The sequence below is a fragment of the Oncorhynchus mykiss genome, chromosome 19 (assembly GCF_013265735.2).
Source record: "Oncorhynchus mykiss isolate Arlee chromosome 19, USDA_OmykA_1.1, whole genome shotgun sequence".
In the NCBI taxonomy this organism is placed as follows: domain Eukaryota; kingdom Metazoa; phylum Chordata; class Actinopteri; order Salmoniformes; family Salmonidae; genus Oncorhynchus; species Oncorhynchus mykiss.
The window spans coordinates 893,998-966,086 of record NC_048583.1 but is presented as its reverse complement, the minus strand read 5'-3'; the positions used below and the strand labels follow the sequence as shown (position 1 = coordinate 966,086).

Below are 72,089 nucleotides of genomic sequence, written 5' to 3'. Positions count from 1 at the left end.
CAAGAATACCTTTCAAGTTTTTTCATGGTTTAATTCCAAGGTCTAGTGGCTGGAATAATATGATTCATCCTGTTAATTTGCCACGGTAAATGTCCATGGTCAGTTTTAATGACACTTGCATTCTACAGTCTACAATATAGAAAACTTAAAATATATGTAGAAGTCAGTGGAGAGCGGCAGTCATAGTCAGCTGTTACAGACCATATAAAACATTAGTTGACTATCAGCTGTACGGTTCTGTCTCTCATTGTAAGTACAGTTGTTATTTAAGAGAGAGTTGGCTATTGCAGATATAAGCCTATGGACTGTTTAGAGAGAGTGACATCATCAGTGTGCATCCTGTGATTTTCTTCAATGTCATTGGAAACAATTTCTTCCTCTATTTGTACGACAAAACAGAACCATTTTCACATATGTTGATGTTGGGTTGGTGCTGGAAAGGAATATGACATTGAAAAATGTTGCAATTTCCCTTTGTCACAGTCATTTTTTTCTGTGGTAAAATAACAAAGACCTAAGACTCTATTTTACTTCTGTGACATGGTGAGCTTGGACCCAGGAGCAGAGAAGTGACCAAACGAGGAATCAGTGGTTAAGGATCAACATAATACTTTACTGAGAAACAGTAAACAAAGGATCACAGTAACACTGGGAAAAAAACTCTTCCAGCTTCTGCAAACACCAACAGAAAACACAGCTATCTTAACAGGGAAATCATAATGAGTAAATAGGACACACTAGAGTGTCGTTGTCACCAGGACGGTCTCTGCCGCCCTCTGGTGACAGGTGGAACCATGACAACATCATTACAATGCATTAAATGGATTATGAACTGCCTATACTATGCCAGTCCCTCAGTAATGGCACAGTCCACGAAATTGTTATTGTACACATAAGAACATTTACAGATGACTGAACCTTTCAAACAACATGCACCATGTAAAATCAGTCTTCAGAGGGAACGACCTTGTTAAATTTCTCAATGATTCTATTCTGCTTACTACTTGAACAACCTTGATAGTCATATCACAGTGGCTCTTACTACTACACCCACTATTGCTGGAAAAAAATCATGTTTTTTTTAAAGATGTTTGCATATTGCAAACGGCTGTCTTACAAAGCCTACAGAAAACAACTTGTTTGCTTAAATATTTATGTTGACTAAACTTTGATGAATAAACCATTGTAAATGTGTATAAATGTTGCTTTACTTCTTTCATATCAATTGTTTAAAATTGTAATGCTTATAAGCATGTAGCTATTCCCCAGGTTGTTGCTGTAAATGAGAATGTGTTCTCAGTTAAAAAAACTAACAATCAGTACCATGAAAGTACTTCATTTTGTATAGACTAGAATGTTTTTTTACAAGATGCCTTCCTGTTATTTTTTCATTGATTGTGAGTTAAATACTTGTCTTACTGTGTATTGGGTTTGCACAAAAAGGCATTTTGCACTGGAAATGATCAAAAGTATGGCGTAAAAAGTGTAAAAACTAAAATCAAGTGTAAAAAATGTGAATAAAAAAGACATTCATGTTTGATCAAAAAAAGTGGGAAAATGGAAAAGCAATGTTTTAAAGGCATCACGTAGCCAACATGTTATTCACCAGTGTCAGATTGTTCCAGAAAGGCAACAATGAAACCTTCAAACTATTAGTTATATGAAGACATACCAGGAGTGGTTAGCTACAGAGTACATTCATAATTCAGTCCTGTTTGGAGATGGAAGTTTGTTTTCAGTGTGTATGTGCTTTAGATGTACATTTTGAGTCGGAAGTTTACATACACTTAGGTTGGAGTCATTAAAACTTGTATTCCAGACGCACTGAGTTTGAAGGTAGGCCTTGAAATACATCCACAGGTACACCTCCAATTGACTCAAATTATGTGTATTAGCCTATCAGAAGCTTCTAAAGCCAATACATCATTTTCTGGAATTTTCCAAGCTGTTGTTTGGCACAGTCAACTTAGTGTATGTAAACTTCTGACCCACTGGAATTGTGATACAGTGAAATAATCTGTCTGTAAACAATTGTTGGAAAAATGACTAGTGTCATGCACACAGTAGATGTCCTTCTACTATCTTGCCAAAACTATAGTTTGTTAACAAGAAATTTGCGTAGTGGTTGAAAAACAAGTTTTAATGACTCCAACCTAAGTGTATGTAAACTTCCGACTTCAACTGTATGTGTTATTTCATTGTTTTAATGTCTTCACTATTATTCCACATTGTAGAAATAGTAGAAATAAAGAAGAACCCTTGAATGAGTAGGTGTGTGCAACCTTTTGACTGGTACTGTACATGAATGAGTATGATCCCTGAGATGACTAATAAAAAAAAGTATGGACACAATTCAGAATAACACAACGCAACAATACTTTGGAGTAGAAAAAGATATATGTTTATTTTGAATTGAATAAGAACATATGCCAACTTGCACAATACTCATAGTACATTGTATTCTGTTTAAATAATTTGGTAATTTCAACCCGCATTTGTTAGATCCTGTTATTAATCAGTAGCAACTAGTCAAGACAAAAGCAAGTTGACTAATAACCAATATAATTGGTATTGAAAACATGTTAGTATAACAATTATCTGAGCAATTTGTTCAGAGTTCCTTGGATTATTATACCCACAACCCGTAACTTGTTACGTATATCTCCCCACACAATGCAGTATATTCCAAAGTGTATATACTGTATGTGTACCTCCAAGTACTACACTTAACATTCAGTAATGTGAATAGGAGGACTCTAGTGACAGTGAGAAGAGACTAGGAAGACACTGACTGAACAACATATTTTTTAAGACATGTCAGAATGTTAATCAGTTAAAGTTTGAGTGACAGCTAACCCAACAATAGATACTTTTTTTTGTGACACACCATTACTGTATGTTGCACTCTTGGTTTTATAAAGGCTGATTGTTCCTGTTGAGGCTGACTGACTGGTTGTGTTTGAAATGACACTCTATTCCCTATATTTTGCACTACTTTTGAACAGAGCCAAATGGGAAGGTCCCTGCTGTTTGGAGACACAATGGGGGTACTGTGCTATTACTGGTATTTCCAGCAATATCCGCCAGGGTTGCTGCAGGTAATTGACACAACCTGTCTCCCATCAATCAATCAATGTCTGGTCATGTGTGTCAGGATCTTGTTGCCTGTTTACAGCAATCAGTGATTTTTGGTTGTTTGTTTGATTAAACAATTTTATCCAAAATGTGTGTGAACAGAAACAATTTATTCTGATAATATGACATACAGTTGAAGTCGGAAATTTACACACAGTTGAAGTCAGAAGTTTACATGCACTTTAGCCAAATATATTTAAACTCAATTTTTCACAATTCCTGTCATTTAATCCGAATACAAATTCCCTGTTTTAGGTCACTTAGGATCACCACTTTATTTTAAGAATGTGAAATGTCAGAATAATAGTATTCAGAATTATTTATTTCAGATGTTATTTCTTTCATCACATTCCCAGCGGGTCAGAAGTTTACATACACTCAATTAGTATTTGGTAGCATTGCCTTTAAATTGTTTAACTTGGGTCAAATGTTTTGGGTAGCCTTCCACAAGCTTCCCAGAATAAGTTTTGTGAATTTTGGCCCATTCCTCCTGCCAGAGCTGGTGTAACTGAGTCAGGTTTGTAGGCCTCCTTGCTCGCTCACGCTTTTCCAGTTCTGCCCACAACTTTTCTATAGGATTGAGGTCACGCCTTTGTGATGGCCAGTCCAATTCCTTGACTTTGTTGTCCTTGAAACTTCTTGTGGCTCAAATCCCGTTTAACGGGATAGATTTGACAACATCCTGTGAAAATGCAGAGAGCGAAATTCATAGAAAATTATTAGAAATATCTAACTTTCATACATTCACAAGTGCATTAAACCAAATTAAAGCTTAACTTCTTGTTAATCTAGCCACCGTGTCAGATTTCAAAAAGACTTTACTGCGAAAACACACCATGCTATTATCTGATGACATCGCCCAGCATACCAACACATGAAAATCAGATTTCATCCCACCATGCGCGACACAAAACTCAGAAATAACAATTGAATTCATGCCTTACCTTTGAAGATCTTCATCTGTTGGCACTCCAATATGTCCCAAAAATATCATAAATTGTCCTTTTGTTTGATAAATTACGTTGTTATATATCCAAAATGTCAATTTATTTGGCGCGTTTGACTCAAACAACTTTCCTAATACAACCTTCGGTATTTTTTTATGTAAATAATCGATAAAATGTAAGACGGGATAAACTGTGTTCAATACAGGACGAAAACAAAGTGGAGCGAGCTTTCAGGTCTTACGTCTCATCCACAACAGTACACTTCACTCAACCCTTGTTCTGAACTGCTTACTTCTTCATTACTCAAAAGAAAAACATCAACCAATTTCTAAAGACTGTTCACATCCAGAGGAAGCAATAGGAACGAGCAAGTGCCTTAGAAATCTAGATCCACACAGAAATCCATTGAAAAGAGTGACCTCAATTTTTTGGGATGGTTTGTCCTCAGGGTTTCGCCTGTCAAATAAGTTATTTTGTACTCACAGACGTAATTTTAACAGATGTAGAAACTTAAGAGTGTTTTCCATCCAAATCTACTAATTATATGCATATCCTAGCTTCTGGTCCTGTGTAGCAGGCCGTTTACTTTGAGAACACTTTTCATCCGGACGTGAAAATACTGCCCCCTAGCCCAATTAAGCCATTTTGCCACAACTTTGGAAGTATGCTTGGAGTCATTGTTCAATTGGAAGACCAATTTGCGACCAAGCTTTAAACTTCCTTACTGATGTCTTGGGATGTTGTTTCAATATATCCACATAATTTTCCATCCTCATGATGTCATCTATTTTGTAAAGTGCACCAGTCCCTCTTGCAGCAAAGCACCCCCACGACATGATGCTGCCATCCCCGTACTTCACGGTTAGGATGGTGTTCTTCAGCTTGCAAGCATCTCCCTTTTTCCTAACAGTTCTATTTTTGTTTCATCAGACCAAAGGACATTTCTCCAAAAAGTAAGATCTTTGCTCCCATGTGGAGTTGCAAACCGTAGTCTGGCTTTTTTTTTTATGGCGGTTTTGGAGCAGTGGCTTCTTCCTTGTTGAGCGGCCTTTCAGGTTATATCGATGTAGGACTCGTTTTACTGTGGATATAGATACTTGTACGTGTTTCCTCCAGCATCTTCACAAGATCCTTTGCTGTTTTTCTGGGATTGATTTGCACTTTTCGCACTGAAGTACGTTCATATCTAGGAGACAGAATGCATCTCTATCTTGAGCGGTACGGCGTCTGCGTGGTCCCATGGTGATTATACTTGCATACTATTGTTTGTACAGATGAATGTGGTACCTTCAGGCGTTTGGAAATTGCTCCCAAGGATGAACCAGACTTGTGGAGGTCTCACAATTTTTTTTCTGAGGTCTTGGCTGATTTCTTTTGACTTTCCCATGATGTCAAGCAAAGAGGCACTGAGTTCTAAGGTAGGCCTTGAAATTCATCCACAGATACACCTCCAATTGATTCAAATGATGTCAATTATCAGAAGCTTCTAAAGCCATGACATAATTTTCTGGAATTTTCGAAGCTGTTTAAAGGCACAGTCAACTTAGTGCATGTAAACTTCTGACCCACTGGAATTGCGCTACAGTGAATTATAAGGGAAATAATCTGTCTGTAAACAATTGTTGGAAAAATTTATTGTGCCATGCAAAACTATAGATTGTTAACAAGAAATTTGTGGAGTGTTTGAAAAACGAGTTAAGTGCAGCTTAAGTCATATGATTTTACATTTCAACTTCCTGCCTCTGTCACCAACACAATTGCTACTGTTAGGGGTGGTGAAAAAACTTATACTCAAAGCACAGAGATTTGAAGAAGACCAGTTATACACCACATCCCCACCTCTTCTGCAGAAATGTTACTTCCCCTTTAGGTCTATCCTTCTGTCAAGGCTCTCCACTGCTGGTGGAGAAGTCGGTGCAGGAGAGCAGGTAGTATTGAACAAGCACACACTTTATTATGGCAGTAGAGAAAATAACAGAAGAAAGCAGCTTCTTGAAAACCTCCAGCCCACAAGGCAAAAGTGTAAATGTGCGATAAATTTGCGATAAATGTTCAACACCAGACACTGTAATACAAAATAAACAAACGTGTGCAAACAAGGAGAGGAGCCGACTTCAGCGGAAGTCGTGACACCTTCCTGTTATGCTACCATCTCTTTGAGTGTGATTTGGCAGCCTAAGTGACATGATTTGATAGAAAATGAGACTTTGCATTTGAACTCCCTGCCCTCTAGACAGTGTTGTGTTGACTTCAAAGTGTCAGTAATGCATCAAGTTTCTAGGTTTATGCAACATGAGGGAATACATTGACTGTGGAGCATAGTAGATAAAAAGGCTTTCTTTCAATTATGAGAACCATAGTTCTGTGAGGTCATAAGAACAACACAATACAGAATTATCACATGGATGAAGTAATTAATTACATTATGTCCCTTAGGGAAATTTGCTTGACAAATGCTTGATGGCTGAAATGTGTCCATTTGAGTGTTAATAATACATCTAAGTAATACTTTATTAGTGAGTGTTAATAATACATCTAAGTAATACTGTATTAGTGAGTGTTAATAATACATCTAAGTAATACTTCATTAGAGAGTGTTAATAATACATCTAAGTAATACTTCATTAGAGAGTGTTAATAATACATCTAAGTAATACTTTATTAGTGAGTGTTAATAATACATCTAAGTAATACTGTATTAGTGAGTGTTAATAATACATCTAAGTAATACTTCATTAGAGAGTGTTAATAATACATCTAAGTAATACTTCATTAGTGAGTGTTAATAATACATCTAAGTAATACTGTATTAGTGAGTGTTAATAATACATCTAAGTAATACTGTATTAGTGAGTGTTAATAATACATCTAAGTAATACTTTATTAGTGAGTGTTAATAATACATCTAAGTAATACTTCATTAGTGAGTGTTAATAATACATCTAAGTAATACTTCATTAGAGTGTTAATAATACATCTAAGTAATACTTCATTAGAGTGTTAATAATACATCTAAGTAATACTTCATTAGTGAGTGTTAATAATACATCTAGGTAATACTTCATTAGTGAGTGTTAATAATACATCTAAGTAATACTTCATTAGTGAGTGTTAATAATACATATAAGTAATACTTCATTAGTGAGTGTTAACAATACATCTAAGTAATACTTTATTAGTGAGTGTTAATAATACATATAAGTAATACTTTATTAGTGAGTGCCTCCCATCTTTTGCAGGTGTCTGTTACTCCTAATAAAATCTACCTCAATACAACAACCTTTTCTTGTGATCAGTAAAACATTATAACAAAAACAGCTAAATATGTGTTCATCAACCCCCTGAGTATAATTTTTAATGTAGGCTACAATAACATATGTTGTGTTTGCTCTGTGTATATAGAGGAAGCTTTCAATATCAAGTAATGAAGTCAAACAACTTGTAGAAGGTACAGCACTGTTATCTACGGACTCTCATTGAGTACTGCATGCTCCAGCTCCCACTGCAGCTCCCACTGCAGCTCCCACTGCTGCACCAACTGACATACCAACTGGGCCTCCAAATGTTCCCAAAGCTGCTCCGATTGTAGCACCTGTTCCCATTTTGCTAAATTTCTCAGCATTCTTTCTAGCTTTTCTTTCCTGTTTTATCCCCAGCTTCTCTACTTCTTCTCTTAGACACACTCCTTCAAACTTTGCCTTCAGTTCTTCCCTCTCTTTGTGTATCTTCTCTTCATTCTCTCTCAAGATCCTGTTCTTCTCTTCTTCAATCACTCTCTCAGCCTCCTGGAACATCTCAGTGGTGTAGTGGCTTCCTCCATTCATCGTCACCATCTTGTTTATCTTCTCAAGGAGCTCAGGGACCTGGGAGAGATTCTGATCTTTGTTTTTGAAGACATGATATCCCCCATTACATTTGGTAATGAAACTTTCCAGTTTGGGATTTCCATGCAGGAAGTCTTCAATTGTTACATCATCAAGAAGGTCTCCATGTGTGAAGACAACCATGGTGTATTTCGATGCTTCATCACCAAATAATGTCTGGATCATCTTCACAATTTCCTGCTGCTCTTCAGTGAATCCTCCCAGCTTGAGAACAACCAGGAACACATGGGGACCAGGAGCGGAGAATAGCAGGCACTGTGAGATCTCTTTCAGTGCTTCCTCCTGTGTTAACTTAGTGTCAAACAAGCCTGGTGTGTCGATGACAGCTACATGTTGCCCTCCCACATTTCCTCTTTTCTTTTTACTTGAGGATGTCACAGAAATAGAGGACATTTTGGATTCAAACGCTTTTCTCCCCAGGATGGCGTTTCCTGTTGCGCTCTTCCCAGAACCAATCTTTCCAACCAGAACAATCCGGACCTCTTTATTTTGTTCTGTTGGATAAGAAAGACATGTTGTTACTGTAGAAAGAAGTCTGATGTTCTTTCTGTTTGGTCATCATACAGAATAGCTACTGATATGATCAGTCTCACATTACTTATTAAACATTGATGGTTTATAGAATATGAACTGTTAGCAAATTAACAAGGACATTATCTATAAATTAAGTTTCAAGCCTACATTCATTTTTAATCAAATGTATTAATAATGTAATAAAACATTATTTTGTGAAAACACATTAAACAAATAAACCGATTCTTGTAGACTAAGTACTCACCAGTCATGTTTGGGTTTTGGAGTGCTGCCAATCTTTTCCAAGGAACAGTCTTTCCAACCAGAGAAATCAGGGTCTCTGTTGGATGAAAAATGAAATGTTGTTTCTGTAGAGAGAAGTGTGAAGTCTCTCATAGCTTCTTAGACTAATATTTTTTTGTCTATAAAATACAAACTCTAAGCAAATAAACAATGATGTTATCTACAGGTAACTGCCAAAATCAAGGAAACACCATTGACGGAACTGTCATTGTCCGTTCCTTGCCTACATACATAGTTTCTACATTTGGCCGAATATGGCAGTAGTCTTTCTGCCTTGGGTTGAGCATCAGTTGAAAAACTGAAATAGCACCAATATTGTGTGGGACACATACAAATAAGATAGTCTAAAGACTCTCAAGTTGGGGAGACAACCAACTTCCATGGAAGTTTTCTGACTTTCTCAGAAACCCTAACAACAAACTGGAGCTTTTCAAAATGTCTGTGGTTTCAAATGGCTCTCTGACATCAATGCTGGAATGAGACCAGGAAGAGGCACACACAAGAGCGTGGTGTAAAGTACGTAAAAAATACTTTAAATTACTACTTAAGTAGTTTTTTGGGGTATCTGTACTTTACTATTTATATTTTTGATAACTTGTACTTTTAATTCACTACATTTCTAAAGAAAATAATTTACTTTTTACTCCATGCATTTTCCCTGACACCCAAAAGTACTCGTTACAATTTTAATGCTTAGCAGGACAGGAAAATGGTCTAATGCACACACTTATCAAGAGAACATCCCTGGTCATCACTACTGCCTCTGATCTGGAGGACTCACTAAATAGAGAACATCCCTGGTCATCCCTACTGCCTCTGATCTGGCGGACTCACTAAACACACATGCTTCGTTTGTAAATTATGTCTGAGTGTTGGAGATAGCCCCTGGCTAAAAAAACAAGAATATGGCGCCAACGGGTTTGCTTAACATAAGGAATCTCAAATTATTTGCAATTGTATTTTTACTTTTGATACTAAAGTATAATTAAAACCAAAAACTTTTAGACTTTTACTCAAGTAATATTTTACTGGGGGACTTTCACTTTTACTTGAGTCATTTTTTATTAAGGTGTCTTTACTTTTACTCAAGTATGACAATTGGATACATTTTCCACCACTGTTCATCTAAGACGCCTTTCAAAAGGGTGCACAGACCATTAGATTTTCAACAGTGGATACAGACATCAATGTCCTCCTTGCTGTTTGCCTGCACTTGCTTATACTTAGAGCTAACTGTTAATGATATAAGAACAAACATTGTGAATTTACTGAACATTTTCTGAATTTACTGGATGTTTTCTCAGGTGAGCCAGATTCAGCCGCTTGCCAATTGAAAAAGTTGGCAGTTTACAGTCCATTGTTCGGATGGAATCATTTTGGACGAACGTTTGAAGGAAACCTACTTTTTCAAGTGATTTGTTTGACGATCAGATGAAAACAACATCATGACTGGTTGTGTTCATGCCACAATACGATGAAAACAATTTTAAACACATAGGAGGTCCCGTGGGAAAAAAACGTGCCAACCTATGGAAATCAAATGCCTGTCCAACTGATTAGTTCTAATGCCGGCCCTGCACTGCATTATGACACGTTTGTATCTGATTTATAACAGGTGTGTTATTCCCCTAGGCCTCGGACACTGGCACGAGGCAGTTTATTTGCCCCCGCCCTATAAAAAAAAATCTAATCATGAAATTTAAAAAATAATAATTAATTTTAAACAGTAACATGCCAAACATAAACAGAACAGCCAGAGGGATTCCACGAAGAAATAAGATAAATATATATATAATTACAGATATTACAGATATATAATTACAAATACAAACATGTAGCAAATTTTTGGGGGGGACATTTTGTTTTGTATACATTTTATTGACTCTAAATAGTTATCCAAATAAGTTTTTTTTTAAATAAGAAGGCCTTTTTCTTCATAATTCTGTTTTGTGTTTGAAAAATTGTCCTAATAAAATAAAGAGATTTATGACATACTCACGTTCAATTGTGGAATCAGTGTAGTACAATAATATGTCTAACTTCAATGGTTGTATGCATTTTGTTGCCAAGAAATAGTTTTACATCAGTCCAGAACACTTCACTATATAAACAATGACAGAATAAGTGTTCAATCGATTCAGTTTCTAGTTCACAAAAATTGCATTCACTGGTAACATCAGGTATATATTTAGAAATCAAGCTATTACACGGATAGAATCTATGGATCATCTTAAAGGAGATCTCCTTTACTTTATTGGTCACCATAAATGTGTGTGCAGTGAGCCAAGCACGGCGCCAGTTTACATCAAATGATGAAGCCCAACAAAATATCGCAGAGGGAATAGACTTCCTGTAGAAAATATCCCTTAATAAACGATTGTTGAATTTCTTATCTAGTAAACCTATGCCATTCACCTTGATATCGCTTACAATATGAGATATTCCAAAATATGCATTATTCTGAAGTAAAGATTTTATCCCACTTTTATAAACGCGTCATATTCCTTGCTTGAAACCTTAAAGTTGTATCTTTCCATAAATGATCTTCGCGTAAATAGATTCCCACTAATACTAATTGGCTGACAAGGACAATGTTTTTCGACAACCAGTTACGGTAAAATAGCATCTTGTTTCTATGTAATATCGACCCATTATTACATATAAAACATTTATGAGGTGAAAAGTTGTGTTTATACAACAAATCCCAGCACATTAAAGCCTGCTGGTGAAAAGCCGCCAATTTCACAGGAAGTTTACCCACAATATATGGACATTGTAGTAAAATATGAAGCCTTCCTAGCTTCTGAAAAACAAAATGAGGTATAATATTCCAGAAACTTTGAGGATTTTTTATGTACCTTTTAAGCCAGTTGATTTTTGATATCGGATTGAAGAGAGTGGAGTCTAAGACATTTAGACCGCCATCACAAACCCTGTTGGTGATAACATCTCTTATTATCTGATGTGGCTTGTTTTTCAATATGAAGTTGTACAATAGCCTATCTAAGGTACAGCAAGTGGATTTGGGAATGTCAATAGATGAAAAAAGATAGGATGCACAAGATAGCCACTCGGCTTTGGATAAAGGCACTCTTCCTTGAAGACTCATGTGTATTTCACTGATCCTCCCTAAAGCCAAAACCTCATTTGGCCGCGTTTCCTTCCAGTTCTCTGCTGCCTGCGAGTGGAACGAATTGCAAAAATCTCTGAAGTTGGAGACTTTTATCTCCCTCACCAACTTTAAACATCTGCTATCTGAGCAGCTAACTGATCGCTGCAGCTGTACATAGTCCATCGGTATATAGCCCACCCAATTTACCTACCTCATCCCCATACTGTTTTTTATTTACTTTTCTGCTCTTTTGCACACCAGTATCTCTACCTGCACATGTTCATCTGATCATTTATCACTCCAGTGTTAATCTGCTACATTGTAATTATTCACCCTTATGGCCTATTTATTGCCTACCTCCTCATGCCTTTTGCACACAATGTATATACAGTAGATTCTTTTTTTTCTACTATGTTATTGACTTGTTTATTGTTTATTGTTTACTCCATGTGTAACTCTGTGTTGTCTGTTCACACTGCTATGCTTTATCTTGGCCAAGTCGCAGTTGCAAATGAGAAGTTGTTCTCAACTAGCCTACCTGGTTAAATAAAGGTGAAATAAAAAATAAATAAAATAAACTCAAATCCCTCCGTAACCATGAGGATATTTGTGTTGTTGACAGATTCAGTTACAGGGTTCAAATTAAGAACATTCACAGCCTTGAGGTTTTTGGTAATCTTTATACCGAGGTAGGTTACAGTATCTTTTTCAGAGATGATACAATCTGCTGGATTGACAGCTCCTTTCAGAACAAACACCTCACATTTGGAAAGATTTAATACCAAATCTGAAATTTTGGAGAACTGCTTCACAATATCCAAAGCTAATCTAAAATCCAGTAAACATAAATTAGATTCTTAATCCCATTTTTTAAATAATCATGCAATAACAATGAGTTATTTAATTTCCAATAACCACCAGAGTATTTCTTACCATCATGACTGCACATTCTAACAGTCAGCCATAAGACTTTATGATCCGTCAGGACTGCAGGCAGTATTTTGACCTCTACTGTGTTGGGCTCAAGACTAGAGGTTATCACCCACAAGTCAATTCTTCATTGTAGTGAACGATCTCTATTACTCCATGTGTACTGTTTCTCTCCAGGGTTATTAACTCTCCATTTGTCAATTAAGTCCAGGCTTTGGCAGAAATTCACCAACTTGTTCATACCAATGTTAGGCCTATGGGGCAATCTATCAATATCATCAGAATAAACCATATTAAAATCTCCACCAACTATAATCTGACTGGATGGATATTTTCTCAGAAGACTTTTCAGAATTTCCTCAATTTCCTCTAGAAGTAAGTTATTTGGAGGACTAGAACAGTATCCATATACATTACACAACACAAATAATCTGTCCATTACATGTCCATCCGTGTCCATTTGAGTAAACACACATTTCCCTTTGAAATTGTGTGCATAAATTGCAACCTCAGTTGAATGATTAGTCCCGTGGGCCAAAGAATGACACGGCCCCATTGATTTATCCAATAGTTATAGTCCTCTTTGCATGAATGTGTTTCTTGAACGAATACAAGATCTGCGTTGTAGTCCTTACAAAACAAAAAAATAACTTTTCTCTTCAACAGGTTTCGTATCCCCCTGGCATTGATTGACATAAACTTCAAGTCCATATAGAACAGAAGGAAAAATACTATGCAAACTCAACTATACCCTCTCTATAAAAAGTTGCTTCATGTATATGTATTAACAGAAGTCTTAACTTGTAAACCATAACACCACAATTCAAAACTAGAACGCTCAGTTTGCTGATTTGTTATGTGTTTTCGCGTATCATTTTCACCAGACCATCGTCTCTTTCGTTTATCTTTGCAGAGACAGCATCGATTATGTTGACCTGGAGTTCGCGCAAAGACAATTATTTCTGTGTCTTTTTGGGTGCGGGACTATTGACTGGATTTTCAGAATCAGCCGAGTGTCCAGATTCCTCCATGTCTTCTCCTGAGGAGTCAGGTGGCGGTTTTTCTCCGATGTTTGAGTGGTCAGCTAGCAACTGCCTTCTCCTCCCTTTGCTTTTTCGCAAATGTTTTCTTCAAAATGTCCAAGTTTCAGATCAAATTAGCGGTCAACTAAGCGTTGTTCTTTATTGTGTTTACTATAAGCCAATATTTGTTGCATTGAAGTAAATTTGAGAGGGATAAAAATGAAGGTTACTCAGAGCAAGTTTCTCGTCTGCACTCGCCGCTATCTTCCTGGATCTCGTAATTGAATTATCAGGCCAACCTCACATTCAATTCGCGCATAAATGTACAAAATGTATTTCAGAAGATTGCGTGCGTTTTTGTGCATTTTTGTGTGGTTCAAATCGTTCGAAAATACACGAATTTATGTTCTACTTAATTCGTGCGAAAAGACACGAATTTAACCAGTAGGCGACACCAGCCCAACCTCACCTTCCATGAATTATAGACTACTGACCACCGTCCATGGTTCTTACATTTCAACATGCCTATCAAATCGACGAAGGCTTTCGGTGGTGCCAGGTTTTAGCTTTGCTTTAGCTAATAGATTAATTTTTAGGCTTATTTGGTTGTCATTTTCTCATGTTAAGCCTAACATTTCACAAAGCTAAACACGGTATAACAATGCTGCCATTGTTAGACTGCTGACAATAATGTAATTACTTATTCAGTAATTAAAGTTGGGAATTCAAACATCGCAGATTATTAAATAAATGTTCAATGCAACAGCATACTAATCAGCTAATCTATTGTTTATTTTGTTGAGTATACAACTCTCTGCATAGGCCACCTGAACCTTCATGACATCACCCTCTCTTCCAGTTTGTATAGAAAGTTGTGAGTAAAACCAGTCTATTAGAGACAAAGAATACACCCTCAAAACACTAGCTTACTAGGAATTGTTTCATTATGCAGTGCAACATCTATAACTCTATTCCATATTTAGCTGCTATTTATAAACATTTTATAACAATGACACATCAAACAGCCTAACACTGAGGTATAAAGTAGTCGGCTTGAGGATAAATTCAGCCCCTATGTATTGTTGAACTCAGCAGGTTTTATATGGCTAACAGCCTACACAAACGGGCTGGAATATTCATGGTAATTTCAATCCAATTAAATTCTAATTTGAGAGACTCCCCTGCTGTCCTGAAGTCCTCGTTTGTTGTGTTTCCGTATTTTGGGTACAAATGTTTTGCCTGTAGGTCCAGGTTGCAGACCTGACTGCTTTCTATACTGAATATTGCCAACCCAGACAATATTTCCTGAGACATTGTGTGTCTTAGGTAGTTATTTTTTGAGATGTAGCTTAGAAAATGATCTCTCTGCAGAAGCAACACTTACGTGGATGTTAAATATAGCTATTGCATTTGCAACGTCAGGCAGGGAAACTGGGCAGAAGGGAGTTGTGCTTCAAATACAGCAGTTCTGTAACATATTTAATTGAGCCTCTCATTCTTCTTATTTGCAGGCCTCAACACCGTAGGGAAATAGATTAATTGTTTACGAAGCTCTGGGGACAAGTCGTCTGGATACAGACAATAAATGGGCAGATGGAAACGGATAATCATCTTTAGCTGACAACAGTTCTTGAGGGCTGGAACAAAAAAAAGCTGTTCGTGATTTCGTTCATACTGGTGAACCGGAAGCGCAATGGACATATAATCATTTTAGATTAGACTAAATCCAGAAATTGTACATCTAGGTTAAAAATAAATCAGAGGTGTTGCACCACTTAATTTTAAACATGGATGAGTTAATCTAAGGTTAAATAACTAAACTATGAAGTAGTAGCAGGAAGCCTAAATTTGGGGTGGCAGGTAGCCTAGTCGTTAGAGCGGTGGACTAGGAACTGAAAGGTTGAAAGATCGAATCCCCGAGCTGACAAGGTAAACATCTGTAGTTCTGCTCCTGAACAAGGTGTTCCTAGGCCGTCATTGAAAATAAGGATTTGTTCTTAACTGACTTGCCTAATTATATTAGCAATATGTTCAAATTATATTTCTATGGAAACAAACCAGCACCAAACCAGTGAGTTTTCAGATCAGGCTGATGAAATAAATTATTTTGTCAAATTAGTTAGCTGGCTAGTTGACAATACATGAGGCCACATGAGCAAAACACCTTGTTACACGAAAACCACAACACCGACCTTTGATTCACTTCAACCTCAAACAGTTTAGATTTAATCTAAACTACATTTAAATTTGATTTAAAAACAATGGAGTAACAAGATAAAATGTGATTTTAGTTTCAAGTAAAACTTAAACTTAGTTTAGAAGAACGATTACAATTAGGAGTAATTTAAAACTAGGTTTAAAGTTTGGTGCAACAAGATTAATATACAAAGCTTGATTTAACTCAGTTTAAGAGTTAATCCATGTTGGTGCAATCCACCATAAATCTCAGTCGATCCATATCTCAGTCTATGAATTTGAGAGTGTTTACATTTCTCCAGCTCCACCCCTTAGCGTTTTAGCATCAGGGGTGAGGAGGACGCTTTGTTATTGTTTCAATTAAAGAGTCTAGCTTTAAAAAAGGTAAGAGAGCTTTTATAGTGAAGGCAGCAAAATTATAGAATTCATTGTCAGAAATTAATTTAAGTGCAGTATGTGTAATAAGTCCATATTAGTCCCGTTTTAGGAATGTGCATAACGCCTACATCATAATGCCTACATCATAATACTGACATAATAATGCATTCATTTACAAATGACATGTATTCATTAGTTACTCTATTGTTACAATAAACCTATTAGAGGAGGATTTGTATCAAATGAATTGTTGTAAAATAAAACGTTTCACAGATAATAAACTTAGTCATTCTTCATTTTGTTAAAGTCCATTTGGCAAGAACACCCATTTGTTGCATCAAAACATGCAAAAATAATGTGGTTCAGGCTTATGCCTAGTATGAGTAACTTTATAGACGTCCTTACCTTTGCCTGCCTGTTGAGCTGGGTATCTAGAATCGTATGTCTACAATTGGAGATGCAGCCGAAGTTTTATAGCACTGTGGGGCGTAAGAACGTTGTTGCTTTCTAGTCAGGTGATTTCTTGTAAATCATGGTGCAGCCCAGGCAAAAAAAAATATCTCTAGCATAAGCAGACTGATTTTGATGGGGATTTTTAAATTATGTTAATTAGATTGTAGGCTGTCGCTTCAAACACACCGACTGTGTTATGGCGTTTTGGTACACCAGAAGTACACTCATTTCCAATTGAACGCTGCGTTTGCCTTGCAGCATTGCGTTGCAGAGGCAGTTGCAGTGCGTTCTGTGTGGTTGAATTTATCGAACGTGTGCGTCAAACTGTATGCGTAAACGGGTTGACAGAAATGATAGCAGAAGGTGAATGTAGAACTTTTGTTACACACATATCTTGATGATTCTGCGACCTATTTTGCGCAATGACCCAGTCGGTGTGTTCGAAGCATAGCATTACTCTAAATGTTCAGAGTCTATGGTTTGGACTTCACATTGCAGTAATGTGTATTTTAAAGCTGCCAATTACTATGGGTTTGGTTTGTACAGAAAGACACTGGACTGGAAATGATTAAAGTATAACAGTGCAAAAGTTGAATAAAGTGTTTAATAAATGTTTATATATACTGTATATTTTTTATGAAGAAAATACACGAATCAGAAAGCAAAATTTTTACAGCATCAATATAATATTTAGGAAATTTAGCAAACATTGTTTACTGTTCATTTTACAGTACCTGATGGATTCAACAATGTCAAGTGGTATTTTTAGTGTCATTTTAATTTACAGTGCCATGAAGTAACTATGAAATGAATATGAACTATTTATGCTTAGCCAGTCATCATTCATCCTGCTCCCGAGGAGCGAATGAGAGCTGTATTGGTAGTACTATGCCTACCGTAAAGGAGATGGACAGTCATGCTGTAGTTCATGTCTTATGTAGCCTGACCTTACTCATTCTGTGACTGAAAATGATTTAAATATCACATGTAATGTTACAAGGCATTTTATTTTGGTATGTAGTCCCTTACATACAATCATCATTTCACAAGTTTTGTCTGTGGTAAAAAATAAATATATATATATATATATATATATATATATTACATAACAAGCTAATTGAATGCATTAAATGAATTATGAACTGTCTATTCTTTGTGGCAGTTGTACTGACTTTATTTTTACAACTACTCAATAATGGTGCAGTACATGCAATTGTTTTGGGCATATTACAACATTTACAGTTGACGGAACCTTCAAACAAGAAGGATAAACATCAGTTCAACCAGTTAGCCATCCATTCAAACATGCACCATGTAAAATCAGTCTTCAGAGGGATCGACTTGTGATTTTTAAAAAAAAAATTGACATTTGTTAGTGTTTGATAAAAGAAAGGGGGGAAACGCCCCCCCCCCCCCCCCCCCAATATTTTAAAAGCATCAAATACCCTCAGTTTTATTTACCACTGTCAGATTGATCCACAAGGCAACACTGAAACGTTCAACCCATTGGTTACACGAAGACATACAGTATAAGGAACCAGGGGTGGTTAACTATAGTGTGCATTCTTAGTTTGGAGATAGAAGTGTGTTTCAGTTTGTATGTCCTTCAGATGTAGTGTATATCACAAACAATTAAACAATACTTTGAGTTCCTCTCTACCATCAGAACTCGTCAAACGGCCTACATTGATACTTGACTGACTGACCCTGGTATTGTTGTATCAGTCTTCTAACAGAGTGACAGTATAATCATCTATAACCAACTACATGCATATTACCTGTATAATCTCATATGCTGTATTTACAACAACAGTGCTGGTGAAAATCACACAACAGCCACCAACAATAATCACACTGCTTCTTTATCAGTTTTTGTAAGTTTATATTGATCTATGATTACTTTTATTTTTTGACAAATCCACCAGTACTGGATTTGTATTGCTTTTTAAATGTTACTGTGTGTCTTTCTGGTAAAACCCAACACCCATTCTCTAAAACAGGAGAGAATGCTCTTAATACTCTTCTTATTCAAAAAGAAAGTCAACCAGATGTGATTCATTTGATTTGACCCTCTCATATGAGGGACATGGTAGTATTTTCCAACCATCTATCTCCTCATTATTAGGTTAATGATTATGTACATTGTTCCTCCTGTTGCTGTTGTGAGAAGCAATGCCTTCCCAGCTATACTATCCTTCACCATTTCCCAAAGTGTCTCTCCTGTCTTACTGGCTAGCACTACTGCTTCCTCCAGAGGAGGACATGTTTTCATCTTGCATAAGACCACTACTGTCATCAGCACTGCTGCAAAGATGATAGCAGACCTGAGCCGACTCCCCCTGTTTACCGTAAGGAGCCAAGGAGAAAACCAGAGCCGGTCAGGGCGGTGTTGGAGGTGAGCGAAGCAGAGACAGTGAAGGAGTTAATGGGAAAATTGGAGGAGAGAGTTATGAGGGAGGTGCTGTGTTGGTGCATGAGGCACGACATCCGCCCGACGAAGCGTGTCGGGGATTTGATGTCACCTGGGTCAGCTCTCCGTACTCGTCCTGAGGTGCGTGCTAGTCGTCTGGTGAAGACTGTGCCAGCCTCATGCACCAGGCCTCCAGTGCACCTCCGTAGCCCTGCACGTCATGTGCCAGCTCAGCGCTACAGCGCTCCTAGCCGTGATAACCGTGGCGGGCGTTGTACTGGTCAGGCACCATGTTTTGCAGTGGAACGCACAATATCCCCAGTACGTGTGCTTAGCCCAGTGCGCTACATCCCAGCTCCCCACATCTGCCGGGCTAGGGTGAAGATCCAGCCAGGGCGGATGGTGCCAGCCCTGCTCTCAAGATCTCCAGTGCGCCTTCACGGACCGGTCTATCCAGTGCCACCTCCACGCACCAGCCCTCCGGTGGCAACCCCCGCACCAGGCTGTCTCTCCGGCTTTTGCCCACAGGTGCTGCTAGAGCCTTCCTCCTCTCCAGCGCCGCCAGAGTCTCCCGTCTCTCCAGTGCCGCCAGAGTCTCCCGTCTCTCCAGAGCTGCTAGATTCTCCCGTCTCTCCAGAGCCGCCAGAGTCTCCCGTCTGTCCTGAGCCGCCAGAGTCTCCCGTCTGTCCTGAGCCGCCAGAGTCTCCCATCTGTCTTGAGTCGCCAGAGTCTCCCGTCTGTCCTGAGCCACCAGAGCCGCCAGTCTGTCCTGAGCCACCAGAGCCGCCAGTCTGTCCTGAGCCGCCAGAGCTGCCATTCAGCCAGGAGCTGCCAGAGCCGTCAGCCAGCCAGGACCTGCAAGAGCCGTCCACCAGCCAGGAGCCGCCAGAGCCGTCAGCCAGCCAGGAGCCGCCAGAGCCGTCAACCAGCCAGGAGCTGCCAGAGCCGTCAGCCAGCCAGGAGCTGCAAGAGCCGTCCACCAGCCAGGAGCTGCCAGAGCCGTCAGCCAGCCAGGAGCTGCCAGAGCCGTCAGTTAGTCCAAAGCTGCCCTTCAGTCCGGAGCTGCCCCTCAGTTCTGAGCTGCCCCTCAGTCCTGAGCTGCCCCTCAGTCCAGAGCTACCCTTCAGTCCGGAGCTGCCCCTCAGTCCGGAGCTGCCCCTCAGTCCGGAGCTGCCCTTCAGTCCGGAGCTGCCCTTCAGTCCAGAGCTGCCCTTCAGTCTGGAGCTGCCCCTCAGTCCTGAGCTACCCCTCAGTCCGGAGCTGCCCCTCAGTCCGGAGCTGCCCTTCAGTCCGGAGCTGCCCCTCAGTCCTGAGCTACCCCTCTTCGGACGAAGAGGAGGAAATCTGCCGTGACAACTGTACTGTGGTAGAAAGTGTTGACAACAGAAAAATACTATAAATCAATAGCTCAAAAGAGGTAGCTTATCTTTGGCCTGCTGTTATATTCCAATAAATGAGTTGATGATTTTTTTAACGCTGGTTTTATCGAATAAAGTAGGTAAGGTTCAATTTAACTCATGACTGTGCATGCATCCATTGCTTGATCAATGTGATCAATGCAAAGGTGAAGTGCAAGCCATTGATCACAGGTCTATCACATGTGGATGCAGGAAGAAATATATTTTGATTTCTAACATCATATATGAATGAATAGGCAGGTCCATGTTCATTCTGGTATGAGGCAATAGGCTATCGGTTTCATAAAATGTATGAATCCTTTTCCTTGTCATTTATATGGCCTCTTCTATAGTACTATAGAAATATACTAATAACGTTTGATTTGAATATGCACTGTTGCCTGACAGGCTCTCTGAGCACCCTCACAATCGGATGCATCCTGTATTCATGGGAAAAGGAAGATAGCCTGTGATGCGACTTCCGCTTTTGGACGAGAGTCTCGCTGTTAACAAGGAGGGAGTGCTATTATACTGACCCGGGGGGTAAACCGGGCTTCACGTCACCGGGCAAAAGCGGTGAGGGCAGAGCGCCTAGCTCTAATAGAGCCATAATATCAACAGAACAGCATGATGAATCATTCAGGAACATAAAACATGTCTTTTTTAAATCCAATTTCAGTCGTTTTCCTCGGGAAGGGTGGTTAAGCAATATATGTTTCTTTATGAACTGGATGATTCGAGTCCTGAATGCTGATTGGCTAACAGCCTTGGTATATCAGACCATATACCATGGGTATATACCACATTTATTTATACTGCTCTAATTACATTGGTAACCAGTTTATAATAGCAATATACCTTGGCTAAGGGCTGTGTCCAGGCACTCTGTACTGTGTCGTGCTAAAAACAGCCCTTAGCCGTGGTATATTGGCCATATACCACACCCCCTCATGCCTTATTACTTAAATAAAACACTTAGGATTCAGTGTCATCACAACTTATTACTAAGCTTGCTTGACATTCGTCACTTTTGTTTTCAGCCGACTTCGCTGTCGGCTTTGACCGTGGCACCCAGCTCACCCTGGCAAGGCATCCCTGATTGTCCTAGCCCGGTTCACACATTAATCAAATCCCCTCATTGTGACACTCCATCTTAACTCCTCCTCTACATGTACTGGATTGGCTGAACAGTGCAGAATAGAACCCCGTCAGTTTTTTATTATTCTCCTCAAGACCAGGAGGTGGGGCATCCCGCTCAGGTGGTTCTTTTCACACCTGCTTACATTAGGCTATTCCCAGTGACAGAATGCCATTGTTTCAGAACGTTCAACGTCCAGAATGTTCAAAAATCCTTTGCAAACTGTTGGTTTTAAATTCTTATTGTGCATTTTGTTGTTGTTGATCAAGTCAAAAACAATACTATCTTGCCGGGTGAAGGGTTTCCTTCTCCATGACCTCTGTTTTCATATACAACCTTTAAATTGGAAATGTCATATTGCAAGTAGGTCTACATACACTGTGTAACACAAACATTAGGATCACCTGCTGGTCCATGTTGACTCCAATGCATCCCACAGCTGTGTCAAGTTGGCTGGATGTCCTTTGGGTGGTGAATCATTCTTGATTTACACGGGAAATTGTTGAGCGTGAAAAACCCAGCAGCGTTGCAGTTCTGGACACAAACCGGTGAGCCTGGCACCTACTACCATACCCCTTTCAAAGGCACTTTAATATTTTGTCTTGTCCATTCACCTCTGAATGGAACACATACACAATCAGGGTTGCCAGGTCAAGCCTACATTTCTAGCCCAATGACTTTTCAAAACCCGCCAACAAGGCCTGAAAACTAGCTCAAAGAGTAGTGTTCGCTGCTAGAGAGGAGTTGCCACATTTAGCCAATAAACCATTTTTCCATAACGTCATTGAGCGAATTAAGAAGAAATCTCGCCTTAACTTCTAACGACCGAAGAAACAAAATTGGGTTTTCCATCAATAATAATTATTGCGAGCAAATGTGACTAAGATTTATTTTTTTATATGTTGCAAGAGAAAAATGATTTGCCCTTATTAAACTTCCAAAAAACGAATGGCAATTGTGTCGTTATTATGTGCCTGTAACGGTTGTCGTAGGTGGAAGAAGGTGAAGAGGACCAAGGTGCAGCGTGGTACATGTTCATGGTAGATTTAATAAAGAAACTGAACACTAGAACAAAAAAAACAACAAAGTGGAACAAGCGAAACAGTTCTGTCTGGTGCAGACACACAAAGACAGAAAACAACTACCCACAAATCATAGTGGGAAAACAGGCTGCCTAAGTATGGTTCTCAATCAGAGACAACGATTGCCAGCTGCCTCTGATTGGGAACCATACCAGGCCAAACACCTAGAAATACAAAACCTAGACTACAAAACATAGAATGCCCACCCCAACTCACGCCTTGACCAAACTAAAACAGAGACATAAAAAAGGAACTAAGGTCAGGACGTGACAGTGTCAGATGTTAAGACTAGCCATTGGCTGGGTTTATGATTATAACTCAACTTTTCCATGGTTTGGTTAGCTAGATCCAGGTAGCCTATAACCCCTGATAGGCCCTCATCTAATTTCAGATAGCCTACAGTAGCCTAGGCAAGATGTAATACGAACGATTTAGCAGCTTGCTTAGTTAAAATTGACAGACTCATTTATTCAGCAAGACGAGGCGCTTTCTAGGTGCTTCCGTTGTCCGTTAGCGTGCTGGAATAGGCAACTAGGGTGGAGTCGAAATCACTAAAACAAATATGGAAAATACCTAATTAGGCCTATGCTTGTCAACAACAGCCATTGTATATTTGTTTTTCTGTGTAGCCTAATCTGACTGATCTACCTTCAATCTAATGCAATTGCGATAGAATTGTTACCATGATCACAGTTGATAACTTCCAATTTCATTAACTAAACATGGCCATCAATAATTGCATAATAACACAAGGCTACAACAACAACAATAAACTGAAGTTATTGGCTATTTATTAAATCCATTTGCCAGCTCTAGGTAGGCTACACAAGCGGCACAAATTGATTTGCAATGACTCCAGTGATATCATCATTTCCACATATTTATTGTATAAAATGGTAGGCTACATAGGAATAGCATTTAAAAGGCTAATTGATGACCAACAAATGCAAATGTATCATTCTCCACATTTAATGTCAGTTTAATTGAGGACGTTTCCCCATAACAGAAGCACACGAGGGAGTTCTGTAACTTTTTCAAAATGTCCAAAATGTCCAAAATGTCCATTTCAAAATGTCCACTCGTGCAGTGCTCGAGACCCAAGAACTGAGCATGCGTAAAACCCTTCGCTTGATATGCTTTTCTAAGTGCTGAGGATTGATGTGATGAGACTTGGGCACTGCGTCTTTGATTGACAGTGCATATATTTGTTTGTTTGTTAGTTAGATATACAAGCAAGTTACAACTGCACACCAATGCGAACAAGCCACCTCGACCAGTTTACAGCTAATTTACAGCTAATGCTAGTTAGCTAGCTAAATCAATGGAGAGAAACCTCTGCACGAGACCTCAGCCATCCACACCTTCCCATTTACACCAGAGATCTGTATATAATGACAAGATGCTCATGTCTCCACCCTAAAAATAGGAGTTGTTGTCTCAAAGGTGGGAAGGCAAACGACAAGGTCAAAAATAAATGCAAAGAAACGCATTGGGCTTATTTTGGACAGATTTTGGCGAGAGTGAAACCTCTCACTTCGCCTCTTTCTCCCAAGTCCCTCCACCTACCACTCACAACAACAAAGATGAGAGATCACTTCTTCCTCTCACAAACGGTTTCAACTCGCAATTTGAATTTGAGGTTTGGTCCAAAATAATCGGTCATATGGACACTTGAAACACATGGAGACATTATCGTACTGTAATAGAGGAAAAGTGAACCTTTCGAACCATGACCTGGGGCTCCAGAGTGGCGCAGCGGTGTAAGGCACTGTTAATGAATTATTATTAATGAATCTGCGTTATTCATGGTTCTGGTTAAATTTGTTACAAAAGGGGCTTTTTTTTATAGACAGACCTGAAAGCCAGATTGATGATTGATGCAGAAAAATGCAGGTACAACTATATAGATGAATTAATTAAATAATTAGTGGGTCTTATGGTTGTGGAAGGCCTATATTCAGCCTAGGTTTAATTTCCCAAACTCTGAATTAATTAGATTATTTTTGACTGTTTTTAATGCAGTGTATTTGACCTTTAATTTTGAGAAAACATTTTCAAAATCTAGAAATTAGTTTTAGGCCATATCCCCCTGCCCTACACTCACTGAGGAAACATATCCTCATGAAATCATGTGATTTTAAATGTCCCGTACCTGCCACCGCCCAAACTATCACCATTCCCATTTCTCCCATCACCCCTCCTGTCTCCCATCACCCCTCTTGTCTCTCCCATCACCCCTCCTGTCTCCCATCACCCCTCCTGTCTCTCCCATCACCCCTCCTGTCTCTCCAATCACCCCTCCTGTCTATCCTATCACCCCTCCTGTCTCTCCTCTCACCCCTCCTGTCTATCCCATCACCCCTCCTGTCTCTCCCATCACCCCTCCTGTCTCTCCCATCACCCCTCCTGTCTCTACTATCACCTCTCCTGTCTCTCCCATCACCCCTCCTGTCTCTCCTATTACCTCTCCTGTCTATCCCATCACCCCTCGTGTCTCTCCTATCAACTCTCCTGTCTCTCCCATCACCCCTCCTGTCTCTCCTATCACCTCTCCTGTCTATCCCATCACCCCTCCTGTCTCTCCTATCACCCATCCTGTCTATCCTATCACCCCTCCTGTCTCTCCCATCACCCCTCCTGTCTCTCCTATCACCTCTCCTGTCTATCCCATCACCCCTCCTGTCTCTCCTATCACCCCTCCTCTCTCCTATCACCTCTCCTGTCTATCCCATTACCCCTCCTGTCTCTCCTATCACCCCTCCTGTCTATCCCATCACCCCTCCTGTCTCTCCTATCACCCCTCCCGTCTATCCTATCACCCCTCCCGTCTCTCCTATCACCCCTCCTGTCTCTCCTATCACCCCTCCTGTCTCTCCTATCACCCCCCCTGTCTAAACTATCACCCCTCCTGTCTATCCTATCACTCCTCCTGTCTCTCCTATCACCCCTCCTGTCTCTCCTATCACCCATCCTGTCTCTCCTATCACCCTCCTGTCTCTCCTATCACCCCTCCTGTCTCTCCCATCACCCCTCCTGTCTCTCCCATAACCCCTCCTGTCTCGCCCATCACCCCTCCTGTCTCTCCTATCACCTCTCCTGTCTCTCCTATCACCCCTCCTCTCTCCTATCACCCCTCCTCTCTCCTATCACCTCTCCTGTCTATCCTATCACCTCTCCTGTCTCTCCTATCACCCCTCCTCTCTCCTATCACCTCTCCTGTCTATCCCATCACCCATCCTGTCTTTCCTATCACCCCTCCTCTCTCCTATCACCCCTCCTCTCTCCTATCACCTCTCCTGTCTATCCTACCACCTCTCCTGTCTCTCCTATCACCCGTCCTCTCTCCTATCACCTCTCCTGTCTATCCCATCACCCATCCTGTCTCTCCTATCACGCCTCTTGTCCCTGCCGTATTTACACAGATTTGACATACAGTTTGCATATTTCACAACAACAACAGTGAAAGTTAAAGATGAAAAGAGGAACGTATGGTGAAAGAAAAGGAGAAGTGGAAGACTGGTCAGGATTTTAAGGTCTCCTCCTGACACTCCACTGTGGTACCATGTGACTTATTTGAAGTCCGATACCATTTCTTGTAAAACAGATTATCTTCATTGACCTACAGCAGGCCCCACAAGGCCTTACAATAAGCTAGCTAGCAACCCTACCAAAGGCTAGTTACAATAGCCACTCTAAATTAAGCTAGCGACCCTACAAGCTATCTAAAATGGACCCTATCCTCAATTAGCCATGGATGGAGATAGGGATTTAGACACATTTTATGATGAAATCATGTGATTTCACATCACACATCCCTGCCACCGTCCCTCCAATCTCCCATCACCCTTCCTGTTTCTCCTATCACCCCTTCCGTCTCTCCTATCACCCCTCTCGTCTCTCCTTTCACCCCTCTTGTCTCTCCTATCACCCCTCTTGTCTCTCCTATCTCCCTCTCGTCTCTCCTATCTCCCTCTCGTCTCTCCTATCTCCCTCTCGTCTCTCCTATCCCCCCTCTCGTCTCTCCAATCGCACCTCCTGTCTCCCATCACCCCTCCTGTCTCTCCTATCTCCCTCTCGTCTCTCCTATCTCCCTCTCGTCTCTCCTATCACCCCTCTCGTCTCTCCTATCACCCCTCTCGTCTCTCCTTTCACCCCTCTTGTCTCTCCTATCACCTCTCCATACTCTCCTATCACCCCTCTCGTCTGTCCTACCACCCCTCTCGTCTTTCCTATCATCCCTCACCTCTCCTATCACCCCTCTTGTCCCTCCTATCACCCCTCCCCGCCCTTTCCTATCACCATTCCTGTCTCTCCTATCACCCCTCTTATCACCCCTCTTGTCCCTCCTATCACCCCTCCCTGTCAATTCCTATCACCCCTCCTGTCTCTCCTATCTCCCTCTCGTCTCTCTTATCTCCCTCTTGTCTCTCCTATCTCCCTCTCGTCTCTCCAATCGCCCCTCCTGTCTCACCTGTCTCCTATCACCCCTCCTTTCCCTCCTATCATCCCTCCTATCTCTCTCATCATCCCACCCATTTCTCCTTCCACCGTTCCTGTCCCTCCTATCACCCCTCCCCGTCAATTCCTATCACCCTTCCTGTCAATCCTATCACCCCTCCCGTCCCTCCTATCACCCTTCCTGTCTTTCCAATCAACACTCCTGTCTCTCATATAGTCTCTTCTATCACCCCTCTCATCTATCACCCCTCCTACCCCTCTTGTCTCTCCTATCACCCCTCTCGTGTCTCCTATCACCCCTCTCGTCTCTCCTATCACCCCTACTGTCTCTCCTATCACCCATACATCCCTCCTATCACCCCTCCTATCTCCCCTCCTGTCTCTACTATCACCCCTCCTGTCCCTCCTATCATCCCTCCTATCTCTCTCATCATCCCACCCATTTCTCTTTCCACCCCTCCTGGCCCTGCCGTAGGTTTACATTCCTGAAAACAATAGCAGTATACTTTGCTCAAACCACTGCCAGTTCATGTCCTTAAAGATTAGTGTTCCAATGTGGTTAGCCAAAAAGATTACAAGATAATTGACAGTGTCATCATATGATCAAAAGGCTAAACAGATCCTAGATCAGCACTTCTCCTCTGAGACGTGACAAATACGGACCCTGACTTGAGTCTGTTAATGCAGCACATTCTTTAGATTTGACATACAGTTTGCATATTCCACAACAACAACAGTGAAAGTTAAAGATGAAAAGAGGAACGTGTGGTGAAAGAAAAGGAGAAGTGGAAGACTGGTCAGGATTATAAGGACTCCCCCTGACACTCCACTGTGGTACCATGTGACTTATTTGAGGTCAAATACAATTTCTTGTAAACAGGTGATATTTCTTGACCTAGAGTAGGCCCCACAAGGCCTTACAATAAGCTAGCTATTGACCTTACAAAAGGCTAGGTAGCAACCCTACAATAGGCTAGACATAAAGGGCCTTTTTTTCTATCAGTGTGGATAGTTATTCAGGGTCTTGTGTGGGAAATGTGGGTCTTAATCTTTCTCAATAGGTATTTCTGGGGGAAACTTCACACGTGTGCTTTTGCTTGTTCTTTGAGGTCTAGGCCAAGTTACTGTGAAAGCACTCTGTGAGGCCAATCCTCTGAAAAGGGCTAAGTCTCAATCGTTTTTTTTACTGGGATTCCTGGCATCTCCTCTCCTCCTTGTCAACCCTATTAGAAGAGAAGGTCAAGGTCCCTCCACTTGGAACATATTATCCAATGAGTTTTGTGAAGGGGTCGAGGAGAGAGGATGCCAGGACTGAAGGAAAGATTAATTGAGACAGAGCTAAGATCTCCACAGTTTCAGAGATTTAAAAGGGAAATTCAATTAAAACATAATATGATTGAATATCAAGGGGGAAGAAGAACTTCCACATAGTGTATTATGGCAGCAACAGAAAACGGTATATTTAAAGTGTCTTAGTACAGCAGAATATACACATACATACCAGTATCTATAGTCATTAACTCTCATTATCTTAGCACACCCGATTGCACATGGCATCCACCTACATGAACTATTACACAACTCTATAGCTCTACTCTATTCCACAGGAGGAGAGAAAGCATCACAAAGATCCTTAGATCAGCCTTTCTTAAAGTATGGGTCGCGACGTGTAAGAGTAAATATATCATTATTTAATTGATTACTGGAATTGATTCGGCCAAGTGCAACTGCACTCACTGTTCAGTGCGCTCTCTGCTTAGCAACGCTCTCTGCTTAGCAACGGTCTCTGCTTAGCAACGGTCTCTGCTTAGCAACGGTCTCTGCTTAGCAACGGTCTCTGCTTAGCAATGCTCTTTGCTTAGCAACAGTCTCTGCTTAGCAACGGTCTCTGCTTAGCAACGCTCTCTGCTTAGCAATGCTCTCTGCTTAGCAACGGTCTCTGCTCAGTTTAGCAGCTGCGTGTGTGGGAGATGCCCGTGTGTTTCGCGGGTTACCGGATCTTTTTTTCTTCAGTTTTCTTGAAGATCCCTCCGAAACCCACAAGCTTCAGCGCTGTCGTTCAGCAGCAGATGATGTGCTGTGGTTCAGCAGCAGATGATGTGCTGTCGTTCAGCAGCAGATGATGTGCTGTCGTTCAGCAGCAGATGATGTGCTGTCGTTCAGCAGCAGATGATGTGCTGTGGTTCAGCAGCAGATGATGTGCTGTCGTTCAGCAGCAGATGATGTGCTGTCGTTCAGCAGCAGATGATGTGCTGTGGTTCAGCAGCAGATGATGTGCTGTCGTTCAGCAGCAGATGATGTGCTGTCGTTCAGCAGCAGATGATGTGCTGTCGTTCAGCAGCAGATGATGTGCTGTGGTTCAGCAGCAGATGATGTGCTGTCGTTCAGCAGCAGATGATGTGCTGTGGTTCAGCAGCAGATGATGTGCTGTGGTTCAGCAGCAGATGATGTGCTGTGGTTCAGCAGCAGATGATGTGCTGTCGTTCAGCAGCAGATGATGTGCTGTGGTTCAGCAGCAGATGATGTGTTGTCGTTCAGCAGCAGATGATGTGTTGTCGTTCAGCAGCAGATGATGTGTTGTCGTTCAGCAGCAGATGATGTGCTGTGGTTCAGCAGCAGATGATGTGCTGTCGTTCAGCAGCAGATGATGTGCTGTCGTTCAGCAGCAGATGATGTGCTGTGGTTCAGCAGCAGATGATGTGCTGTCGTTCAGCAGCAGATGATGTGCTGTGGTTCAGCAGCAGATGATGTGCTGTGGTTCAGCAGCAGATGATGTGTTGTCGTTCAGCAGCAGATGATGTGCTGTGGTTCAGCAGCAGATGATGTGTTGTCGTTCAGCAGCAGATGATGTGCTGTCGTTCAGCAGCAGATGATGTGCTGTGGTTCAGCAGCAGATGATGTGCTGTGGTTCAGCAGCAGATGATGTGCTGTGGTTCAGCAGCAGATGATGTGTTGTCGTTCAGCAGCAGATGATGTGCTGTGGTTCAGCAGCAGATGATGTGCTGTCGTTCAGCAGCAGATGATGTGCTGTGGTTCAGCAGCAGATGATGTGCTGTGGTTCAGCAGCAGATGATGTGCTGTGGTTCAGCAGCAGATGATGTGCTGTCGTTCAGCAGCAGATGATGTGCTGTGGTTCAGCAGCAGATGATGTGCTGTCGTTCAGCAGCAGATGATGTGTTGTCGTTCAGCAGCAGATGATGTGTTGTCGTTCAGCAGCAGATGATGTGCTGTGGTTCAGCAGCAGATGATGTGCTGTGGTTCAGCAGCAGATGATGTGCTGTGGTTCAGCAGCAGATGATGTGCTGTCGTTCAGCAGCAGATGATGTGCTGTCGTTCAGCAGCAGATGATGTGCTGTCGTTCAGCAGCAGATGATGTGCTGTCGTTCAGCAGCAGATGATGTGCTGTCGTTCAGCAGCAGATGATGTGCTGTCGTTCAGCAGCAGATGATGTGCTGTGGTTCAGCAGCAGATGATGTGCTGTCGTTCAGCAGCAGATGATGTGCTGTCGTTCAGCAGCAGATGATGTGCTGTCAGCCACTGACTTGTCATTCCCACTCGCCATCAAGTCCTGACTGAGGTCAATCATCATGAAACGCAAATACAGCGATGAGTTTCTTCTCTTGGTTTCATAAAAATAACGAGGCGCGCCCACAATGTGTTTTGTGTGGGGAAGTGCTTAGTAATGAGTCTCTCAAAACGAACAAGTTAATATAATGACACGTCCTGACCAAACATCCACAGAAATAAGGGAGTACTCTCTCTCATAGTAGTAGATGTGAGTTTCTCTTTCAAACAATCCCCTGGGCTTGTACACAGCTAAAAGCTAACGTTAGCCAAAGCAAGCAAGCTAGCTACTGATAGTGCAACCCTAACAGTACAGTACTGTTACTTAGGGTTGCACTATCAAAAACGGAGCCTGTGAGTGTGTGTGTGTGTGTGTGTGTACTGTTATTCATCTGTGTGATGTGATAAATCAGTAAATTCGGGTTCAGAATAAAAATGATTTATTGTATTTTAACAGCAACAGTTCCAACCTAGACAGATATGAGTGTTTTATTGGGGAAAAATAAAGATGAATAGCTATTTATATATGGGTATTGAAATGGATTCTTATTTGTTTTTGTTTATATTGCATTTGTTTTAGACAATGAAATGTACCAATATTTATGCATAGGTGTATATTTTCATAACCTTGGGTGCCAAATAACATAGAATTTTTAGTTTGGGTCCCAGGCTGAAAAAGTTTAAGAACCCTTACTTAGATACAGGGACAGGGTGAAAGGTGGCTCTCTGGTGGACGTAGTACTAACTACAGGTACAGCTGTAGTGTTGGTGACAGAGACCTGGGTGGGATGTAGTACTAACTACAGGTACAACTGTAGTGTTGGTGACAGAGACCTGGGTGGATGTAGTACTAACTACAGGTACAGCTGTAGTGTTGGTGACAGATACCTGGGTGGATGTAGTACTAACTACAGGTACAGCTGAAGTGTTGGTGACAGATACCTGGGTGGATGTAATACTAACTACAGGTACAGCTGTAGTGTTGGTGACAGATACCTGGGTGGGATGTAGTACTAACTACAGGTACAGCTGTAGTGTTGGTGACAGAGACCTGGGTGGATGTAGTACTAACTACAGGTACATCTGTAGTGTTGGTGACAGAGACCTGGGTGGATGTAGTACTAACTACAGGTACAGCTGTAGTGTTGGTGACAGAGTCCTGGGTGGATGTAGTACTAACTACAGGTACAGCTGTAGTGTTGGTGACAGATACCTGGGTGGATGTAGTACTAACTACAGGTACAGCTGTAGTGTTGGTGACAGAGTCCTGGGTGGATGTAGTACTAACTACAGGTACAGCTGTAGTGTTGGTGACAGAGACCTGGGTGGATGTAGTACTAACTACAGGTACATCTGTAGTGTTGGTGACAGAGACCTGGGTGGATGTAGTACTAACTACAGGTACAGCTGTAGTGTTGGTGACAGAGTCCTGGGTGGATGTAGTACTAACTACAGGTACAGCTGTAGTGTTGGTGACAGATACCTGGGTGGATGTAGTACTAACTACAGGTACAGTTGTAGTGTTGGTGACAGAGTCCTGGGTGGATGTAGTACTAACTACAGGTACAGCTGTAGTGTTGGTGACAGAGACCTGGGTGGATGTAGTACTAACTACAGGTACAGCTGTAGTGTTGGTGACAGATACCTGGGTGGATGTAGTACTAACTACAGGTACAGCTGTAGTGTTGGTGACAGAGACCTGGGTGGATGTAGTACTAACTACAGGTACAGCTGTAGTGTTGGTGACAGAGACCTGGGTGGATGTAGTACTAACTACAGGTATAACTGTAGTGTTGGTGACAGAGACCTGGGTGGATGTAGTACTAACTACAGGAACAGCTGTAGTGTTGGTGACAGAGTCCTGGGTGGATGTAGTACTAACTACAGGTACAGCTGTAGTGTTGGTGACAGAGACCTGGGTGGATGTAGTACTAACTACAGGTACAGCTGTAGTGTTGGTGACAGAGTCCTGGGTGGATGTAGTACTAACTACAGGTACAGCTGTAGTGTTGGTGACAGAAACCTGGGTGGATGTAGTACTAACTACAGGTACAGCTGTAGTGTTGGTGACAGAGTCCTGGGTGGATGTAGTACTAACTACAGGTACAGCTGTAGTGTTGGTGACAGAGACCTGGGTGGATGTAGTACTAACTACAGGTACAGCTGTAGTGTTGGTGACAGATACCTGGGTGGATGTAGTACTAACTACAGGTACAGCTGTAGTGTTGGTGACAGAGACCTGGGTGGATGTAATACTAACTACAGGTACAGCTGTAGTGTTGGTGACAGAGACCTGGGTGGATGTAGTACTAACTACAGGTATAACTGTAGTGTTGGTGACAGAGACCTGGGTGGATGTAGTACTAACTACAGGAACAGCTGTAGTGTTGGTGACAGAGTCCTGGGTGGATGTAGTACTAACTACAGGTACAGCTGTAGTGTTGGTGACAGAGACCTGGGTGGATGTAGTACTAACTACAGGTACAGCTGTAGTGTTGGTGACAGAGTCCTGGGTGGATGTAGTACTAACTAAAGGTACAGCTGTAGTGTTGGTGACAGAAACCTGGGTGGATGTAGTACTAACTACAGGTACAGCTGTAGTGTTGGTAACAGAGACCTGGGTGGATGTAGTACTAACTACAGGTACAGCTGTAGTGTTGGTGACAGAGACCTGGGTGGATGTAGTACTAACTACAGGTACAGCTGTAGTGTTGGTGACAGATACCTGGGTGGATGTAGTACTAACTACAGGTACAGCTGTAGTGTTGGTGACAGAGACGTAGGTGGATGTAGTTCTAACTCCAGCCTCCGGAGACGGCCTCCAGTCTGGAGCCTCCAGCGACGTCCTTCAGTCCGGAGCCTCCAGCGATGTCCTTCAATCCGGGGCTTTTTATGTCCGAGAGCTTTTTATGTCTCTATTTTGGTTTGGTCAGGGTGTGATTGGGTGGGCATTCAATGTTCATTTTTCTATGTTTTGTATTTCTTTGATTTGGCCGGGTATGGTTCTCAATCAGGGACAGCTGTCTATCATTGTCTCTTATTGGGAAACATGCATAGGCAGCCCTTTTTTCCACCTGTCTTTGTGGATAGTTGTCTTTGTTTGTTGGCACTATAGCCTTTAGCTTCACGGTTGGTTTTTGGATTGTTTATTGTTTTTGTCGGTGTCATAATAATGAAATGAATATGTACGCTCACCACGCTGCACTTTGGTCCAGTTCATTCGACAGCCGTGACAGTTTCCTCGAAGTGTGTCTGAGCTTTAACAGTTCGGATAACTTTGAAACATCATGAAAATCAATTATTCTTGTTTATTGTACAGATTATAACTCTCAAAGTTCTGTGTGAGCGAGAGAGAGTGAGAGATGGTGTGAGAGAGAGAGAGAGAGAGAGAGAGAGAGAGAGAGAGAGAGAGAGAGAGAGAGAGAGAGAGAGAGAGAGAGAGAGAGAGAGAGAGAGAGAGAGAGAGAGTATGTGTGTGACTGAATGACTGTAGTTTGCCCCCTGATGTCAGTTTTGAAATGTTAACGGTTCGTTCGTCTTTTCCCCGTACCTGTGTGTGCGATTAGAGAACAGAGTATAATAAATGTATATAAAGTGATTGAGGTGTACATCATCTTTACTATGTTTTGTTATTAAACAATTGATGATAATCACTGAGCTCTTATTTTCATAGGCCTGCAAGCCCCATTGGACCTGGCCAAAAGTGCACTTTTATAGGGAATGGGATTCCACGTTGTCTGTCGTCCCCAGAGCTTAAGGTGTTTTTCTCTCCCTCTGCTGGCCTGGAGGACCCAGACAGACCAGGCCACTGTGGCTCAATACTGTTATATGGCTTCCTTTCCTCATACCCTTTCATTCTAGGAGAAGCTATACATGATCAGACCAGGGAAAGCTCCAGGCCTTAGTTATAGACCTGGAGGTTTTCCTAGTCAGGTCATTTGTTCAGGAAAAGGTCAAGGCCATATTCATATCATATGAACTGATATGAGGGGACTTAAAAAGGTTTATGACTATATGGCTATAGCTGTTAACATTTATAACCAGTTCTAACCAGTTCATCTAGCCAGTGACATGTAGGAAAGGAGTAAAGAGAAACCAGATTATTGGGCCGTAGCCGGTCTCACTCAACTGTGCTGAGAGTCTCCTTATTACTGCACTGTTTAAACAGCATGATTTACAGATTTACTGTATGCATCCATCCAAATAATGCCACTGTTCTGTCACATATTGAGGATGTCATAATGACAATGGTACGCACACTGACCCAAATGTCAATGGAACGACCGAGTCAGGGAGTGTAAAGCAGTGCATGAAGATGTTTTTTATTTTTAAGACTGAGAACCTTGTTGATTAAAACATATTTTATGTAAAATGCCAATGCATGAAAGCTGCTCTAAAATCACATATTTAGCTAACTACTAAACCCTTCTGCTGGTTGGGATGTTGTTTGGTCTGTTGCTAGATGGAATAGATTTGATAGATTTAATCAATATAGTGATAGCGCCACCTTACACTCTGATAGGCTAGGCGGAATTTCACCATATTGCTTAAACCTGTCCAACCCTCTCAGATCTCCACCAGTGCCTATAGGAAGGGGCTAGTTAGAGGTTGTTTCTGGACAGGGGCTCTGTTTCTACTAGAACCCTTCCTCTACATACAAGACACTTCTGATTAGCGTTGTTGCTGGTAGTATCCTCATTGGGAATAACCAACTTTAATAAACTGTTATGATAATTAGTGTTATTTAAAGAGAATGTCCTCATTGAATAAAACATATATTTAATGTAATACTTTATTTTGTCTTAAATTATCATGTTTACTGTTGACATAAATGGAAACAATCACAGACACAGCAAAGCCAGGTAAAATGTCATAGAGCTTAATCTAAGCTATAGAATATACATCTGTGAGCCGTTTCAAGAAGCTAGGTGTATGTCCCACGTCACTACTTAACAGCAGAGGCATTTGACTGTTTTGATCTTTTTTCATTTTTTAAAGCAATGATTGGCTGAGACAAAGGATGGGCTGGACATTTGTATATGTATTTATTAGGGATCCCCATTAGCTGTTGCCAAGGCAGCAGCTACTCTTCCTGGGGTCCAAATACATGAAGTCAATTACATTACATATAAAACCAAAGATAAAACAGTACATCATATAACATTATTACACCACTACATATCTACAATTCAAAATGTACAATACCACCATACAACAATAATACAATACACGTGTGTGTAGAGTGTGTGTGCTAGCGTTTTTGAGCACATGCGTGTGTCTGTACCTGTGTGTGTGTCTCTTAACAGTCCCCACTGTTCCATAAGGTGTATTTTTACCTGTTTTAAAAAACAATCTGATTCTAACACTTGTATCAGTTAACTGATGTGGAATAAAGTTCCATGTAGTCTTGGCTCTATGTAGTTTCGTGCGCCTCCCATAGTTTGTTCAGGACTTGGGGATTGTGAAGAGACCTCTCTTCCACTTTGAGCCATGAGAGATTGACATGCATATCATTAATGTTAGCTCCTCGTGTACTTTTAAGGGCCAGCCGTGCTGCCGTGTTCTGAGCTAATTGTAATTTTCCTAAGTCCCTCTTTGTGGCAGCTGACCACACAACTGATCAGGTGCGACACAACTAGGGCCTGCAGGACCTGCCTTGTTGATAGTGATGTTAAAAAGGCAGAGCAGCTCTTTATTATGGACAGACTTCTCCCCATCTTAGCTACTGTTGTATCAATATGTTTTGACCATGAAAGTTTGCAATACAGGGTTACTCCAAGCAGTTTAGTCACCTCAACTTGCTAAGAGATGAGTTTGGATTGGTCTGCCATGTAGCACGCTTCTGTTTATAACATGAGCTGTTCAGTATTTGTGTAACGGCATTCTTCCTCTTCGTCTGAAGAGGAGTAAGGATCGGACCAAGATGCAGCGTGGTAAGTGTTCATGACGATTTACGAACTGAACACTGAAATACAAAACCTTAAACGATGTGATGAAAACCGAACCAGTACCATGTGGCGACAAACACTCACACGGAAACAAACACCCACAAACCAACAGTGAAACCCAGGCTACCTAAGTATGATTCTCAATCAGAGACAACTAACGACACCTGCCTCTGATTGAGAACCATACTAGGCTGAACACAAAAACCAACACAGAAAGACAAACATAGACTACCCACCCCAACTCACGCCCTGACCATACTAAAACAAAGAATAAAATAACAGAACTATGGTCAGAACGTAACAATTTGTGGACTACTTTCTGGAGGACCATCATGCAATGCTGCCTCTCGGAATCAGACAATGAAGATTTACCGGATTTAGATAAAAACATTTTAATTCCACCAGACACTGTCATCACTGTCATCAGAAGAAACGGCAATTAATAGTGTTTTTGTCACGGAAGAAGTTGACAGAGTTTTGAAATCAGTGGAATGCCCTGTGGAAGCAGAGAGATTATTTCCAAATGCGGAGAGATTCGAAAAGATAACACAGTTAGCTAAAAGATGGCGGAAGTGGACATTGATGTGGAGCGTGAATATAATGGCGGTTGAATCATGGAATATTGTCCAAAGGAATAAGGGAGCAAAGTAGCATACAGTGGTGAGAATATTCCTTCTTATCTTGTAGGAGTATGGTTTGGTAATGAGTATGGTTTGGTTTGTTAATGAGTATGGTTTGGTGTATTAATGAGTATGGTTTGGTGTGTTAATGAGTATGGTTTGGTTTGTTAATGAGTATGGTTTGGTTTATTAATGAGTATGGTTTGGTTTGTTAATGAGTATGGTTTGGTGTGTTAATGAGTATGGTTTGGTTTGTTAATGAGTATGGTTTGGTGTGTTAATGAGTATGGTTTGGTTTGTTAATGAGTATGGTTTGGTTTGTTAATGAGTATGGTTTGGTGTGTTAATGAGTATGGTTTGGTGTGTTAATGAGTATGGTTTGGTTTGTTAATGAGTATGGTTTGGTTTATTAATGAGTATGGTTTGGTTTATTAATGAGTATGGTTTGGTTTGTTAATGAGTATGGTTTGGTTTATTAATGAGTATGGTTTGGTTTATTAATGAGTATGGTTTGGTTTATTAATGAGTATGGTTTGGTTTATTAATGAGTATGGTTTGGTTTGTTAATGAGTATGGTTTGGTTTGTTAATGAGTATGGTTTAGTTTGTTAATGAGTTTGGTTTGTTAATGAGTATGGTTTGGTTTGATAATGAGTATGGTTTGGTTTATTAATGAGTATGGTTTGGTTTATTAATGAGTTTGGTTTGTTAATGAGTATGGTTTGGTTTATTAATGAGTATGGTTTGGTTTATTAATGAGTATGGTTTGGTTTGTTAATGAGTATGGTTTGGTTTATTAATGAGTCGTTTGTTAATTGTTCCAATGCAATGTGATCATTTTAAAGGTTTTGGTCATGTGTTTTCAGAAGGGAGAAGCCGAGATGTTCAAGTTGTGGAAAAGATCATATCATGTGTTTTAAATGTGATGCAAATGTGACATGTTGCAATTGTGGTGGGAACCATGAAGCCACGTCTTTGGAAAGCCCAACAAGGGTGAAAGAGAATGGGATGGCAAATGTCAGGTCTGTCCAGAGAATGTCATATGCAGTGGCTGTTAGAAGAGTTAAGGGTTCGAATGGTGCTCCCGAAGAGTCCATGGTGTTGAATAGGCCTTCACTGAAGGCTGCAGGGTTTGCAGTTCAACAGCAGTACCCAAATATGTTAAAGTTAAGAAGGTGGACTATGTGGTCGTTTTAGCTATGGTGATTAATGGCACTGCTAAGGTGGATATAGGACTGAAAGACTTATTGGCGGAGGAATTGCAAGGAGTATTGTCACAAGCCATACCATCCTCTCAGGTCATAGACCCTGAGAATGGAGATATGGACATTTGAAGGAAGAAGTGGGAGTTTTGGGGTTTTGGTTGTCAATGTGTTTTTTTATTGTTTTATATTGGGTGGATAAAGTTCGTTTTCCCTATCACATGGGTTTTATTTTTACCTTGGTGTTTTCAACCCTGTCCAGTTGGTGGCGGTAACACACCTTTTTGGGCTGTAGTCTGCCATAAAACATACAGAAGAAGAAGACACAGGAGGTTGTTGTATAAAACACCCATCTCAGCATTACGTCTTCAATCTAAGGGCAACCATGGCAGAGGGAGAATCATTCATCCATGTATAAGGGTAAGAGTCTAGCTACATTTTCAGATATTATACATTTCAAATTTTGTCAGAAAGTTGTCTTTATTGCAAGTTAATGTGTACTGTTAGCTAGTTGACGTTAGCTGGCTGGTTCGCTAGCTAACGTTACGTGTATGAAGTGTGTAGCAATATTATTAATATCTCAAATCTCTGCAATGCTAGTTATAGCCTAATGTTAGCTAGCTACATAACATTGAACCTAGTAGGTTATCTTTAGCTACAGATTAATGGTATTATGAGTTGGGATTATGATTAATTGTTGTCTAATGTCTAAACAAAAGACTCCACTCTGCAAGTATCAATTTCACTGAACTGTTTACACCTTCTGTATCCTGTGCATGTGACAAATAAATGTTGATTTTAGTTGATATAGTTTGATATAGTGTGTGTTTACCAGAGATGGTAATGTGAAGAACAACATGACTAAGCCAAGGCCTAGATAACATTTATTTTTACCTGGAGTTTTCCGATGTTGTAGGCTACTACTTTCACCGCTTTCAGTCTTGAAATCTTTGGTTGTTTAATAACTAAACACTCTGTTTAGCAAATGGCCTCACAGGAATCCTTAAAGAGATGGGTAGGTCTAAGGCCTAAGAGGGTGTTAACAATGCTGGCTGGGTGTAGACAAAGAAGAGTTCTCCAGTTGGTGTACCAAAACATTCATGGGCCATTTTCAAAAATGGGGGTAGAAGTTTATCAGCTTTCAAAGCAGAATCATTTTCTTATTGTTTCTCAACTGCAGTGTATGAAATACCATTTTCTAACTCGGAGTCTCTACATTAGAAGTCAATGTAATTGCCACAACCGCCTGCATTTAGAAGATGTATGGCACATGACATGATATAGGCCTAATCTAAAAGGTAATTTCTGAGGACACCCCACATTACAATATCGAACTGGAACAGGCAAGATGAAGAGACACTAAGAAAAAAAAAGTCAGAAAATGTACAGATCTTTATCAATAGCTAGCTAGCTAGATTTATCAATAGATAGTTAGTTGAATATCTAAGCAAGTTAATCAGTAGAGTAAAGCAATGTTAGATGGTACACCGCTGTTTCACATTTTCATTGTATATTACATTTGCTTCTGATGTAGCTGAGCGACTTATTCAAGACGGGGGCCAACATTCCACTGAAATCCAAATATTTGAAAATTGAAAATTGTTCAGCTTCATCTCTAGCCTCTCTTTCATGTTTTTCTGGCAGCGTCTTTATTTCTTCCCCCACAGCAAACATTCTGGATGATACCACTGTCAGTTCCTCTTCTCGGAGTCTCTGCTCTTCGTACTCTTTCAGGACCCTCTCTTTCTCCTTTTTAATTGCTTCCTCCCGAGCTTCTATTTTCATTTCCCCCAGTTTCTCCTCATATCTGAGTTGTTGCTCTTTGTTCTTTCTCAGGATCCTCTCATTCTCCTCTTTAAGAACTTTCTCCAGAGCTTTTATTTTAATTTTTTCCATCTTCAGTTTCTCCTCCTCTCTGCGTATCTTCTCTTCATTCTCTTTCAGGATCCTGTTCTTCTCCTCTTCAATCGCTCTCTCAGCCTCCTGGAACATCTCAGTGGTGTAGTGGCTTCCTCCATTCATCTTCACCATCTTGTTTATCTTCTCAAGCAGCTCAGTGACCTGGGAGCAATTCTTATCTTTGTTGTTGAAGACCTGATACTCTCCATTACATTTGGCAATCAAACACTGAAGATGTGGATTTTCAAGCAAATAATCTTCAATTGTTACAACGTCGTCATCATCAAGACTCTCTCCATGTGTGAAGAGAACCATGGTGTATCTGGATGCTTCATCCCCAAATAATATCTGAATCATCTCCACAGTTTTCTGTTCCTCTTCAGTGAATCTTCCCAGCTTGATCACAACCAGGAACACATGGGGACCAGGAGCAGAGAAAAGCAGGCACTGTGAGATCTCTTTCAGTGCCTCCTCCTGTGTTAACTTGGTGTCAAACAAGCCTGGTGTGTCGATGACAGCTACATGTTGCCCTCCCACATTTCCTCTTTTCTTTTCACATGTTGATGTCACAGAAATAGAGGACATTTTTTATTTAAAAGCTTTTGTCCCCAGGATGGTGTTTCCTGTTGCGCTCTTCCCAGCTCCAGTCTTTCCAACCAGAACAATACGGACCTCTTTATTTTGTTCTGTTGGATAAGAAGGAGATGTTGTTACTGTAGAAAGAAGTCTGATGTTCTTTCTGTTTGGTCATCATACAGAATAGCTACTGAATATGATCAGTTTCTAGATTCTTAGACATTGGTCTGTAGAATATGGACTGTAAGCAAATTAACAATTACATTATCTATAAATTAAGCTACATGTAATCCTACATATAATTTATGAAAATGTATTAATTACTGAAAATATAATTATTTTGTGCAAACCCATAAAAAAAAAAAAGATAAATCCGTGCCCATCACTGTCTTGTAGCCTACATACAGTGAAATGAAGACGAAGTACTCACCAGTCATGTTAGGGTTTTGGAATGCTGTCAAGGTCTTCCCAGGTCTATTGTTCCCAACCAGAGAAATTTGGGTCTCTGTTGGATAAAAATTACACTGTTGATCTTACAGAACTGCTAAATCTACATTTTCAGTCTCACATTGCTTCTTAGATTAATATTTTTCGTCTATAAAGTATAAACTCTAAGCAAATTAACAATAACTGCCTAAATAAAGGAAACACAATTGACGGAGCTGTCATTGTCCATTCTTTGCCTACCCACAAAGTAGTCTAAAAGACTACAGATGGGGAGACAACCAACGTCCATGTACGTTCTAATACTTCCTCAGAAACCCTAATAACAAACAGGAGCTTTGCAAAATGTTGACACAGAAGGTGTTTGCCAATAAATCTGAAAATGGAAAAGAGATCTATGCTACAATTGAGTTTGTGCTCTCAAAGGGCTCTCTGAAATCAATGCCACAATGTGACCAGGAAGAGGCACACACAAGAGTATGTCTTCATCGTAAAGATGCCCTTCACAAGTGTCATGACACTCTCCTTGGTGAGGATCAAAGGTGCCGGATCAGCTAGGCCAATGTCTGACAGCCAAACTCTCTCTCTCTTACAGGGCCGGTTTTATGACTTAATAACAGCCGGTTGTAAAATTGAGAATGGAATGTCTGGGCGTTGCACAAAAAACTTCAACATCAAGCAATGGACACCGGGACAATATATTTCAATGATCACAGATGGAATATGAGAAATTCATGTCTATTTTGTGACGTTATTAAAATGATCAGAAAGACTTAATAATGGAAGCACTAACTTTAAGAGCGTTCACTAATATCAGATTTACATCTAAATGTTGATAACTGTATTACATATGAAACTATTTTGGAAAAGATAGCAATGTGATTTTAGCCTTCTAAATGAGAATAGTTTTTTTTCAGTCAGCCCAGTCAGTAGCCACGCCCAAGTGATCTCAGAGCTCATGTCAACATGATGGAACCGCCATTCAGGCCAGTGTGCTTAAAAGGACTAGCTGAGAATTTAAATAGAGAATTGAGAAGGTGAGGACGTGGTCCACACATTGAAATGGTTAAAACTACAAGACCAGAAAATTGTAAAACTCTTGACGAGTGAAGAGGTAAAGACCAAACATTTACACTCTGCAGATGGGTATGTAAAGTAGTCTGGGACAATTTGACCAAAGACGAGAGGGAAGAACAGATCCCTCTCACCACCATGGGTGACACCTGTGGTATCCATTCTAAGAACACTCCAAGCAAAGAGGCCTACAACTAAGGTCATTGTGACCTCTGTGGACAACCAGAGACTAACTACTCCCCATAGACGGATCTAGTGGTTTCAACAGAGATGACAGAGAAAGACATCTAAGTGTAAATGAATGTTGTATTTCTAATCCAAATGAGCGGTTGTTAGGGTGCTAAATATTCTAGCTACGGTGAACGTAGTTTCCAAATGTACAGTTGAAGTCGGAAGTTTACATACACCTTAGTTTAAATGTATTTGGCTAAGTTTTTCTCAATTCCTGAAATTTATTCCAAGTAAAAATTCCCTGTCTTAGGTCAGTTAGGATCACCATTTTATTTTAAGAATGTGAAATGTCAGAATAGAATAATAGTAGAGAGAATGATTTATTTCGGTTTTGGAGCAGTGGCTTCTTCCTTGCTGAGCGGCCTTTCAGGTTACGTCAATATAAGACTCGTTTTACTGTGGATATACATATTTTTGTACCGGTTTCCTCCAGCATCTTCACAAGGTCCTTCGCTGTTGTTCTGGGATTGATTTGCACTTTTCGCACCAAAGTACGTTAATCTATAGGAGACAGAATGTGTCTCCTTCCTGAGCGGTATGGCGGCTGCGTGGTCCCATGGTGTTTATACTTGCGTACTATTGTTTGCACAGATGGACGTAGTACCTTCAGGCATTTGGAAATTGCTCCCAAGGATGAACCAGACTTGTGGTCTACAATTTTTTTTTATGAGGTCTTGGGGGATTTCTTTAGATTTTCCCATGATGTCAAGCAAAAGAAGCACTGAGTTTGAAGGTAGGCCTTGAAATACATCCACAGGTACACCTCCAATTGACTCAAATTATGTCAATTAGCCCATCAGAAGCCATGACATAATTTTCTGGAATTGTCCAAGCTGTTTTAAGGCACAGTCAATTTAGTGTATGTAAACTTCTGACCCACTGAAATTGTGATACAGTGAAATAATCGGTCTGTAAACAATTTTGGGGAAAATTACGTGTCATGCACAAAGTAGATGTACTAACCGACTTGCCAAAACTATAGTTTGTTAACAAGAAATTTGTGGAGTGGTTGAAAAACTAGTTTTAATGACTCCAATAGAGGTCGACCGATTATGATTTTTCAACACCAATATCGATTATTGGAAGACCAAAAAAAAGCCGATGACGATTTTTCTTATGTATTTATTTGTAATAATGACAATTACAACAATACTGAATTAACACGTATTTTAACTTAATATAATACATCAATAAAATCTATTTAGCCTCAAATAAATAATGAAAAGTTACATTTGGTTTAAATAATGCAAAAACAAAGTGTTGAAGAAGAAAGTAAAAGTGGAATACGTGCCATGTAAAAAAGCTAACGTTTAAGTTCCTTGCTCAGAACATGAGAACACATGAAAGCTGGTGGTTCCTTTTAACAGGCACCGCATCGATTATTTGCAACGCAGGACACGCTAGATAAACGAGTAATATCATCAACCATGTGTAGTTAACTAGTGATTATGTGAAGATTGATTGTTTTTTTATAAGTTTAATGCTAGCTAGCAACTTATCTTTGCTTCTTGCTGCCCTCGCGTAACAGGTAGTCAGACTGCTACGCAGGCTCCTCGTGGAGTGCAATGTAAGGCAGGTGGTTAGAGCGTTGGACTAGTAACAGGAAGGTTACAAAAACTAATCCCCGAGCGGACAAGGTAAAAATCTGTCATTCTGCCCCTGAACAAGGCAGTTAACCCATCGTTCCTAGGCCGTCATTGAAATTAAGAATGTGTTCTTAACTGACTTGCCTAGTTAAATAAAGGTAGAAAAAAATAATAATAGGTTTCCAAAAATACCGATTTCCGATTGTTATGAAAACTTGAAATCGGCCCTAATTAATCGGCCGACCAACCTAAGTGTATGTAAACTTACGAATTCAACTGTAGCTGATATGTATAAACATTTTATAAAAAGGTACTCTAATAGCTTAACAATGACAAGTTGTCGGCTTGAAGATAAATTCAGCCACTTTAATGTTGAACTCAAATCAGTTTATTTGTCACGGGTGCCGAATACAACAGTGTAGGTAGACCTTACAGTGAAATGCTTATTTACATGCTATAACCAACTGTGCAAAAAAGGTATTAGGTGAACAATGGGTAAGTAAAGAAATAAAAACAACAGTAAAAAGACAGGGAAAAATAACATTAGCGAGGCTATATACAGTAGCGAGGCTATAACAGTAGCAAGATTTTATCTGGCTAACAGATAAACAAACAAATAGGCTGCAAAATTCAAGGTAAATTAAATCAAATTAAATTTGAGACTCCCCTGGTGTCCTGAAGTCTGCCAACCCAGACAGTATTTCCTGAGACATTGTACTTCTTAGGTAGTTCTGAGTTTTGGTGTAGAAAAGGATCTGTCTGCAGAAGCAGCAGTTACAGGGAAGTTAAATACAGCTATATTGCCATAGCAACGTCAGGGAAACTGGGAAGAAGGGAGTTGTGCTTCAAATACAGCAGTTCTGTAACATATTTAATTGAGCCTCTCATTCTTCTTAGTACCGGCATCAACACCTTACTGAAATAGAGTATAGGAAGCTCTGTGGACAAATCGTCTGGATACTACCCATAAATTGACATAAATTGGCAGATGGAAACGGATTATCATCTTTAGCAGACAACAGTTCTTGAGGGCTGGAACAAAAAAAGCTGTTTGCAATTTTCTTCATACTGGTGAACCAGCAGCGCAAGGGACATAATGCATTAGGCTCCCGGTAGGCTCCCGGTCTAATATGAGTTTTTGAAGACCTTAGTAAGCTCCTCTAATTTTTCACAGATGTCCCGTTATACTTTCAATCAGTAACTTTTTTTCTCCACTTTTTCAGTCACATTCCTGAAGCCGAAGAAATAAACTAAGCTTCCTAGTACATATGGAAATGAAAAAGGTTTATTAATTACTTTTTGGAGTGTTACTTCTCCGGACTAAATCCGCTCCTTGGGGACATTGCCATTAGCTGCACGGAGTCCGTTAAATAAATACCTGCAGCCTTTTTTCTCAATTCGATCACTGGAATGTGGTATGTAATCCACACCTCGATTAGGCAGATATACATATTTGTTTCATTGACTGATTTTCAATTTCAACGTCATTATTTATTTATAGCCTACATGTTCTCGTCTGAACAGCGTCTTTCTTTTCCCCAACGCAGTTAAGACAAAACCACACCCCGTTATTCAGAGTAGCGTTCTACCACGCTTTGAGCGATCTCCAAGTCCGGAAGTGAATATCACGTAGCGCAAAAAAACATTTGAGAAATAAAGATTTAAGCATATGCTACTAACGATAATATAACAACTTCAGATACCGAGCCTAGGTTAATTTAGCTGATAGCAGAGTTCTGAAACATTTTTACAATTCATTGAAACTCTGAAAATAAATACATGGGCAAATGTTAACATGATAATGATGATGATAATAATAATAAAATAATAATAGGTCTGCATTACGGTAGGCAGCAAATTGTTAAAGTACACTTTCCGTCCTTACCTTGGAAGGTGCGCTGATCCCGTGAGTGAGACAATGCTAGCTATCCAATGGGAGCGTAATAAAACACCCCTCTGAATAACCGGCCGTGGTTTTGGCTTAACTGCGTTGCTGATCATCTAATCTAATGCAAGTGGGAAGGGTGTGGCTTCATGACAATGATCACAAGAGCAGCTACGGCACCGCCTAAAGATAAGCTATGCGGCTGTCGGCTATCTCCTTGATCTGATTGAATTACGGCCTAAACTTGTTTAATTCTATTTGTAAACATACATGGATAAAACTATACATTTGATATCAGTCTATAGCTCTGTCTATGAATTTGAGTGGTTAAATCTATCCAGCCCCAGTCCTTAGCTTTTTAGCATAACGGGTGGGGAGAACGCATTGTTATGGTTTCAATGAAGGATTCTAGCTTTAAAATGGTAAGAGAGCTTTTATAGTGCAGGCGTCAAAATTATAACATGACATATAACATGACATGTATTCATTACTTACTCTCGTTACGATAAACATATTATAGAATGCTTTGTATAAAATAAATTGCATATGCAGTCTTTGTAAAAGTTTCACAGATCATTTTTGAATGTCAATTTGGAAAGAACACCCATTTGTAATATCAAAACATGCAACAGGAATGTGTTTCAGGCTTGTCTTGTAATAGTAACTTTATGGTCGTCCTTACCTTTGCCTGCCTTTTGAGCTAGATATCTGGAGGCATATGTCTACAATTGGAGATGCAGCCAATGTTTTATAGCAATGTTTGGGTTCGTATGAACGTTTTTGCTTTCTAGTCAGTCACGTGATTTCTTGGAAATGCTGTGTTGAGTTCCTGCGGTGACTATGTTACTGACGCAAGCTGACTAAAGCTATATCTTACAACGCTTGGATAGGTATTTAATGTCAGCTAACCACATCATATGATAGTGCCATCTGGAAGATGTGGCACGCAACCTTTGGTTGATTCAATGCACTGCCTGCATATCTTTTCGGACAGAACCTCGACCATTTTATTCGTCCAAGTAAAGTGACACAGAATGGTCATAAAGCATCATGAAACTTTTATAAAACATGATGAAGAAAATGATTGTAAAGAATTTATTGCAACAACAAAGGATTTAAGAAACTAACGTAAAACAAAAGGAATCTTCTTGGCAGGGAGAAAAATAATTTGAATAAATGTGGGTTTTGACACTTATGTAGGTGTCATAACCAGGCATAAAATAACGATATACATTGGAGTTGCTTACCAAGGCTACAATGAATGTTCCTGAGTGGCCTAGTTAGTTTCAACTTAAATAGGTTTGAACATATATGGCAAGACTTAAAAATGGCTGTCTAGCAATGATCAACAACCAACTTGACAGAGCTTGATGAGTTGTAAAAATAATAATGTTCAAATATTGTAGAGTTCAGGTGTGCAAAGCTCTCAGAAACGTACCCAGAAAGACTCACAGCTGAGTGAGTCTCTTATTTTCTTTACTGTTTTTATGCTGAGAATCTTGTCAATTAAAACATATTTTATTTATAATACCAATAAATAAAATATGTCTTGAAAGCACGTAAGTAGCTAACTACTAAACCCTTCTGCTGGCTAGGATATTGGTTGGTCTGTTGCTAGATGAAATTTTAATTCATTATGGAGATGCGTCTCTATTTTTATCCAGAAACAAACCTTTCCCCAAGATACTTGTAGAGATCTGAGAAGACATGAATGATTACTATGGTGATAGCTTCACCTTGCCCTCTGATAGGCTAGGTGGAATTTCATTATTGCTTCAACCTGTCCAATCCTCTCAGATCTCCACCAGTGCTGTATAGGAAGAGTTGTTTCTGGACAGGGGCTCTGTTTTTTTTCTACTAGAACCCTTCCTCTACATGCAAGGCACTTCTGATTAGCTTGTTACTGTAAGTATCATCATTGGTAGATACAGCTTTAATAAACTGTCATCATTAAATCAATCATAAGGCCCTTCTTACATCAGCCTATGTCGAAGTGCTGTACAGAAACCCAGCCTAAAACCCCAAACAGTAAGCAATGCAGGTGTAGAAGCATGGTGGCTAGGAAAAACTCCCTAGAAAGGCCAAAACCTAAAAAGAAACCTAGAGAGGAACCAGGCTATGAGGGGTGGCCAGTCCTCCTCTGGCTGTGCCGGGTGGAGATTATAACAGAATATGGCCAAGATGTTCAAATGTTCATAGACAACAGCAGGGTCAAATAATAATCACCACAGTGGTTGTAGAGGGTGCAACAAGTCAGCACCTCCGGAGTAAATGCACCTCCGGAGTAAATGTCAGTTGGCTTTTCAAAGCCTATCATTCAGAGTATCTCTTCCTCTCTACCGTTGATAACAGCAGGTCTGGGACAAGTTAGCAGATCAAGGTAGAAGGTCAGGGTTCCAAAGCCAAAGCCAGAACAATTGAAACTGTAGCAGCAGCACGACCAGGTGGACTTGGGACAGCAAGGAGTCATCAGCCCATATAGTCCTGAGACATGGACCTAGGGCTCAGGTCATCTGAGAGAAAGAAAGAAAGAGAGAGAGAGAATTAGATAGAGCATACTTAAATTCACACAGGACACCGGATAAGACAGGAGAAATACTCCAGATATAACAGACTGACCCTAGCCCCCCGACACAAACTATTGCAGCATAAATACTGGAGGCTGAGACAGGAGGGTTCAGGAGACACTGTGGCCCCGTCTTGACGATACCCCTGGACAGGGCCAAAAAGGCAAGATATAACCCCACCCACTTTTCCAAAGCACAGCCCCCACACCACTAGAGGGATATCTTCAACCTCCAACTTACTACCCTGAGACAAGGCCGAGTATAGGCCACGAAGATCTCCCCCACGGCACGAACCCAATGGGGGGGGGGTGCCAACTCAGACAGGAAGATATCGTCAGTGACTCAACCCACTCAAGTGACGCACCCCTCCTAGGGACTCCTGGGCCAGACTACACTCAATCATAGGACCTACTGAAGAGATGAGTCTTCAATAAAGACTTAAAGGTTGAGACTGGGTCTGCGTCTCTCACATGGATAGGCAGACCATTCCATAAAAATGGAGCTTTATAGGAGAAAGCCCTGACTCCAGCTGCTTGCTTAGAAATTGTAGGGACAGTCAGGAGGCCTGCGTTTTGTGACCGTAGCATACGTGTAGGTATGTACGGAAGGACCAAATCGGAAAGATAGGTAGGTGCAAGCCCATGTAATGCTTCGTAGGTTAGCAATGAAACCTTGAAAACAGCCCTAGCTTTAACAGGAAGCCAGTGTAGAGAGGCTAGCACTGGGGTAATTTGATCACATTTTTTGGTTCTAGTCAAGCACTAACTGAAGTTTATCCAGGTAGCCGGAAAGTAGAGCATTGCAGTAGTCTAACCTAGTGACAAAAGCATGGATACATTTTTCTGCGTCATTTTGGTCAAGAACGTTTCTGATTTTTGCAATGTTACGTAGATGGGAAAAAAGCTGTCCTTGACAGTCTTGATATGTTCGTCAAAAGAGAGATCAGGGTCCAGAGTAACACCGAGGTCCTTCACAGTTTTATTTGAGACGACTGTACAACCATTCAAGGTTAATTGTCAAGGTTAATTGTCAGATTCAACAGAAGATCTCTTTGTTTCTTGGGACCGAGAACTAGCATCTCTGTTTTGTTGGAGTTTAAAAATAGAACATTTGCCGCCATCCACTTCCCTAAGTTTGAAACACAGGCTTCCAGGGAGGGCAATTTTGGGGCTTCACCATGTTTCATCGAAATATACAGCTGTGTGTCGTCCACATAGTATTGAAAGATAACATTGATTCCGATTGACATCACCAAGAGGTAACATAGTGAAGACAATAGTGGTGCTAAAACGGAGCCTTGAGGAACACACCGAAATTTACTGTTGATTTGTCAGAGGACAAACCATCTACAAAGACAAACTGATATCTTTTTGACAGATACGATCTAAACCAGGCCAGAACTTGTCCTTGTAGACCAATTTGGGTTTCCAATCTCTCCAAAAGAATGTGGTGATCGATGGTATCAAAAGCAGCACTAACGTCTAGGATCCCAAGGACAGAGGCAGAGCCTCGGTCTAACGCCTTTAAAAGGTAATTTACCACCTTCGCAGTCTCAGTGCTATGATAGGGTCTAAAACCACACTGAAGTGTTTCGTATACATTGTTTGTTTTCAGGAAGGCAGTGAGTTGCTGTACAACAGGTTTTTCAAAACTTTTTAAGAGGAATGGGAGATTCGATATAGGCCAATAGTTTTTTATATTTTCTGGGTTAAGGTTTGGCTTTATTACTGCCACTTTTAGTGAGTTTGGTACACATCTGGTGGATAGAGAGACATTTATTATGTTCAACATAGGCGGGCCAAGCACAGGAAGCAGCTCATTCAGTAGTTTAGTTGGAATAGGGTCCAGTATGCAGCTTGAAGGTTTAGAGGTCATGATTATTTTCATCAATGTGTCAAGAGATATAGTTTTACAAAACTTTAGTCTCCCTTGATCCTAGGTCTTGGCAGTGAGGAATACACAGATTTAAAGAGGAGTCCATAATTAGCTTTTTTGCTTGTCCATAATTTGCTCAAGACCCAGAGTCTCGAGCTTAATGACGAGTTTGGAGGGTACTATGGTGTTAAATCCTTGTTCATGCTACATAATGATCCCTCACTGGTCTGGGTGGTGCTGGAGATTTGCATTTCATTCAACCAGGTGCTTCTTCTTCCCTCAAACCCCTCTTCCTATAACCCTCTATGATACAGGTATCCTCTCAGTGTGTCTGCGCTTTATCAGCTTGTGTCATTTTGAAACATCATGAAAAGCAATTCTCCTTATTTATTGTACAAATAATAACTCTCAAAGTTCTGTGTGAGAGAGAGTGAGAAGTGAGAGATGGTGAGAGAGTGAAAGAGTGTGAAAGAGTATGTGTGTGACTGAATGACTATAGTTTGTCCCCTAATGTCTGTTTTGTAATGTTAATGGTTCGCTGGTTATTTTCCTGTACCCGTGTGTGAGATATTAGAGAACTGAGTGTAATAATTGAATATAAAGTGAGTGAGGTGTATATAGTCTTTACAATATATATTTTTTTAACACTGTTGATGATAATCGCTGCACTCTTGATTACATAGGGCTGCTGGTTCCTTGTCTGACTGTCTGAAATGGCACCCTATTTCACTGATTTTTACCTAAGCTCCATGGGCCCTTATCAAAAGTACTGCACTATATAGGGAATATGATGCCATTTTGCCTGGGGTCCCCAGAGCGGTATATCATTTTTTATCCCTCTGCTGGCCTGGAGGATCCAGACAGACCAGGCCACTGTGGCTCACATGGCTGTGTCTCAATACTCTTAAATGGCTTCCTTTCCTTATATTCCTTAATTCTAGAAGAAGCTATACATGACCTGACCAGGAAAGCTCCAGGCCTTAGTTAAAGACCTGGAAGTTTTCCTAGTAAGGTCACATTGTGGGGAAAAGGTCCTTTCCATATTTATATTATATTAAATCTCATCACGGACAACTTGCACGTTTGATCTAATTAGCTTCTTTTAAACTACTTACTACTTTTTTAGCTACTTTGCTACTACTTAGCATGTTAGCTAAATCTTCCCCTAACCCTAACCTTAACCCTTTAACCTAACTCCTAAACTTAACCCCAGGGGCGTAGCCAGTGGGGTGTCCAGGTTTGCACTGGAAACCGCTGCCATCTGATTGGCCACACCGGGTGCCACCCCAAAATATAATGTTCTACATGCAGTTTGATGCTGATTGACATCTCATTTCACCTCTTGTTGAAAGAAGCATTTATTTTGACGTCCAACTGTTTTAAGGTTTAGCATCGGGTTTAGGTTTCCTGAACAACTTTTACGAAGGATGAGTCGCTGTATAATTTAACGTTAGATCTTTGGCTCCGTTAAGAGACAGTTATTAATCAGATAACCTCTAGCGTCGAGAAATCCCATATCCGGGAGCGTAATCATAGCCTCCAGCCCATTACCATAACGCAACGTTTCCTATTCATGAAAATCGCAAATTAAATGAAATAAATATATACAAACACAAGCTTAGCCTTTTGTTAACAACACTGTCATCTCAGATTTTCAAAATATGCTTTTCAACCAAAGCTACACAAGCATTTCTGTAAGAGTATTGATAGCCTAGCATAGCATTAAGCCTAGCATTCAGCAGGCAACATTTTCACAGTAACAAGAAAAGCATTCAAATAAAATAATTTACCTTTGAAGAACTTCGGATGTTTTCAATGACGAGACTCTTAGTTAGACAGCAAATGTTAAATTTTTCCAAAAATATTATTTGTGTAGACGAAATAGCTCCGTTTTGTTCATCACGTTTGGCTAAGAAAAACACCGGAATATGCAGTCACTTACAACGCCAAACTTTTTTCCAAATTAGCTCCATAATATCGACAGAAACATGGCAAACGTTGTTTAGAATCAATCCTCATAGTGTTTTTCACATATCTATTCGATAATCTATCAGTGGTGGCAGTTGCCTTCTCACCAGAAGAAAACGGAAAAATACTGCAGCTGGAGATTACGCAATAATTGCGACGGAGGACACCAAGCGACCACCTGGTAGATGTAGTCTCTTATGGTCAATCTTCCAATGATATGCCTACAAATACGTCACAATGCTGCAGACACCTTGGGGAAAACGTGGAAAACATAAGCTGACTCCTAGCTCCTTCACAGCCATATAAGGAGTCATTGCCATGAGGCGGTTTCAAAAAATGCGGCACTTCCTGATTGGATTTTTATCTGGGTTTTTTCTGTAACATCAGTTCTGTGGCACTCACAGACAATATCTTTGCAGTTTTGGAAATGTCAGAGTGTTTTCTTTCCAAAGCTGTCAATTATAGCATCTTTTCGTGACAAAATATCTTGTTTAAAACGGGAACGTTTTTCATCCAACAATTAAAATAGCGCCCCCTATATCCAATAAGAGAGACACCAGATATGCTGTTCCAAAAGGGCCCAATGGTAGGCCAGGCCTAAACTTTAAACTACACATTTTAGTTAGCAGCTGTTAGTATCTAATCTTGTGGATCCCTTAATTATACATTTCCATAGAGATATGACATTATTTAATGTGTATTTCAGACATTTCAAGATCCACAGATGAGGGTCCTGTCTGCACGGATTAAAAACAGTGCAATATTTGCATTTTGTGTGTAATATAATGCACATTGTTTGAATTTGGTGCTTCTCGATACTGTAAAATCAGTGCCTGACCCAGTTTTTTGCTGAAAACAAAGTTTTCAAAAACAAAGTGGCATAGTTAAAGTGGCTAGTGATACATGTATTACATAAGGATACAGTCGATGATATAGAGTACAGTATATACGTATGCATATGAGATGAATAATGTAGGGTAAGTAACATTATATAAGGTAGCATTGTTTAAAGTGGCTAGTGATATATTTACATAATTTCCCATCAATTCCCATTATTAAAGTGGCTGGAGTTAAGTCAGTGTCAGTGTGTTGGCAGCAGCCACTCAATGTTAGTGGTGGCTGTTTAACAGTCTGATGGCCTTGAGATAGAAGCTGTTTTTCAGTCTCTCGGTCCCAGCTTTGATGCACCTGTACTGACCTCGCCTTCTGGATGATAGCGGGGTGAACAGGCAGTGGCTCGGGTGGTTGATGTCCTTGATGATCTTTATGGCCTTCCTGTGACATCGGGTGGTGTAGGTGTCCTGGAGGGCCGGTAGTTTGCCCCCGGTGATGCGTTGTGCAGACCTCACCACCCTCTGGAGAGCCTTACGGTTGAGGGCGGAGCAGTTGCCGTACCAGGCGGTGAAACAGCCCGCCAGGATGCTCTCGATTGTGCATCTGTAGAAGTTTGTGAGTGCTTTTGGTGACAAGCCGAATTTCTTCAGCCTCCTGAGGTTGAAGAGGCGCTGCTGCGCCTTCTTCACAATGCTGTCTGTGTGAGTGGACCAATTCAGTTTGTCTGTGATGTGTATGCTGAGGAACTTAAAACTTTCTACCCTCTCCACTACTGTTCCATCGATGTGGATAGGGGGGTGTTCCCTCTGCTGTTTCCTGAAGTCCACAATCATCTCCTTAGTTTTGTTGACGTTGAGTGTGAGGTTATTTTCCTGACACCACACTCCGAGGGCCCTCACCTCCTCCCTGTAGGCCGTCTCGTCGTTGTTGGTAATCAAGCCTACCACTGTTGTGTCGTCCGCAAACTTGATGATTGAGTTGGAGGCGTGCGTGGCCACGCAGTCGTGGGTGAACAGGGAGTACAGGAGAGGGCTCAGAACGCACCCTTGTGGGGCCCCAGTGTTGAGGATCAGCCGGGAGGAGATGTTGTTGCCTACCCTCACCACCTGGGGGCGGCCCGTCAGGAAGTCCAGTACCCAGTTGCACAGGGCGGGGTCGAGACCCAGGGTCTCGAGCTTGATGACGAGCTTGGAGGGTACTATGGTGTTGAATGCCGAGCTGTAGTCAATGAACAGCATTCTCACATAGGTATTCCTCTTGTCCAGATGGGTTAGGGCGGTGTGCAGTGTGGTTGAGATTGCATCATCTGTGGACCTATTTGGGCGGTAAGCAAATTGGAGTGGGTCTAGGGTGTCAGGTAGGGTGGAGGTGATATGGTCCTTGACTAGTCTCTCAAAGCACTTCATGATGACGGAAGTGAGTGCTACGGGGCGGTAGTCGTTTAGCTCAGTTACCTTAGCTTTCTTGGGAACAGGAACAATGGTGGCCCTCTTGAAGCATGTGGGAACAGCAGACTGGTATAGGGATTGATTGAATATGTCCGTAAACACACCGACCAGCTGGTCTGCGCATGCTCTGAGGGCGCGGCTGGGGATGCCGTCTGGGCCTGCAGCCTTGCGAGGGTTAACACGTTTAAATGTCTTACTCACCTCGGCTGCAGTGAAGGAGAGACCGCATGTTTTCGTTGCAGGCCGTGTCAGTGGCACTGTATTGTCCTCAAAGCGGGCAAAAAAGTTATTTAGTCTGCCTGGGAGCAGGACATCCTGGTCCGTGACTGGGCTGGATTTCTTCCTGTAGTCCGTGATTGACTGTAGACCCTGCCACATGCCTCTTGTGTCTGAGCCGTTGAATTGAGATTCTACTTTGTCTCTGTACTGACGCTTAGCTTGTTTGATAGCCTTGCGGAGGGAATAGCTGCACTGTTTGTATTCGGTCATGTTACCAGACACCTTGCCCTGATTAAAAGCAGTGGTTCGCGCTTTCAGTTTCACGCGAATGCTGCCATCAATCCACGGTTTCTGGTTAGGGAATGTTTTAATCGTTGCTATGGGAACGACATCTTCAACGCACGTTCTAATGAACTCACACACCGAATCAGCGTATTCGTCAATGTTGTGACCAAAGTGATGGTGAGAGCTTCAAAAAAGCTATGTTTTATCAGGTGCTTGACAGTCTTGACAGAGGGGTTTTTCAAAGAAGAATTGTGAGATAATGCAAGGGGTCCAGTCTCTCAACCCAAAGAGAACAGCATTTTTGAATGAGGAGCTTCTGTTTGACTTTGCTCAGACCTTTGAGTCAGATTTAGAGGACCTCAAACATGAGGTTCATCAAACCAGGGGGCTTCTCGATAGGAGAGAAAAAAGTGAAAGAGACAGACCATCTACTCTCCTTTACTTTGTTGTGCTTCTAGAACCTTCTAAAGAGGTCTTCCATGAGCTATTTCGACTTTGCAAGATTTCTGTTGTTACACCAGTCAGCAGTGCTTCTTGCGAGAGAAGCTTCTCAGCTCTAAAACTGATTAAAACCCACCTCAGGATAACCGTGGTTGATGACAGGTTAAGTCACCTCGGAATTCTCAGTGTTGAGTCAAGGAGGGAAATGTATTTATAAAGCCCTTCTTACATCAGCTGATATCTCAAAGTGCTGTACAGAAACCCAGCCTAAAACCCCAAACAGCAAGCAATGCAGGTGTAGAAGCAAATGCAATTTGAAAATCACATCAAACACATCATCACAACAGTGTAGTTATTTTAACACTCACCTCACCGTGATTGGTAAATTTGAAGAACCAACGGGTTGAAACTGAGTGGAAAAGATGATCGTTGTGGATGTTGTTTCAAAGCCGAACACAACTAAATGGACAGCATTTTCTAAGGCGATGATTTATTCAAACAAACACTCGAACACATATTAGAGCGTATGCATATGCGTACTTTAGACCTGTAGAGCCCAACTTAATTAAAATAATGATTGTGCTGTTATACAATACATATTATGCATGACATAAACATAAAAAAACTGATTCAAGATGTCTTTGGTAGATAATTGGTTTAGCATGTACATAAAATAAAAAATAGTAGCAATTACATTTAAGTGTATACTTTTTAGTGTGCATACTGAATGGACTGGTTAACTTATGCTAAGCTACAAACTTTTTATCCATGAGTCTTGGAGATAACGTATAGACCTGGGCGATGCTTTTGGTTCATTGATTGTGCAAGGCGCCTTACAGAGTTATCCATCAATACATTTGCATTTGATATTGAATTGCCTAATAATTGGGCTAGCTTAATATTTCTATAATGAATTGTCTGATAAATAACCTTTAACTATATTTTAATAATTAATTGGCTGAGACATTACTTTTAACTACAGAATATCTCACCACCATGCGTTTCTATCTCCTCCTCTCTTCTTCATTATTTTCTCAAACACAGTGAGGGGTTGGCAACAGCTTAATGAAATATATTTGTTGTGAAAACATGTTACAAACAATGTTTTTTATTTTTTATTTCACCTTTATTTAACCAGGTAGGCTAGTTGAGAACAAGTTCTCATTTGCAACTGCGACCTGGCCAAGATAAAGCGTAGCAATTCGACACATACAACAACACAGAGTTACACTTGGAATAAACAAAACATACAGTCAATAATACAGTTGAACAAAATAAATCAAAAAGTCTATATACTGTGAGTGCAAATGAGGTAAGTTAAGGAAATAAATAGGCTGTGGTGGCGAAGTAATTACAATATTGCAATTAAACACTGGAATGGTAGATCGGCAGAAGATGAATGTGCAGGTTGAGATACTGGGGTGCAAAGGAGCAAAATAAATAAATAAATAAATACCAGTATGGGGATGAGGTAGGTAGATAGATGGGCTGTTAACAGATGGGCTATGTACATGTGCAGTGATCTGTGAGCTGCTCTGACAGCTGGTGCTTAAAGCTAGTGAGGGAGATGTGAGTCTCCAGCTTCAGAAATTTTTGAAATTAGTTCCAGTCATGGGCAGCAGAGAACTGGAAGGAAAGACGACCAAAGGGGGAATCGGCTTTGGGGGTGACCAGTGAGATATACCTGCTGGAGCGCGTGCTACGAGTGGGTGCTGCTATGGTGACCAGTGAGCTGAGATAAGGAGGGGCTTTACCTAGCAGAGACTTGTAGATAACCTGTAGCCAGTGGGTTTGGCGACGAGTATGAAGCGGGGGCCAACCAACGAGAGCGTACAGGTCACAATGGTGGGTAGTGTATGGGGCTTTGGTGACAAAACGGATGGCACTGTGATAGACTGCATCCAATTTGCTGAGTAGAGTGTTGGAGGCTATTTTATAGATGACATCACCGAAGTTGAGGATCGGTAGGATGGTCAGTTTTACGAGGGTATGTTTGGCAGCATGAGTGAAGGATGCTTTGTTGCGATATAGGACGCCGATTCTAGATTTAATTTTGGATTGGAGATGCTTAATGTGAGTCTGGAAGGAGAGTTTACAGTCTAAAATCACCAGTAGCAAGAGCAACATCATTGATGTATATAGAAAAGAGAGTCGGCCCAAGAATTGAACCCTGTGGCACACCCATAGAGACTGTCAGAGGTCTGGAAACAGGCCCTCCAATTTGACACACAGAACTCTATCAAAGAAGTATTTGGTAAACCAGGCGAGGCAATCATTTGAGAATCCAAGGCTGTCGAGTCTGCCAATAAGAATGTTGTGATTGACAGAGTTGAAAGCCTTGGCCAGGTCGATGGATACGGCTGCACAGTAATGTCTCTTATCAATGGCGGTTATGATGTCATTTAGAACCTTGAGCGTGGCTGAGGAGCACCCATAACCAGCTCTGAAACCAGATTGCATAGCGGAGAAGGTATTGTGGTATTCGAAATGGTCAGTAATCTGTTTGTTAAAACCTCTTGAAACTAGGGGGCACTATTTTTATTTTTGGAAAAATAACGTTCCCAAAGTAAACGGCCTATTTTTCAGGATCAGATGCTAGAATATGCATATAATTGACAGATTAGGATAGAAAAGACTCTAAAGTTTCCAAAACTGTAAAAATATTGTCTGTGAGTATAACAGAACTGATATAGCAGGCGAAAGCCTGAGAAAAATCCAATCAGACAGTGACTCTTATTTGGAAACCTCTGCGTTCCTATGTGTCCCTATTGAGCAGTGAAAGGGATATCAACCAGATTCCTTTTTCTATGGCTTCCCTAATGTGTTTAGTATCACAAGACATAGTTTCAGGCTTTTATTTTGAAAAATGAGCGTGAACGACAACATTGCGTCAGTGGTCAGCTGGTGGCTCTTGAGGATTGATTTGTGCATAATAGACAAATGCGGCAATTGTTTCTCTCGCTCCTACTAAGAAGCCAACTGTCCCGGTTGATATATTATCGAATTGATATTTGAAAAACACCTTGAGGATTGATTATAAAAAAACGTTTGCCATGTTTCTGTCAATATTATAGATCTAATTTGGAATATTTTTCACCGTTGTTGTGACCTCAATTTCCGGTCGATTTCTCAGCCAAACGTGAAGAACAAACGGAGGTATTTCGGCTCCAAAAACAATCTTTATGGAACAAAAGGAACATTTGCTGTCTAACTGGGAGTCTCGTGAGTGAAAACATCCGAAGCTCATCAAAGGTAAACGATTTAATTTGATTGCTTTTCTGATGTTCGTGACCAAGTTACCTGGTGCTAGCTGGACATTATGCTATGCTATGCTATCGATAAACTTACACAAATGCTTGTCTTGCTTTGGCTGTAAAGCATAATATCAAAATCTGAGATGACAGGGTGATTAACAAAAGGCTAAACTGTGTTTCAATATATTTCACTTGTGATTTCATGAATCTGAATATTTTCTAGTAAGATTTTTTTGTCCGTTGCGTTATGCTAATTAGTGTCAGTTGATGACAATTCTCCCGATTCCGGGATGGGTAGTTCTAAGAGGTCGTTTGTTAACTTGGCTTTCGAAGACCTTAGAAAAACAGGGTAGGATTGATATAGGTCTGTAGCAGTTTGGGTCTAGAGTGTCACCCCCTTTGAAGAGGGGATGACCACGGCAGCTTTCCAATCTTTGGGAATCTCAGACGATACGAAAGAGAGGTTGAACAGGCTAGTAATAGGGGTTGCAACAATTTCGGCAGATAATTTTAGAAAGAGAGGGTCCAGGTTGTCTAATCCGGCTGATTTGTAGGCGTCCAGATTTTGCAGCTCTTTCAGAACATCAGCTATCTGGATTTGGGTAAAGGAGAAATGGTGGGGGTTTTCGCGGGTTGATGTGGAGGGTGCCGGGCAGTTGACCGGGGTAGGGGTAGCCATGTGGAAGGCATGGCCAGCCGTAGAGAAATGCTTATTCAAATTCTCAATTATAGTGGATTTATCGGTGGTGACAGTGTTTCCTAGCCTCAGAGCAGTGGGCAGCTGGGAGGTGGTGCTCTTATTCTCCATGGACTTTACAGTGTCCCATAACTTTTTTGAGTTAGTACTACAGGATGCAAATTTCTGTTTGAAAAATCTTGCTTTAGCTTTTCTAACTGCCTGTGTATATTTGTTCTTAACTTCCCTGAAAAGTTGCATATCACCGGGGCTATTCGATGCTAATGCAAAACGCCACAGGATGTTTTTGTGCTGGTCAAGGGCAGACAGGTCTGGAGTGAACCAAGGACTATATCTATTCCTAGTTCTACATTTTTTGAGAGGGGCATGCTTATTTAAGATGGTGAGGAAGGCACTTTTAAAGAATAGCCAGGCATCATCTACTGACGGGATGAGGTCAATGTCATTCCAGGATACCCCGGACAGGTGTATTTGGAGGGCGAGTTAGTTAGGATGACATCTACAGTGGGGCAAAAAAGTATTTAGTCAGCCACCAATTGTGCAAGTTCTCCCACTTAAAAAGATGAGAGGACTGTAATTTTCATCACAGGAACACTTCAACTATGACAGACAAAATGCGATTTTTTTCTCCAGAAAATCACATTGTAGGATTTTTAATGAATTTATTTGCAAATTATGGTGGAAAATAAGTATTTGGTCAATAACAAAAGTTTATCTCAATACTTTGTTATATACCCTTTGTTGGCAATGACAGAGGTCAAACGTGTTCTGTAAGTCTTCACAAGGTTTTCACACACTGTTGCTGGTATTTTGGCCCAATACTCCATGCAGATCTCCTCTAGAGCAGTGATGTCTTGGGGCTGTTGCTGGGCAACACGGACTTTCAACTCCCTCCAAAGATTTTCTATGGGGTTGAGATCTGGAGACTGGGTAGGCCACTTCAGGACCTTGAAATGTCTGAGACCAGCCATCCAGACAGCTGATGAAACTGAGGAGTATTTCTGTCTGTATTAAAGCCCTTTCGTGGGGAAACTCATTCTGATTGGCTGGGCCCCTGCCCAGTCATACGAAATCCATAGATTGGGGCCTAATTATTATTTAACCTTTATTTAACGAGGCAGATCAGTTAAGAACACATTCTTGTTTACAATGATGGTTTACCGTGGAACACTGCCTTGTTAAGGGCAGAAAGACAGATTTTTACCTTGTAAAATGTAGCACTGTTCACAGGCTCTGATGCTTTGATTAACATCCTGATGAGAAACCACAGTCAAATCCAAAGAAGAAGTGATGATGTTTAGTGTAATTATTCGACTATCTTCATAATTTTGCATACTCTGTCTTATTACCTGTTCTACTTTGTCTAAAAGCTCTCTGACCTGATTGGTATCGCACTTAACATCATTGTTGAACACTTGGAAACTGCCTTCCCATTTCTGAACAAAATTCTTCAGGTTTTGGTCTTCTCTAAAAAAACAGCTCTACGGAAGTGTCTCCATAACTAAAAAGCACTATGGTATATTCACTGACAGAGGGACTTAACATCTTCTCCAGTGTCTCCATCACTCTCTTCTCTTGCTCTGTGAAGCGGCCCAGCTGAATGACCGGTAGGAAGGCATGGGGACCTGGTGTTAGAGAGAGACAAAGACCTCTCAATCTAATCTCTGACTTCCTCTTCAGAGAGGTCACTGTTGAGCAGACCTGGAGTGTCCACAACCATCACTGTCCTCCCACACAGCCCCGTCTCTCTCTCTGCTCTCACTCTTCAGGGTCAGTGACTTGGGACTGATTCTGGAATCAAACAGCTTTTGGCCCATGATGGTGTTTCATGCTGCACTCTTCTCCAATCCACTCAGACCAACCAAAACCAGTCTCAGGTCATTGCTGATTTCAGCTTCTGAAAGCAACAGTAAGTAGATGAGAGAAGAGATTTGTATGTCCTTAGTGATGAGCAAAATGGAATACTGCTGCTCAGAGACGTACATGAGTAGGATCACAGATGAATAATAAAACAAATATGGGCATTATTCCTATCTCAATAACTCATGTATAGATCAGTAAAAAAAACTATAATTATGAATTGAAAGATCAATGCATCTGTCAACTTGCACTATACTACATTACATTGTGTTCATTTTCATTAATTAGGTCATTTCAAAATGCATTTATGTGCTTGTATTAATCAATATGCTTTAGTATATGTAATTCCCAAACATTCTAAGAATTTATGAAAAAGTGAAAATTACCTTATCCAATTGCTTACTTGTCAGAAAATGTAAAAATTAAAATGTCATTCTTCCTGGGGGTCTATATAAACAGATTTTAATACGATTTCATGTTGCTAAAATGCTCTCCAGCAGCCTGACACCTGCGCCTCTCCCCCCTTAGGGGGAAATTCTTTCTCCACGTGCCAACCCTAAACTGCCAGTCCCTCCCCTGCACCCCGAGCTAGGGCGAACCCTCGCCCTCCTCCGGTACCCCGACCACGACCTGCAGAAAGTGGAGGAAGAAGAGGTGGTGGAGGAGGAAGGACAAAGGAAGGACGGTGGAGGATGAAAGGAGGACGGAGAAGGGAGGGATGGTGGAGGATGAAAGGAGGAAGGAGAAGGGAGGGATGGTGGAGGATGAAAGGAGGAAGGAGAAGGGAGGGATGGTGGAGGATGAAAGGAGAAGGGAGGGATGGTGGAGGATGAAAGGAGGAAGGAGAAGGGAGGGATGGTGGAGGATGAAAGGAGGAAGGAGAAGGGAGGGATGGTGGAGGATAAAAGGAGAAGGGAGGGATGGTGGAGGATGAAAGGAGGAAGGAGAAGGGAGGGATGGTGGAGGATGGAAGTAGAAGGGAGGGATGGTGGAGGAGGATGAAAGGAGGAAGGAGAAGGGAGGGATGGTGGAGGGATGGTGGAGGATGAAAGGAGGAAGGAGAAGGGAGGGATGGTGGAGGATGAAAGGAGGAAGGAGAAGGGAGGGATGGTGGAGGATGAAAGGAGGAAGGAGAAGGGAGGGATGGTGGAGGATGAAAGGAGGAAGGAGAAGGGAGGGATGGTGGAGGATGAAAGGAGAAGGGAGGGATGGTGGAGGATGGAAGGAGAAGCGAGGGATGGTGGAGGATGAAAGGAAGAAGGAGAAGGGAGGGATGGCGGAGGACGTGTCAGATGATTCAGGGCTGCCTCTGGACCTGGACATGGTGTCTCTGGATCCTCTGGAAGAGGAAGAGGAGGAAGATTTTTCTCTGGGGGAGCCTATGGACTGAAGCATGTCTCCTGACACACTAGAGGGCGCTGTCCCTACACCAGGGAGACATCTACTACACCCAGCCCCGTCCCCTTCCTCCCTGTTTCTGCAACCTAACGGCTAGTTCTATCCAGTCTCCAACTCCCCCACTCCCTCCCTCCTGTCCCCCGTCTGGACAACAACAACGGTGGTCGTCGGACGTCCGATTGGCTGGAAGGCTAGCAGCTTCCGCACTGCAATCCCGGACCCCTCTGCTGGCCCTGCCCCTGAGCAAAATGAGTTAATTTCCTGTCCGGGCTGCTGTCTTATTGGTTTGCGCTTTCCTTCTGTGTGCCTGAAGGAGGCGAATGGTCTCGCTCCTCTGTCCGCGCCTTGCGTGTCTTGGCTGCCCCTACCGGAGGGACAGACTTAAGTAGGGCTCCCCCTAGTGGGCTGACTGACTGACTGACAACAAAGTGTGTGTGTGTGTGTGTGTGTGTGTGTGTGTGTGTGTGTGTGTGTGTGTTTGTGTGTGTGTGAATTCATTATTTTCTTCTACTTATTCATTTGAGTTCTTATATATTGGTTGTTGACCTGGCTTCATTTGATAATGTCAGTGTGTCCCTGGTTTGTTCACTCACTTTCTACACTCTGAATCTTTCTATTTGATTCCTATTAATGATTTTTCACTGGTCTGGGTGGTGCTTGAGATTTGTATTGAATTCAAACAGGTGCTTCTTCTTGCCTCAAACCTCAGTGTTCTTCCCATAACCCACTATGATCCAGGTATCCTCAGCATGTTTTAACAGCCTGTGTAACTTTGAAACAGCATGAAAAGCAATTCTCCTTATTGTACAGATTATTCCACCCAAGTGTGTGTGTGTGTGTGTGTGTGTGTGTGTGTGTGTGTGTGTGCGCCTGCACGTGTGTGTGTGTGTCTGCGCCTGCACGTGTGTGTGTGTGTGTGCGCCTGCACGTGTGTGTGTGTGTGTGTGTGTGTGTGTGTGTGTGTGTGTGTGTGTGTGTGTGTGTGCCTGCACGTGTGTGTGTGCTTGCACGTGTGTGTGTGTGTGTGCCTGCACGTGTGTCAGAGGGAGAGATAGTATGTGTGTCAGAGGGAGAGATAGTATGTGTGTGACTGAATGACGAAGGTTTGTCCCCTGATGTCTGTATTGAAATGTTAAATGTTCGCTGGTCATTTCCCCGTACCTGTGTGTGAGAGATTAGAGAACTGAGTGTAATAATTGTATATAAAGTGATGAGGTGTACATCATCTTTACTCTGTTTTACACTATTGATGATAATCTTTGCACTTTTGATTTCATAGGCCTGCTGGTTCTTTGTCTGTTTGGGATGAAATGGCACCCTATTCCATATATAGCGTACTACTTTGAACAAAGCCCCATGTGTTCTGGTCAAAAGTAGTGCATTATATATGGAATAGGATGCCAATTTGTCAGTTGGTCCCAGAGTTTAGGATTTTATTTTCTCCCTCTGCTGGCCTGGAGGATCCAGACAGACTAGGCCGCCATGGCTCACATGTCTGTGTCTCAATAACCGTCAATGGCTTCCATTCCTCGTAACCTTTACTTCTAGGAGAAGCTATACAGGACCTGACCAGGGAAAACTCCAGGCCTTAGTTATAGACCTGGAGGTTTTCCCAGTCAGGTCACTGGTCAAGAAAAGAGAGTCTCTTTATTACTTCACTGTTTAAACAGCATGATTTACAGTCTGGACAACTGTGTGCATCCATATAAATAATTCCACTGTTCTGTCCCATATTGATGATGTCATATTGACAATGGTATGAACACCAACCCATTTGTTCAAGGAATGACCAAGTCATGGAGTGTTATGCACAACATGAATACGTTTTTTTATTTTTTGTTGTTGATTAAAACATATTTGATTTATAATGCCAATGCATGAAAGCTACCCTAAAATCACATACGTAGCTAATTACCAGCTTTAATAAACTGTCATGATGATTATTTGTGTTATTTTAAGAAAATATCCTCACTGAATATCAATGAAACAATAGATTACATTCAATGTTGTCTAGTATTTGTCTTAAATTGTCATTACATAATGTTTACTATTGACATAAATGGAAACAAATCACAGACACAGCAGAGCCAGGATAAATGTCATAAATCTTTATGTAAGCTATAGAATATACATCTATAGAAGTCAATGCTATAGTTACAGGCTATAACAGTAGAATGGCAACAGTGTACACTGTATATGAATGCATTCAATGTGACTAAGCTCGGGACTCTTGAACAGCATTGTTTCAGATTTTCATTGTGTACTGCACCTATCTTTTACTGCTGTTTTCCACACTTCAGCAGCTTTTTTAATAAAACTATATAGAAAGCCATTTCTTCCTTCAGCTCTCTCTCTTGCCTCCCTTTCATATTTTTCCCTCAACTCCTTTATTTCTTTATCTTTAGCCTCGTTTTCCAGTTTCAGTTTCTCCAGTTCCTCCTCCCTGAGTCTCTGCTCTTCCTTCTCTCTCTGGATTCTCTTCTTCTCCTCTTTAAAATCTTTCTCCTGAGCCTCTTGTGTATCTTGCTTCAGTTCATTCTGTCTGCGTTTCTGCTCTTCGTTCTCTCTCAGGATCCTCTCATTCTTCTCTTTAAGCTCTTTTTCCCGAGCCTCTTGGATCATTTTTTCTTTCTTCAGTTTCTCCTCCTCTCTGCGTATCTTCTCTTCATTCTCTCTCAGGATCCTGTTCTTCTCCTCTTCAATCGCTCTCTCAGCCTCCTGGAACATATCAGTGGTGTAGTGGCTTCCTCCATTCATCTTCACCATCGTCTTGATCTTCTCAAGCAGCTCAGTGACCTGGGAGCGATTCTTATCTTTCTTGTTGAAGACATGATATCTCCCATTGCATTGGGAAATAACACTATCCAGATGTGGATTTCCAAGCAGGAACTGTGCAATTGTTACATCATCATCATCATCATCATCACCATGAAGAAAGTCTCCATGTGTGAAGAGAACCATGGTGTATTTGGATGCTTCATCCCCAAATAATGTCTTAATCATCTCCACAGTTTTCTGCCCCTCTTCAGTGAATCTTCCCAGCTGGATCACAATCAGGAACACATGGGGACCAGGTGCAGACAAAGAGATGCATTCAGCAATCTTTTTCAGTGACTCTTCATTGGACAATGAAGTATCAAACAAACCTGGGGTGTCAATAACAGCTACACTTTGCTCACCCACCTTCCCTCTTCTCTTGTGACAGTTTTTTGTCTGAGAAATAGAGGAGATTTTTGATGGGAAAGCTTTTTCCCCTAGAATGATGTTTCCTGCAACACTTTTCCCAGCTCCTGTCTTCCCGACCAGAACAATGCGGATCTCCCCATTTTGTGTATGCTGTTGGATTCCTGTTGGATGACAAGAACACTTGTTAACTTTTTTAAGAGGTCTAGACTTCATGTACTGCTTGTTAGCACATTTTGAGTAATGGCAAAAACAATTTGTTTCTTCATGGTCTGCACAAAACAATCTGTGAGCATTGCCTCTACAGATGCAGGATCTTAATTTTAGCCTGTTTGCTACAGCAGGAAAATAATCCTGCAGCAGTAGGAAATGTGAATTATTATATGGATTAGGGAAAATCAAGTCTGGACTTTCAAAGTGGACATTAGAAACTTTAGAGTACTTAAAATGCAAATCCACTACAATTTTGCATTTGCTGCTGTGCAGGAAAACCTTCAGCAACAATATATTTATCAAATTAAGATCCTACATCTGTATGTGCTAAACTGTTTTTATGCCATTATAATTTTTTGCTAAATTGACTCCCATCAAATACCAAGCAATCTCTTGGTTTCAATATATAAACAAAGGCCACCGTACAAACATAAATGTATAATCCATGTGTTCCTTTTTTAGAATCATTACAGCAAGTGAGAAAGAGAAGGAAAGATAGAGAAGGTAGTGCTCTAAAACAGTCATATACAATAAGCGCATACAAGAATAAAAACAAAATGAATTACTCCACTGACTTGTACATTATAATGTAACTAATAATGTTAACATTTTGTGTCAACTTGACAAAAAAATAAAAGGGGAGTAATATAAAATAATGCTCCCCACTGCTATGCATCATTATATTTCTAGAGCACATGAAGATCAAAGGAAAAAGCACATCAAAAAAGGAATCAATACCATTGGCTTGAGTTCCCATCTTTATAACCTAAAGGCTACTCACCAGACTGAGAAACTTTGCTGTTCATGTTTGCAGTGAAGATCTGTCACTCTGTCTCAAGCACTGTGTGAGAGTAGTAGCAGAAGTAGTTTCTATGCTTCTATAAGGATACTAAAGAGATACAGTGTGAGAGTGGGTCTGCTCACTTGTTTTATACAGGATCTGTCAGGTGCCCACCCCCTGACACACCCACAGGCTTTCTCTTAGCTTTCATACATTTACTGAAATCCTTTCCCACTAGTTATGGCTGTAATACAATACAACTGTTTTGACTGGTCTAATATTGAACTATTCAGTCAAGTCAAATCGTAATGCACTAGTAATCGGCAGTATGTTTGGACTACTATGTGTTGACTACTAATTGAGGCCGAATATATTCAACATGTTTGAACATTTTCGGGATGCCGTATGTGCCCGTAGAGTGCCCGGGAGCCTATGGGAGCCATCATCCGCAAATCGGTTATGTGCTTACACTTTACGAGACTGTGGCATTATGTTTTACTCTGGGTATGATCTAAAGATTTGGGAAAATGCTCCTGGAGCTGATCAGGAGCCTGTAGATCGTCCTAAAAACTTGTAGTGTCTACCCGGCTTTATTTTCACATATTGTTGCTCAACAGGTCACACCTCAAGTGACCTCATTTGCATTAGCCTATAGGTTGGGTATTGAAGCCCCACTTGTAAATAATAATAGTTCGAATGACAATACTAATAATAACACCTTTATTTGTAAAGCAATTTTCATATACTTCAAAATGCAAAGCAAAAAATAACAACATAGAAGATTAGTAGGCTTAACTACAGTGGGGCAAAAAAGTATTTAGTCAGCCACCAATTGTGCAAGTTTTCCCACTTAAAAAGATGAGAGAGGCCTGTAATTTTCATCATAGGTACACTTCAACTATGACAGACAAAATGAGAAAAAAAATCCAGAAAATCACATTGTAGGATTTTTAATTTATTTATTTGCAAATTATGGTGGAAAATAAGTATTTGGTCACCTACAAACAAGCAAGATTTCTGGCTCTCACAGACCTGTAACTTGTTCTTTAAGAGGATCCTCTGTCCTCCACAACGTTACCTATATTAATGGTACCTGTTTGAACTTGCTATCAGTATAAAAGACACCTGTCCACAACCTCAAACAGTCACACTCCAAACTCCACTATGGCCAAGACCAAAGAGCTGTCAAAGGACACCAGAAACAAAATTGTAGACCTGCACCTGGCTGGGAAGACTGAATCTGCAATAAGTAAGCAGGCTGGTTTGAAGAAAAAAACTGTGGGAGCAATTATTAGGAGACATACAAGACCACTGATAATCTCCCTTGATCTGGGGCTCCACGCAAGATCTCACCCCGTGGGGTCAAAATGATCACAAGAACGGTGAGCAAAAATACCAGAACCACACGGGGGGACCTAGTGAATGACCTGCAGAGAGCTGGGACCAAAGTAACAAAGCTTACCATCAGTAACACACTATGCCGCCAGGGACTCAAATCCTGCAGTGCCAGACGTGTTCCCCTGCTTAAGCCAGTACATGTCCAGGCCCGTCTGAAGTTTGCTAGAGAGCATTTGGATGATCCAGAAGAAGATTGGGAGAATGTTATATGGTCAGATGAAACCAAAATATAACATTTTGGTAAAAACTCAACTCGTTGTGTTTGGAGGACAAAGAATGCTGAGTTGCATCCAAAGAACACCATACCTACTGTGAAGCATGGGGATGGAAACATCATGCGTTTGGGCTGTTTTTCTGCAAAGGGACCAGAAAGACTGATCCGTGTAAAGGAAAGAATGACTAGGTCCATGTATCGTGAGATTTTGAGTGAAAACCTCCTTCCATCAGCAAGGGCATTGATGCCGCAATAATCATCAATGGCACACAACAAAATGACTACTGAGAGATACATCTGGGTCTAAGTAGATTCACTGTTTAGTGTTTGACATGATCATTTCGCTTAAGACTTGTACAGGATCAGTGGAGGAAATAGTATCCAATTGTAAAAGTAAAGATTCCTTAATAGAAAATGACTCCAGTAAAAGTGAAAGCCACCCAGTAAAATCCTACTTGAGTAAAAGTCTAAAAGTGCTCCAACATTCTAACATCATTTGCAAACGAAACATGTGTTTAATCCGCCAGATCAGAGGCAGTAATGATGACCAGGAATGTTCTCTATTTAGTGAGTCCTCCAGATCAGAGGCAGTAGTGATGACCAGGAATGTTCTGTATTTAGTGAGTCCTCCAGATCAGAGGCAGTAGGGTTGACCAGGAATGTTCTCTATTTAGTGAGTCCTCCAGATCAGAGGCAGTAGGGTTGACCAGGAATGTTCTCTATTTAGTGAGTCCTCCAGATCAGAGGCAGTAGGGTTGACCAGGAATGTTCTCTTGATAAGTGTGTGAATTAGACCATTTTCCTGTCCTGCTAAGCATTCAAAATGTAACGAGTACTTTTGGGTGTCAGGGAAAATGGATGGAGAAAAAAGTATAGATTTTCTTTAGGAATGTAGTAAAGTAAAAAATGTAAAGTAGTGAAAAATATACATAGTAAAGTAAAGTACAGATACCCCAAACAACGACTCAAGTAGTACTTTCAAGGATTTTTACTTAAGTACTTTACACCACTGTACAGGATCCAATGTAGGTCACATTGTAATATTACAACGCTAAGTCTCACAGGGTTAAAATATATTTAGGCCCTTTTCCAGGCTGATAGGGAAGGCAAGGCCACATTTCACTCTCTTATTCTCTATCAGTCAGGGTTGGGGTCAATTCCATGTCCATTCCAGTCAATTCTGGAAGTACACATCCAATTCCAATTCTCTTCAATGCTTTTCAATTGGAAAAATGTGGAATTGGAATTTGGTTGACTTTCTGAATGGACTGGAATTGAATGGAAGTGACCACAACCATGCTATCAGTTCTTCAAAACCTCAAGAAAGACTCCATGAAAAAATGAAAGTAGTGTACCTAACCTGAGATCTGGTGATTGGAGAGTGTTTGAATATAAACCCTGATGTAAGTGTTATGATACACAGAAAGTGTTTTAAAACAGAATATAAATACTTTGAAACAACCAAAGTGGTTCTTGAATCTGAGTATTGGTGTTTTTAAGAGTGATAGAGCAATAGAACAAAACATTTTTTTTGCAGACTGTGTCTCTCAAATGGTTTAAAAATGCAAATGTATATAGCTTAAATATTGATTGATGATAAGGTCATATGGAGAATATTTTTGCAGAATGTTTTCAATGTTTTATTTAGACATATTAGAAAGAGGAGGAGACAGAGAAGGAGTTAATGAAGAAAGCGGGAATTGAACCCTCGTCTTCTGGGGCAGAAATATGGTACTTTCCATTGGAATTTTACAACTCAACCACACAGACACACTGTAAAAAGAATTCTGTAGTGAATTTGACCAACAAAAAAATATATGCTTACATAGCCGCGGGAAGTAGGGTGCAGCATCCCATGAAAAAAAATCGGAATATTTATTTTTTCTCTCCGCAAAAGTAGTGCACTGGGCCTTTAATAGTGGCGTATTAGCGGACAGATAAGATGTCTGTAGTGTAGGCAAAAAAAAAAATTCAGCACACCCCTTGAAAATAATAAAAGAGAAAAATGCAGCACCCACATCACCTAACTACTTTCTGGGGATATGTACACTTAATACAAATGAATGCAAGTTGTTTCAATGATTTGTTCATTTAATATTACCCCAAAAATGTAAGGAGAAATCCAACTTTGTTTATGAGGACAACCAAAGATAGTGAAAATGTAGTGATTGAACTCATTGAAAGTCCGGTCACTGCTATTCTTTTAATCTCGTTCAGTTCTATCTGGGATCCTAAGGATGTCCCGGCTCGAAACCCTAACCATAACCCCTACCTCACCCTGATCTAAACTATAACCATAACCTAACCCTCATGTGCCATGAGGTGTAGGTCAAATGGATTATGATGAGCAGATATCAAAATCGTCAGGTAAAATTACTTTCCATAATGAGACGACTCATTCCCACATCTTTGAATTTTAATGGTAGAGTCAAAATCAGCGTCATACAATGCTTGCTGTAAAACCTGTAGTCACTGTTGGGTTGAGCTCTATGCTCAACAATGCCAATATGGGTTAATGCCAAAATGGGTTAAACTGGTAAATGATCAGATACATAAACCAATGTTAAACATTAAAATACTCTAGAAGAAGATACTCTAATTCTGCATTAGACAGGATTTGAAACATCATAATAGTGTTTAGAAGCCATAGAGAGATGAAAGAACATCAAAAGAGAAGATACAGTTGAAGTGGGAAGTTTACATACACTTTGGTTGGAGTCATTAAAACTTGTTTTTCAACCACTCATATTTTCCTTGTTAAGAAACTATAGTTTTGGCAAGTCGGTTAGGACATCTACTTTGCGCATGACACAAGTAATTTTCAACAATTGTTTACAGACAGATTATTTTACTTAATTCACTGTATTACAATTCCAATGGGTCAGAAGTTTACATACACTAAATTGACTGTGCCTTTAACTTCTTATGGCTGCAGGGGCACTATTGAGTAGCTTGGATGAAAGGTGCCCAGAGGTGCCCAGAGTAAACAGCCTGCTCCTCAGTCTCATTTGCTAATATATGCATATTATTATTAGTATTGGATAGAAAACACTCCAACATGGCAGCTA

At 40.9% G+C, this 72,089-nt stretch overlaps 3 protein-coding genes and 1 long non-coding RNA gene across 5 annotated transcripts; 1 reads left to right on the top strand and 3 right to left on the bottom strand.

Annotated features, from left to right (window-relative positions):
* Positions 1-5,709: 5,709 nt before the first annotated feature.
* On the bottom strand, positions 5,710-16,861 carry LOC110534577 (GTPase IMAP family member 9-like). The gene is made up of 3 exons (XM_036953876.1): positions 16,826-16,861; positions 8,745-8,819; positions 5,710-8,460 (listed from the first exon to the last, which is right to left on the bottom strand). Exons 2-3 carry the CDS (start codon positions 8,749-8,751, stop codon positions 7,556-7,558), a joined length of 912 nt encoding a protein of 303 aa, XP_036809771.1. The 5' UTR covers positions 8,752-8,819; positions 16,826-16,861; the 3' UTR covers positions 5,710-7,555.
* A 22,022-nt stretch (positions 16,862-38,883) lies between these two features.
* LOC110515221 (GTPase IMAP family member 9-like) lies at positions 38,884-47,202 on the bottom strand. 2 transcript variants are annotated; one of them, XM_036953874.1, is made up of 3 exons: positions 47,069-47,202; positions 41,597-41,671; positions 38,884-41,276 (listed from the first exon to the last, which is right to left on the bottom strand). In XM_036953874.1, the coding sequence occupies exon 3, from the start codon at positions 41,173-41,175 to the stop codon at positions 40,195-40,197; it is 981 nt and encodes a 326-aa protein (XP_036809769.1). In that variant the 5' UTR covers positions 41,176-41,276; positions 41,597-41,671; positions 47,069-47,202; the 3' UTR covers positions 38,884-40,194. The 2 variants fall into 2 exon arrangements, with proteins under 2 accessions (XP_036809769.1, XP_036809768.1); XM_036953873.1 differs by lacking the exon at positions 47,069-47,202 and adding an exon at positions 46,387-46,838.
* Positions 38,906-62,597, top strand: LOC118941387. The gene is made up of 3 exons (XR_005037612.1): positions 38,906-39,111; positions 61,744-61,883; positions 62,363-62,597. It is a non-coding gene; the product is annotated as an uncharacterized LOC118941387 (long non-coding RNA).
* Positions 62,598-65,034: 2,437 nt separating this feature from the next.
* LOC110518152 (GTPase IMAP family member 7-like) lies at positions 65,035-67,535 on the bottom strand. The gene is made up of 2 exons (XM_036953868.1): positions 67,410-67,535; positions 65,035-66,579 (listed from the first exon to the last, which is right to left on the bottom strand). Exons 1-2 carry the CDS (start codon positions 67,432-67,434, stop codon positions 65,486-65,488), a joined length of 1,119 nt encoding a protein of 372 aa, XP_036809763.1. The 5' UTR covers positions 67,435-67,535; the 3' UTR covers positions 65,035-65,485.
* Between the last annotated feature and the right edge of the window lie 4,554 nt (positions 67,536-72,089).

Coding starts and splice junctions, on each gene's coding strand:
- LOC110518152 (XM_036953868.1), bottom strand. CDS start 67,434: ATGAACAGCAAAGTTTCTCAGTCTG. Junction 66,580..67,409: donor CAGCAAAGTTTCTCAGTCTG/GTGAGTAGCCTT, acceptor GTCATCCAACAG/GAATCCAACAGCATACACAA.
- LOC110515221 (XM_036953874.1), bottom strand. CDS start 41,175: ATGTCCTCTATTTCTGTGACATCAACATGTGAAAAGAAAAGAGGAAAT.